This window comes from Larimichthys crocea, chromosome XVIII (genome assembly GCF_000972845.2).
Source record: "Larimichthys crocea isolate SSNF chromosome XVIII, L_crocea_2.0, whole genome shotgun sequence".
NCBI classification, from domain to species: Eukaryota; Metazoa; Chordata; class Actinopteri; family Sciaenidae; genus Larimichthys; species Larimichthys crocea.
Window position 1 is genome coordinate 16,760,030 of NC_040028.1, and position 70,382 is coordinate 16,830,411.

The 70,382-nt window shown below is 44.1% G+C and overlaps 4 protein-coding genes across 13 annotated transcripts in view; 2 read left to right on the top strand and 2 right to left on the bottom strand.

Moving 5' to 3' along the window:
- Nucleotides 1–2,657, top strand: part of si:dkey-229b18.3 (uncharacterized) — a 4,011-nt gene extending 1,354 nt beyond the window's left edge. Inside the window, exons 1-4 of one of the 2 annotated variants that reach the window (XM_027290981.1) lie at nucleotides 1–400; nucleotides 564–782; nucleotides 1,600–1,741; nucleotides 2,011–2,657. The exon at nucleotides 1–400 is cut by the window's left edge and continues 1,354 nt beyond it. In XM_027290981.1, the coding sequence (XP_027146782.1) occupies nucleotides 1–400; nucleotides 564–782; nucleotides 1,600–1,704 (724 nt within the window). In that variant the 3' untranslated portion in view covers nucleotides 1,705–1,741; nucleotides 2,011–2,657. The remainder of the gene's footprint in view (nucleotides 401–563; nucleotides 783–1,599; nucleotides 1,742–2,010) is intronic. The other variant, XM_027290982.1, reaches the window with a different exon arrangement.
- Nucleotides 2,658–23,299: 20,642 nt separating this feature from the next.
- Nucleotides 23,300–49,978, top strand: bcl9 (BCL9 transcription coactivator). Of its 3 annotated transcripts, none has more exons than XM_019263145.2 (10): nucleotides 23,300–23,551; nucleotides 25,607–25,786; nucleotides 40,009–40,453; nucleotides 42,463–42,776; nucleotides 43,447–43,554; nucleotides 43,706–43,892; nucleotides 44,812–44,908; nucleotides 45,012–47,190; nucleotides 47,695–47,967; nucleotides 48,093–49,978. In XM_019263145.2, the coding sequence occupies exons 3-10, from the start codon at nucleotides 40,167–40,169 to the stop codon at nucleotides 49,127–49,129; spliced, it is 4,482 nt and encodes a 1,493-aa protein (XP_019118690.1). In that variant the 5' UTR covers nucleotides 23,300–23,551; nucleotides 25,607–25,786; nucleotides 40,009–40,166; the 3' UTR covers nucleotides 49,130–49,978. The 3 variants fall into 3 exon arrangements, with proteins under 3 accessions (XP_019118690.1, XP_019118689.1, XP_019118691.1); XM_019263144.2 differs by lacking the exon at nucleotides 23,300–23,551 and adding an exon at nucleotides 23,737–24,020; XM_019263146.2 differs by lacking the exon at nucleotides 23,300–23,551 and adding an exon at nucleotides 24,335–24,766.
- A 901-nt stretch (nucleotides 49,979–50,879) lies between these two features.
- acp6 (acid phosphatase 6, lysophosphatidic) lies at nucleotides 50,880–58,553 on the bottom strand. 5 transcript variants are annotated; one of them, XM_027291117.1, is made up of 12 exons: nucleotides 58,416–58,545; nucleotides 55,975–56,163; nucleotides 55,483–55,717; nucleotides 55,250–55,378; nucleotides 54,310–54,440; nucleotides 54,072–54,151; nucleotides 53,895–53,982; nucleotides 53,581–53,713; nucleotides 52,744–52,844; nucleotides 52,564–52,656; nucleotides 52,302–52,467; nucleotides 50,880–52,217 (listed from the first exon to the last, which is right to left on the bottom strand). In XM_027291117.1, the coding sequence occupies exons 3-12, from the start codon at nucleotides 55,708–55,710 to the stop codon at nucleotides 52,083–52,085; spliced, it is 1,284 nt and encodes a 427-aa protein (XP_027146918.1). In that variant the 5' UTR covers nucleotides 55,711–55,717; nucleotides 55,975–56,163; nucleotides 58,416–58,545; the 3' UTR covers nucleotides 50,880–52,082. The 5 variants fall into 5 exon arrangements, with proteins under 5 accessions (XP_027146918.1, XP_010749761.2, XP_027146919.1 ...); XM_010751459.3 differs by lacking the exon at nucleotides 55,975–56,163 and having other exon boundaries at nucleotides 58,416–58,553; XM_027291118.1 differs by lacking the exon at nucleotides 55,975–56,163 and having other exon boundaries at nucleotides 55,483–55,714.
- Nucleotides 58,554–61,555: 3,002 nt separating this feature from the next.
- The window catches only part of gja5a (gap junction protein, alpha 5a), a 10,372-nt gene continuing 1,545 nt past the window's right edge, over nucleotides 61,556–70,382 (bottom strand). Inside the window, exons 1-2 of one of the 3 annotated variants that reach the window (XM_010751458.3) lie at nucleotides 65,074–65,954; nucleotides 61,556–64,073 (exon numbers count right to left, since the gene is read on the bottom strand). In XM_010751458.3, coding sequence (XP_010749760.1) covers nucleotides 62,839–63,990 — 1,152 coding nt within the window. In that variant the 5' untranslated portion in view covers nucleotides 63,991–64,073; nucleotides 65,074–65,954 and the 3' untranslated portion in view covers nucleotides 61,556–62,838. Of the gene's footprint in view, nucleotides 64,074–64,495; nucleotides 65,001–65,073; nucleotides 65,955–70,382 lie in introns of those variants that run through there. The other 2 variants (XM_027291119.1, XM_019263116.2) reach the window with 2 other exon arrangements.

Sequence of the window (70,382 nt, forward strand, 5' to 3'; positions counted from 1 at the left end):
AGAGGAGCCAGCAGATCCCGTGGCTATTGTCACCCCGTTCTCCGATCCTCCCTCACCGGACCTCGGCAAGCGTCAGAGCAAGCCCCCCATCAAGTTACTGGACTCGGGCTTTCTGTTCAGCTTCTGTCGGCCAGCAGGGGGGCCGATGGCGGTGCTGAAGAAAGAGGAGGAGAGCGTGGACATCTGCCTAACGCGCTCCGTGTCGCAAGTCGGGGAGAAATTCGGAGCGGAGGAGTCGTCCCCCCACAGGGCACTGAGAGCCCGAGTGCCACCTGCCATGCCCGTGCTGAAGAGGGAGAGGCTGGAGAGGAGTGTGAGCCAAAGCAAGGTCCAGAGACCGAAGCCAAACTCCCGAAACAACAAATCTGCAGAGCCGAGAGCCCCACGGACCATGCCAAAGGTAGATAAAGCGGGGGGTAGTGATTTATTGATTTAAGACTTAATTTATTTCACATTTAGTTTCTTTTGGATCACTTTCCTTTTGATCTGAACATCTGATTTTGCATGTATATGATATATTTCATCAGTAAACACTTTCGTCTTTTCACCTCCTGTGCCTCCAGCAGCAAGTTAAACTCCCCCTGAGCGGCAAGAGCTGCGCCATGCTGGACGCCGTACGCCGGGCCCGGCTAAAGCAGCTTCGCGGGCCTCGCAGTCAAGCCCCCAAAGGCCCCCCGAAAGCATCTCACGCCTGTCTTCAGTGCCCTGCCTCCTACAAGGACTGCGACGCTCTAATCATGCATCGCCTCAGGCACATCGAGGGCAAGCACTGGCCGTGTCCGGTAAGCCCCGGCTTTTCCTAAACGCCTCTTGATAACGATAATCTAAAAGCACGTCACACTAAGAGAGAGATCGAAAATCACGACCTGGAGCGCTGAGAATCCGCAAGTTTTATTCCCAGCGAGCAGTAGAACGCGTGAGTTAGAGGGAAATCCAATCCAGCGTAGTGAAACACAAGACAGGTACACCTGAGTGAACTAGGTGTTTGCCAGCTCCTGGTACGGTACAGCATTCACTTCCTTTATCTCACTGCTGTAGCCACTCGTCACTTTGAGGTTTGTTTTTTTATACTTGTAAAATATTACTCAGCGGTCCCTGAACTTTTTTTGGTGCCAACTCATCATTATGTTTAATTAGTGGGAGCTTGTTTCTCTGCAGCGAGCCGGTCCTGTGGAGAGGTAATGTGAGACGATGACACCCGAGGTGTCCAGTCTGCTTCGTGATTCTTGGGGAGACCTATCACGTGACCGTCACGAGCGTCTTGACAAATTGTGGAATAGTTTGACATGTATGGAGCCGCCCGCACTTATGCGCTTTCGTACTCTGTCTGGATCGTAAATATGAAGCTGGAGCCAGGGGATGGTTATCTTAGTATTAAAGACTTGAAACAGAGGAAGCAGCTAGTCTGGTACTTTAGTTGCACTGTGTATCTGCTCTGCATGGATTAAGCCAACTGGAGATAATTTAAGAGGTGTTGGTTGGTGGATTTTGTCCACCTGTCTCTAGCCTTTTATGCTGTGTAACAAAGCGTCTCCATTGTCCTCTTCTGTTCACTTCACCGTGACGTTAACCCTTTGTCTCACCCTCTCTGCCGTCCAGCTCTGCAGTAAGACGTTCTTTCGACTAAGGAATGTACGGAATCACATCCGCAACCACGACCCCAAGTTGTACAAATGCCGGAGCTGCATCGCCGCCGGCTCCTGAGGCAGCTTGGAGGGCTCCCGCTCAAGCAGCGAGACAGGTGAGGCGACACCCAGAGCTGCACTTAACTCAATAGCTAATATGCTTCATGTCTGGTTTGCGACATCTATCCTCTCGAGCGACGCTGTCTGAAAGTGAAGTTTTCAAATCGCGGAGGGCGCTCAGACGAGCCCGTATCCCGCTGTCACTCTTCCATCATCTCGCAAGAAGCAGCTGTCAATACTCAACGCGGCGCGTTGTGATCAACGTCAGCATTGATTTTCTTTGGCGTGCCGTGTCTGTTTCTTAACACGTGTGTTTATCTTCCAGGATGAAGGCTGTCGGTGTCCGACACCAGCGAAGCAGGCTGAAGCCAGAGGCACACGATCGATCAGCAGCTTGTACATAAATGCGTCCGTCACACACACAAGCACAACGGTCTGTGGAAAGGCATAATTACTCTGATTCTAATCATTGCCAGTCGTCAATGATTGCTAATGTTATTTAAATAACCAAACCGAGGTTTGCTGGTCCTGTTTTTGCTTTTCCGTAGCTACAGAAGGTTAAACTTGAACATTACACTCAGGGGGCGGGGGAAGGTGATGCCACGGTATAAAGTGACCTAACGTCACGGTTGTGTATAAAATGAAATGTAAAGTGATTGTTATAACTATTACGGCTACTTATTGTTACCATTATTTTTCTATGTATAGATGACTTTTGAGTGCACTTATATGGCTTATGTTGTGAACCTAAGAAGCGGTAATGAAAGTGAAGGTTTCCACGGGGGGAATACTTGAAGCGATGCGAGCGCTGGAGGGAATACTTGAAGTTGGAGGGGGCGGCGGGCGGGCGGGGGGGTGTCTTAGAAGTGAGACTGTCCTTTTTGGGTGTTTCGGTGGGTCTTTGTCCTTTTTTTTGGTGTGTGCTAACTTTTAACCGACTCGACTAGTCTCTCCCTCCTTTTTCGTATCGATCTGTTAACCGACTCGACTAGTCTCTCCCTCCTTTTTCGTATCGATCTGCTATAGTCTCTCATAGCCGGCGAGTCTGCGGTTCGGACTCCTCGGCTGGTATGGTGACACCACTGCATGTGTATCTGCAGGCCGTTTGTAGTCCACTGTCTTTTCTAAGGCTGCCAATTTAAAAAAAAACAAAAAAACAAAGGGAAAAGTGTCTCGTTTTTAAATGTGAATTTCTGAATATTAATCAACACAGCTGTGTCATTGCAGGTGTTTTTAATCGATCTCTTCTTCCACTTTAATCCAAGACACTCGTAGTCTCGCGCTACTTCAAATTCCCCTCCTACTGAGTAAAACGCAACGTGCTCACACGAAGAGATCTTTATGTTTCACGAACTGATTTTAGAAATAAATGAGCTGTCTCTCGCTGTCTATCTGTTAAAAGACTGAATAAATTTTTGCTTTTTATATCTTGTCTTTCTCTCCTTTTTAATTACATGTTCCCATGTACTGTGAAGGACACACAGTGTAGCCAGGCATTTCTTGACTATTTAAATCAGAATTGTTCTCATTGTTTTCGGACAAATTCTGTTAATATTTAAACAAATGTAGCCATTTCAGCCTTGATGAAGATCCTTTCTGTTAAAGATTTGTTGCGTTTCCAAGATTGATCATAACGTTCCTCCTAACTAGTAATTATTTATTAACGATAGGCGTAAGGCATCATGTTTTGAGGATCATATGGAGTATACAGAGCAGAGCTAAAACCAAAATTGTAACTACTATTAATCCACTATTTAGATTTATTGTGAAAGTATTTAAGTATTCACTTTTTGTCTCTGTCTTGTGTGATTATTAATTTGAATATCTCTGAGATTTGGACTGAACAAACTGTTCTCAAACTGTGGTACTCGACTTTCCTGTAGTAGTATCTGGAGAAATCTCTCAAAAGAAGTAAAATCATTCAAAACATATTAAACCACCTCCAACAATTTGAATGAAATTAAACCAGGGGATCGCTCAAATGTCGTTTAAAATATCTGAAATCTCTTGTTTCAATATCAGCCTGATACATGGACACATTCATTCACGTAGCGCACGATTAGTGAGAATGTAACGTGAGATGGAGCAGAGCAGAAATTGTATGAATGGTTTCACTGCAACCGTGGCTCCAAACAGGAAATATTAGGGAGATTAGGGAGCGGATCAGGAAGACAAATCTAACACCAAATGAACTCTTGAACTAGTTCTGCATTTTTCTCAGGAATAAACTGCTGATCAGGGTCGGCCTACACTGCTGGAGTTTGTAATGTCTGTCAAAATAGCGGTGCTAGAAGAGACGAATATTTTCTGAGGTGGTATAAAAAAAAAAAGAGTAAATTAATATTTTTGATGCATCTGCAGTGGCTCCAGCACTGCATTTATCTAGTTGGGGAGGAGGGTGGCGAGTTCAGTCTTTGGGAGGCCGTGATCCAGGAGGAATGAGGAAGAGCCTCAGGCATGAATCACATCTTAGCATCCTTTTTGACTGACTCACCAACAGCAAAAATGGAGGTCTTTGTGGTACTACATGTGCGGCGAGACAGGATGAAATCAGAGACTATCGTTCTGCCAAATTAAAGATGAAACCTTGATGGGTCTGGAGGACATTAGGCCGTTACAGGAAATGTACAACAGTGGTTAACTTCTGAGCACTGGTATGTGGAATAAAAGTCAAAATATGGAAATAAAACAAAAGTGTGAAAGTTAAGGCTGTTGAATAAATGAAATTAAATATACTGGATGTTTAAAAATATGCATGAATTTAAGTAAAAATGTAGGTGTGCAGCATGACTCATAAATCATAAATCACATGTGCACAAAGCGACACATTTGCATCTTGTCCTGTTCTCATTAATATTAGCATGTGCAGGTAAAGTGACACCGCCTAACAAATACAAAAAACTCGTGTGAGAACAGATCAGAAAACGCATTAAGATAAATCCAAACGTGAGCATGGGAAAAGTAGTCCGGAGAGGATCGTGTATAGTGCAGCCGTCAGAGCTGACAAAGAGAGTGTATGATTGGAGAGGATTTGATGTGCTGTCAGTACAAAAGAGCATCTAAGGTAGGGGTGAGCTGCAGGCTGGAGGTGCTGCAAGGAGTAATAGCTCATTATAGAGGGTGGGCGGCGTTGAGTTGAATCTCATCCTCCCTCTGTAGCTGTCTCTGCGGTCTCTACGCATTTGTTTATACCACCTGCCTGTCTGTGGAGGGAAATTAGTCTCAATACTAGTGAAGCGTGCGTGATTCATGAATAAATATCAAGTATTCTACACGTTTCCAACAAGATGTTGGTTATTCTAACAGCATTTCCTTTTAACACACCAGTCAAAAGTTTGGATACGCCTTTTTATTATTGAGATCATTGTAGATTAACTTTGCGCTCCAACTCATCCCGAACCATCTCAGTTGGGTTCAGGTCAGATGATTGCGGAGGACGATTGCGTCATCAGCAAAGCATCCCCACACCATCACGCCTCAGGGTGGGAGCCACACATGTAGATTCCATCCGTCCACCTTCTCTGCGTCTCACAAAGATGATGGTGGTTAGAACCAAAGAAATCTCAAATCTGACTCATCGGAACAAAGGGTCCAGATTTCCACTGATCTCAAGTCCAATCCTTGTGTTCAACGGCCAAAACAGCTGTTGTCTTCTTGTGGTTTCTTTGCAGTAATTCGACCACGAAGGCCTGATTCACACAGTCTCCTATGCGCAGATGATGTAGAGATGTGTCTGCTACTTGAACTCTGTGAATCATTTATGTTGGCTCCAATCTAAGGTGTCATTGATTGGATATTTCTGAGGCTGGTACCTGTAATGAACCTCAGCAGGTAATTCAGCTTTTCTTTTCCTGGGCTGGTCCAGAGTGTTTGATGGATTGATTGTCAAAATTCTTGATTTTTCTGGATTGATGTAATTAACTGTATGTCAACCTCTGAACGACACAACTGATGGTTTCAAACGTATTAAAAAAACATTAAATGTAAAGCTGTATTCAAACCTTTGACTGGTCCTATGTTAAAAAACAAGTATTGTATTGTAGTCAGATCTTTAACAGCTCAGCAACAATGCATCAAAATTGTTGTTGCAGCAAAAAACAGTGTGCAAATTCTACTTGCTTCATCCAATTTTTAAAACTTGTTTGCTATTTATTTACGGATGATCAAATCTGCGTGCACGGATCCTGTGACACGTTGCAACTGTATGTGAGTTTTGAAACTCCATAAATGCAAGTGCTGGTGGCTCTGTAAACTTTTGAGATACTTATGTGTAGAAAGAACTTTTATAATCAAATGTTAGATACACTTGCTTAAGGCTGAGAATACATACACTGCGTCATATTTACTATATACTAATTCACTTCCCCCTCCCCACCCTATTTTGGGACAGGACACATGTTGAAGCCTCAGCATTTGCACAAGTGTCTTTGCAGCGTGTTGCTGAAACCCAAACTGCTCTGCGGCTGAATGCAGCTCCCACGAGCCGCGAAAGAGGGAGCGGAGAGTCAAAAGAGAATTTTTCAGCAAAAGAAATCTCGCTTGTGTGTTTGCTGTAATGAGAACGCTCATCAAAACAGACACACAGAGGAAGCGGCGACTTCTTTGTTCAGCTCAGCCAAAAGCACCACCGTTCACTTTCATGCTCCTCTCTCCTTTTTAATTATTCACTGCCAGTGTATAGATCACCAAACATAAGATTCAAGTGGATTCACAGTAGCTGTAATGTGGCCCGGTTTTCAAGTGGTGCTTTGGTGCCTCACCAGACAGTACCCAAACCTAACACTAGATGACAGCCTACACTAGTGGATAACAGTGGGCCTTTTGGTAACAATAAGACTACAATGCAAAATGGTTCCAGCCGTATCAACCCTTTACTTCTGGAAACCTCCAGACACCCCCCTGTGTGGAGTATTTGAGAGCGAGGGGGGGAAAATGATATGTCAAGTCGTGTCTTTTGTAGAGCACATTTATGAAACCAACAAACGTTGAAGTGCTGGAGCGATAAAACCCTTCCATGACTTCTCAACAGGAATAAAAACAAACAAAACATAAATCATCTTCATGATCTCATATATGTAATTATCCCATAATCATTTTTGAAAAAGAGTTCAAATAAAAGTGAATGACTGTTTGTTTGAGCACTCTTAACTCTCCAAAGGTCAACGCTGTGAGCTGAGGCTTTTTTGAAATAAACTCTTTTGACACCACTTGTGCGTGAATGAAGATTCGGGGGTTAACGATGGCGTGTTAAACGATTTGTGCGTTCATTAATTTAAAAAGGGCCAAAAAAAGAAAGTACGTTGATGTCGACCCTGCAATACCATTAGCCTCGGTATCTGTTGCAGCTTATTATAGAGTAAAAACTCTTTAAGCGGCTTCACACTGCAGCATTATTCAGGGGCCTTGGTATACTTTTTCAGACTCGTAACCAACAGGGCTTACTTGGGTTACCCTTGTCCCACCAGCGACTGCATATGTGGGCTTATGTGAGTTTAGGGAGCCATGGAGAGTACGCCCAGGAACAGCTGACAATTTATGCTAGTGGGGCCCCCACATTCTCAGAGAGAGAGAGAGAGAGAGGAAGAGGGGGAGGGAGGAATAAGAGGAGAAGAGGGGGGGATGGAGAGGGTGGAAAGGGTAAAGGAGTGAGGAGCAAAGAGAGAGAGAGAGAGAAAAAGGGGGGAGAGAGGGAAAAGAGGGAGGCTGTCTTGTTTGTAGCTTGTCAGCAATTGCTTGAGACAAGCTTCCCCTCCATGTGTGAAAGCTACTTGGCAGGAATGCTCGGGCTGTACCAAGAGCAGCCAGGCGAGAGGGGGGTTCCACGAGAGGAACAGACCCGGATTGAGGAGAGCGAGAGAGGAGAGAGGAGAGGAGTGTGTGGCTGAAGTAATCCTTCGGCGGTGTCGGCTCTTTGATGTTGTATCTTTGTGGATGTGTGTGTGTGGAGGGTGGAGGGGTGAGAGTAAGAGGGAGGGAGGTGTGTGTGTGTGTGTGGGTGTGAATGGGGCTTGGAGAGAGTGTTCTGTATGGATATGTGCTCTCTCTCTCTCTCTCTCTCTCTCCCTCTCTCTCTCTCTCTCTCCCCCAGCAGCAGCAGCAACAAAAGAGAGGGAATGAGACACCCCTCTGCACCTCCCTCTCTCCCTCCCTCCCTCCCTCTCTGCCTCTCAAGAGAAAGAAAGCAACAAAAAAAAAAAAGGAAAAGAAGATGATGAAACCTGAAGTGGTCCTGCAGTGTGAATTGTGTGCACACAGATGCTCATATGTGCATCTGCATATTTGTCAGTGTGTGTGTCAGTGTGAATCGTTTCTCCAATTGTTTACCAACAATCTGTGTGTATTCTGTGCGCGCTATTTATTTATGATGTGTGTGTGTGTGTGTTTGTCGAGCCCGATCCGTGGGTGGGTTTCTGCATGCAATTGTCCCCGTGTGTGTTTGAGTGGTGTGGTCATGTTATGTGTTTTCTCCCCAGCACAGGCTGTTATTGTTCTTCTTCTTTGTGTGTGTGTGTGTGTGTGTGTGTGTGTGTGTGTGTGTGGGTCATTCTCCAGTAGCCTGTTGCTTTTCTGTGCTCCTGACTTGCTCTCAAAGCTTCTACATCAGGAGGAATGCAGCAGACTGAGATGGATTCCTGCAGGATTCCTCTCTTCCCTTGGCTTCATTATTCCCAGTCCTGCCGCTGAACAAACACACACACACACACACACACACACAGACACACACACACACCAGTTTCTTCTTCTGCTGCTGCTGCTGGCTCACAGGAATATTCGACAGCCTGATCTGACTTCCCTTAATGATGAACACACGGCGAACTTCTTTTCCTACAGTTTTCTGCTCTAAATGACTGAGCTCTCGTCTCTCTCTGCTGTTGGCAGCCACAGGGATTTATTTCCACACTCATCCTTTGTGTGTGTGTGTGTGTGTGTGTGTGTGTGTGTGTGTGTGTGTGTGTGGAAAAGCAGTAAAGTTTGAGAACGTCCAGTCAGCAGCAGCAGCAGGGCTACCGAAGAGTAGCAGCTTCTATATTACACAAAGAACTGAAAGCTCCTCTCATCCCCTCACCCCTGCTCATCATCTGTTTCCAGGGGGCTTTTTTGTGGTAAAAACAAAAAAAAAATATAAAAAAAAAAAAAACGGAGGCCAAGAAATGGGATGCAATTTTAAATGAATTAGGCCGTGAAAAATTTTCAGGATGTCAAAATGTATTGGGGTGAAGACGTTTATGTAATTGGAGCACTTGGTTCACTGGTATACAGCTTAAGAGAGGAAATTCTTTATTAGGACTGGAACGCACCGCGCACACACTCACACGCAAACCCGTAATGAATACACACACACACACACACACACACACACACACAAATTCATGGACTTTAATTTGTGCAGGTATGCGTCAGTGCACACCTACGCTCACACCTGAGTGATGCAGTTGATGTACTCGACTGTGCTGACCTCATTTACATGTCCTCCTGAGGAGGTGTACTGTAAAGAGCGGAGGGGACAAGGCAGGAAGAAGAAGAAGAGAGAGGAGGAGGAGAGGAAGGAGAGCAAAGGAGAGATGGAAGAGGACAGATAAGGAAAAGAAAGGAAAGGAGGAGATGAGAGAAAGGGAGAAAGAAAGAGGAGAGAAAAGAGAGGAGGGGGGAGTAGAGGAAAGAAAAAGGGAGGATAGGAGACAAAATAGGTGCAAAGGAGAGAAGAGGAGAAAGAAAGGGGTATGGTAAGGAGATGAGGACAGGAGACAAAAAGAGAGGAAAAGGAAACAGGAGGGGAGAGGACAGAAGAGGAAAACAGAGGAAAAAAGGGGGGAGGAGAGAAAAAGGAGAGAGAAAGAAGATGACAGGAGTGGGAGAATGCGATAGAGGGGAGAGGAAAGGAGACAAAAAGAGAGGAAAGGAGACAGGAGGAGAGACAGGAGAGGAGAAAAGAGGAGAGGAGAAGAAAGGGCAATAGAAGATGTAAGGGGAGAGGTGAGAGGATGAGGAGAGGAGAGGAAAGGGAAAGAGAGAGAGAAGGTTAGGAGAGGAGAGGAGAGGTGGAGAGAGAAGAAGGCAAAGGAAACGAGAGAGGTGAGGAGAGGAGAGGAGAGAAATGTTTAGTGAAGAGGTGATGATAAAAGAAGACGAGTTGTGCAATGTAACGTGAAATGAAGGGGAAGAAAGGCTACGAGGAGAGGTGAGGAGAGGGGAGAGGAGAGGTGAGGAGATGAAAAAGAAGAGGTAGAAATGACGGGGAAGGGAAGGATGAGGAAATAAGGCAGGGAGAGAGGAAGCGAGGGCGTTCGGGGAGGAGAAAAAGATGGGGTGTAAAAGGGGGAGATGAAAGAGAGGGAAAGTTGAAAGGTAAAGGGGGTGGAGAAATGAATGAAGACTGTGGCGAAGGAAGGCAGGGATGGAGAGAGGGAGGGAGGGAGGCTGGCAGAGGAGGGAGGGAGTGAAGGGAGGAGGAGGAGGAGGAGGCGGAGGAGGAGGGTTGATCTCTGGGGTTTGAAGCACATTAGTATTCATGGGGAAGAGGAGGCCACAGACAGCAGAGAAACAGAGGGACCAGACTGAGAGCAGCACACCACACACACAAACATACAGAAACACACTCACACTGCATGTAAGCAAACACACCTCTCTGTGTGCGTGCCCACACACACACACACACGCACACACACACACACACACACACAGTATGTATCATGTGGATTTGGATGCTACAGAGAGCAAACACAATTGTGCTCCAGCATCTCCAGGTTGCACGCATTAACGTGCATACGAGGCCTCCCCGGAGATGCTTTAACAGTTCAAGGCCTCCGAAAAATCACGACGCACCCCTGCTGGCCTCGGATCGAATCCCGCTTCAGAAGCTTCTCTCCTGTGTTTTCACCGCTTCGCATCCCTTTCCTCCTTTTCTTGCTCTGTCAATAAAAGCAAAACATGTACCGGAGGGCTGTAGATGACGTCTATAGCTTTGCTTTTAAAAGAAAAAGAAGACCTTAACTTGCTACCTACAGAAGCAGAGAGGAGCGAAGGAGTGCAGGTGACTCATTTCACTGTGGGAGAGAGAAGGAGAGAGAGAGAGAAAAGGAGGCTGGGCCGAGCTCAGGGGGGAGAAAAGATTCCTATCGTGTTGGAGGCCACTTGCAAAATAAAGAATAAAAAAAAAAAAAAAACACGGCGGGCTGACGGTGGCAGGAGGAGAAGACGAAGAGAGGGAGAGGGAAGAGGAGGTGGTGGAGGGAGGAACAGCAACACTCTCTGGGTGTTCTATTCTTAGTCTCTTCTCCTCAGACTTTGGGTGTACGTGTGTGTGTGTGTGTGTGTGTGTGTGTGTGTGTGTGTGTGTGTGTGTGTGTGTGGGCAGGCAGGTGGTGTACAGCTGACAGTTGATTTGCTGTGACACCAGACACACTGGCTGCCTTGGACTCCCGTGGCCTAGATATCAGAGTCCTCATGGAAGCCCCTCACACTCTGTTTCTGTTTCACACACACACACACACACACACACATATATATATACACTTAATCACATGCACATACTCGTCTGTGTCACTCTCTCTCTCACTCTTTTAGACCTACATATCACTTTCTGATCGGCAAGCAGGTGGTCTCTACTATATGTCCTAAGACCAGCAGCAGCAGCAGCAGCAGCAGCAACAAGGCAACAGGCGAGGCGAGAGGCAGAGAAAAAGAAGAGAGAGAGAGAGAGGAGGGAGCTTGAGACGGATGGGGGGGTGGGTTTGGTGGGGAGAAAGTGTGACAAAAAGAAAGACAAACAGAGGAGTGAGAGAAGAGTAGTGCGGAGAAGCTGATAGAGAGCGATAGAGTGAGAGGGAAGAAAAGAGTGAGATCCCATCATGTAAACAGTCTGAAGCGCCGCATAGAGATGGAGGAGGCTGTTGCCATGGCGGCAGAGGCTGCATCCTTTTGTTAAAGATGTCACTCAGGGGGAATCAGGGCTAATGAGGAAGGACTTCGCGCCTGCGCGTGCATGTATTTGTGCGTGCGCGCTTGTTTAGTCAATGTGTATCTGAGCTACGTGGTCTGCTGGCATTCTTGGCCGGAAATATAAAGAATATACAATGATATAAAATAACGGAGAGGGTGATAGTGGAAAAAATACAGTCGCGAGGATGAGCAAGTGAGTGAGGGAATTAAAAATAGAAGGGAGCTGAAGAAGTCAAGCGGGGGTTACGCCGGTCCATGTGGAGAAATGTCAATGTTATTGGTGAGAAGGGTGCGAGGCAGTGAACTACAGATGAATGTAACTGTGTGTGTGTGTGTGTGTGAGTGAACTCTATTGAGACTTAGGCAAGTGGTGTGTGTGTGTGTGTGTGTGTGTGTGTGTGTGGTTCGGTGTGACGCTGTGCTGCGTAGGTGGGTTTTTTTTTTTTCCTCCGTGCTCTTCATCTCACTGCAAATTAGTGAAGAATCAAAGGGAAACAGGTTTCATTTAATCCTACCCCTCTCTGTCTCTCTCCGTCTTTCTCTTTTCTTTCCCTCCTCTTGTCTCTCTGTCCTCGGCAAACAGCCTTGAGCCTCCCACAGAGTGAATGCAGACATCTGCCTGCTCCCTCTCTCTCTCTCTCTCTCTCTCTCTCTCTTTCTCTCTTGTTTTCTGTCTTAACCGACACACACACACACACACACACACAGCGTATTTGTTTTGCTGTCAGCATCGTCATCAAAGAGTGAGAGAGGTCTTCGCGCCATTCTTCCATTCTACTCCATTTCCCTCTCCTCACTCGTTTTTTTCTCCCCCCTCATCTTCCTCTCTTTCTCCCTCTCTCTCCCTCCCTCCCTCTCTCCCTCTCTCTTGCCTTTATAGACAGGGATAAATAATTTGATCTGGAGGGTTTTTAAATTCCACCACTCTGAGAGGCGTGACGTTAATCTTTTATTATCTGCTCTCTCATTCTTCCTCTCCCCTTTTCTCTTCCATTCCTTTTTTCCCCCCTCCTTATCTCTCTACCAGACCCTCCCTCTCCTCCCCACACCATCCACCCCTCTTTGCCTTTCTCCCCCCCCCAGCCTGTCCTTGCAGTATTCTAATGATTCATATTTCACATCCACTGCCTTTTCATTTAGCCTGTCTACACCGCTTCAGGGACAGCTACTCACGATCTTAATTGACTGAGGAGATAGAGGGGCTGGGTAGGTGGCAGAGGTAGAGCCACCATCCAACCCCCCCACCTCCTTGCACAAACAAGGGTGAAACAGAGACACACACACACACATATATATATATATGTATTCTTCACCATTCACACACACACACACACACACACACACAAAAACACATCAATGCACGGGCAGGCATGCAGATTTGCACGCTGTGGTAATTAAGCTGTCGATTTTTCTTAGGGTCAGGGGGGAGTGACGCAGGAGAGCAGAGCAGAAATGATGATGTGAAGCAAAGGATGCTCAGATGAGGAGAAATGAGAGGACTCACTCCCTCCCTTTCTCACCTCTCTCCATCTCTGCCTCTCGCCTCCTCCTCCTCCTCCTCCTCCTCTCTGTCTCTGTACCCCCCAAACCCATCTCTCTCCTCTCTCTCTCTCTCCTCTCTCGCTCTCTCTCTCTGTCTGTCTGTGTGCCTCTCTTTGATCTCAGCCTCTGTCCCACGCTGCATATTAAGATGCCCGGGCCCCTGTTTGGTATTCTGAGGCGGGCACCGGGATGCCAGTCTCCATATCCTCTCCTCGCTTCTCTCTGAAAGAGAGCAAAAACCCCTCTGTCTGTCTCAAGATGCTTATCCCGCTAAATGGGTCTGAAATAGCTGAAGAACAGGGCGGGGGAGCGGCGGTGGCGGCAGGGTAGTGGAGGAGGAGGAGAAGAAGAAGAAGAAAAAGAAGAAGAGGGAAAGAGAGAGAGAGATGCTTGGGAGGTGGAGAGGTGGGGGAGAAGAGGGAGGTGGGAGGCGGTGGGGAAGTATTAGACACACCACAGACGGGTGGCGGGGGAGGAGGAGGAGGAGGAGGAGGAGGAGGGGAGGAGTGGGAAGGAAAGGCAAGCCGGGTAAGGGGGAAGAGAAGCAAAGTGATGGGGCTGATTTTAGCTGAGAGGATAATTAAACGCTATTATCACAATGGGCCGGTAATACAGCTAGCTTGTACATAGGAGAAGCCAGCCCTCCCATGTTTGCCTCACTGTAAGAAGGGAGGAAAGAATAAGGGAGGAGAGAGGGAGAATCGGGAAGCACAGATTAATAGGCGGAGGAAGAGCGGGAGGAAACAGAGGAGGGAGAGAGAGAGAGAGAGAGACGGTAAAATAGGCAAACAGAATTAGAATGGGAGAGTGAGTGGGAGAGTTTAGTGGTGGGGTGATTGCCGTGTTTGGGATTAGTATGACTCTCCCTCTCTCTTCGTATATATATCTCCCTCTCTTCCTTTCTCTCCCCTCTCCTTCTATAAGCCCTGGGGATGGCACAGCTTTAGTTAAACTGCTCTATTAAACGGCGCCTGCTGAGAAAATCAAATTATAACTTCCTTTAATCAGCGAGTATCAGTGGCCCACACAGGAGCAGCCGGCTCTGACAGCACACACAGAGGGAGAGAGAGGGAGGAAGAGAGAGAGAGAGAGAAGGAGACTGTGACTGGAGACCTGAGGGAGGCCGATATGAACCTGTCTCCCGTCTGCTTCGGTTCCCATGGCAACAAGATAGAGTGAGGGGGAATATGGGTTGTGGAATGTCTGCATCTATCGTTTCCTCTCGGTAAGCATTCATACACAAAGATAGGAGAGAGAGAGAGAGAGAATACGCTCTGTGAGTCAGGGCGTTCTTCTCTTTGGGTGGTGCTTGAGGGTGGGCACGCACACACACACACACACACACTCACAACTGTTGTAGATGCGTCTGCTACCCCCCCTGTGAGACCTGAGGAGTCATGGAAAGTAACTAAGTACTGAGGTACTTCCAATTTTCTTCCATTCCTTCTTAAGAAATTCAAATATCCGCACAGTGGTGGTGGTGGTGGCGCAGTGGTTAAAAGAAGGTTTCTGGTTCGAACCCCGGCTGTGGCCTTTCTGTGTGGAGTCTGCATGGGTGGGTTTTCTCCCACAGTCCAAAGAAATGCACTTTAATAGGTTAATTGGTGACTCTCAATTGGCCATGTGAATGGTTGTTTGTCTCTATGTGCCCCGTGCTGAGCGATGACAGTATAAAGAATGGACAGAGCCTGAGTGATGTCACCCACAGATTTACGAAGCCGAAAATATGGGCGCCGCTATGTTGGATGTAATGCTTCTTTTGCCTCCCGGCTAATTTAAATATACGTACGTAAAGGCGTGGAACATTGGCGAACCTGAAGCGTTCGAGCCTTAATATCATCTGAACCCCCTCACAGTTGTCATGGACGGGGAAATTAGCTATAGAGACCAAAACCGTTGCTTGAACCAGGCTGCAAACATGTTTATTTCTGCTGTGAAGACTGACTCACTTCTGGAGCCAGCCTCAAGTGGCCGCTCAAGGAGTTACAGTTTTTGCATCAGCTTCGTTTCCCAGCACCGGAGGTTGCCACTTGATGCTGAGCTGCAACTTCCAGGAATTGGTATCATTTAATTCATAATTAATATTTGTATTCTATCTCTTAATACAGAACAGGAACTTTTTTATAGTACAACTTGCCTATAAATATAAGTGAGTGTTTATATTAGTAGAGTGATATGAAGTGAAACCCTGACATGATCACATTGTTAGTCAGTGTTAAGTTGTCCTACTGTTGAAGCGAACGTATTCATGTTGCACAGAGGAAGTGCGTTCGCTTGACCCACAAAACTAATTTAAAGTCAAATTTATAGTTAACGCTAAGAATAACCAGTGACAGACAAGTGACCTTTCAGATGAAGGTGTTACACTAAAAACATATGATATATAGATATAATATAATTTTATAGATTAGACTAGCAGCTCCAAACCTGTTTGGTTCGTGACCTTTTACAATACACCGTGTATATCTGTCTCCCCCTCGTTTCCAAAGAGGTGGAGAATTCCCTAGAATTTATGTCTATGTGTATCGCCAAATTGTTTTATGTTGTTGACAAATGCAAATGCTATGCAAAGGCTGGACTGTAGCAAAAAGTCTGTCCCTGACTGACAGACAATTGGTCGAGTGTTGGAGCTTCCCCGTAGGCGCAAACAATCCTTAATTACTTAATTCATAAACTTTTTACAGTGTTTTTATATTCTGCTGGTCTTAAATACAACTGACTGACCGAAGACTAACTTCATTATAAGTTCTCTTCAAACTCAAACGATATATTAAGATATATGATACTTAAGATATGAGTGGAAAGTATTATTCTTGCGTCTGATGTAACCATGTGAGTTACATTACATAAATACTACTGGTACCAGTACAGAAGATTGTAGATGCATATTTAAAGGGCCAGTGTGTTTAATTTAATAAGATTTATTGGCAGAATGTAGCAGAACATTTATAATATTCATCATGTTTTTATTAGTGTATGATCAGGATAGACAAACCAAACACCGGCTCTGGAGAGGGACTTTTGCATTTTTTTGTGGATTTGGCACTCACCATAGTTTTTTCTTTCAGACTTGGAAGGGGGAAATGAGGCGAGGGGGATTCAGTATTTTGTAATCTATCCTTTAATATCCAAGAATTCACATTATTGATACTACCGCTACCAATCCATGTGACAATTCTGCCGCAATTTGTCACAATGCCACAAAGTCTGCACACCTTAGAGGGTAATTTCTTTGGCTGACGAAATAACGACTGTAGTCCTCGTAGACGATTGCCCACTCTCAAAATACGTCAACTAATCGTGGTCGTTTTTGCCACTGTTTGGCTCCGATTGTTATTAGAAGTGCCTGAAAACTTAACCAATACAAAGAAATGAAATGTTTTCTGTTCCTTTCACTTGATACACTCTATCTGAACCAACTCTCACTCAAGGATAAGTATTGTTCTGAAATTTCTGAGGTGAAGTGACTATTTGTGGGAATTCAAGAGTGGAAGTGTGCGAGCGTCGTAACGCACCAGCCGCGGTGACTTTGTTTTGTTAAGACTACAGAGAGCGCGGCTTAGTGAAAGATTTGCAACGTCGGTGTCTGAACATTTAGCTGATTTCAACAATGTGGATGAGGCCTTTTTGAATTTTGATGGCTGAGTGGGAGTTGACGGATGAGCCTACAAATTAAAGAGCAGACAAGGGGAGTTTGAAGGAGGGTGAATTTACAGACCGGATCAAGTGAAAGTTACAGTAGGTTAAATTATTTTGTAGAGTCCTTTTCATAATGTTGCCAGACACTTAATAAAAACCTACGCCAGTCAGTGGCAAAAACAAGCACTTTTAATGGATGTATTTTGACAGCGTGCAATTGCCCGCAAGGATTATGTTGTAGCCCGTTTTGCAGCTGGAGGCTGCAGAGCTTTCCCTCAGTGCTGGACCAAATTCAACAACGGTTGTCCCCATTAGTCACAAAATACCAAATATACCATTTAATATCCAAGAATTCACATTATTGGCACTACTGCTGTCTATCCATATAACAATTCTGCCACAGTTTATCACAATGACCATACACGATCCAACCACCAAACCAGCTCCAGGGTCCGAACTTTAGGGTTTACATTATTGTGTCTCATTATTTCAGTCACTCCATCCTTTTTTGGTATTAAAGTAGAGCGTGATCTTTCCCTAAACTTTACCAGGTGCTCTGAGTGCTTGAATAACAACCATTTAAAAAGATAATAAAGCTGTGGCGACCTCGAGCTGATATTGTGTTGCAAGATCGGATATTTTTGGCCAAAAACTAATTAAATATGTTGTTCGGGAACATTTCAGTATCAACCATTTTTGTGCCTTGCCAGAAACATTGTATCCTCCTTCAAAACACATTTGCCATTGCAAAACAGCTGTATATAAATGTAATTTTCGAGGAGACGGAGTTGCACATTTTTCAGACGTGTATGAGTTATTAGCAGTTCCACCAAAGAGACATTTCCACCCTAAACTTCTCGGATGGTTTCATCTAAATAATTGTTTGACGTCGCAAAGTCCAAAAAGTCATTACGAAGACTTGCTCCACCTCGACAAGTAAAAGTAAAATGTTATTTACACGTTGATGCATGAGTATTAACAACCTCATAAAGTCAAAATATCTCAGTCTGTTGATTCTTAAGAACATTTAACTTGTCTTTTTACAGAAATAGGATGAGGTAAAAAGGTTAAAGCAGGACTGGAATGTTTCTGTGGTGTTATATTGCTAATAAAGGTCCTGAATACTTCCTCCACCTGTTCCTGTTATCACTGTAAAGGCCTCAGCCATATAGGCATAATAGGCTTGCGCAATCATAAATCCTTCTCGTTAGGAGGCGATCTAATCGCTCTTGCCTCTGATTAGTCATTAACAGTCCAGTTAGTGAAAATGGTGAGACGCAGGTGGGTGGGCAAGTGCTTTAGATCTCCGGGGTCTGCCTCGACTCGTTAATGATCGGTTAATTAACATTGTTTCAGTCCTCCGGCTTGTTTACACTCACCTGCCACAGGGAAGAGTCAGAAAACACTGCTACAGGGGACAGTAAACAAGGGGAGAAGGGGTGGTGGGGGCGAAAGACGGCAGAGCAGAAGGGAGGAAATGAGGTGAAATGATGTTGAAACTTATAATTGAATTCATTCTTTCTGTTTACAATCCGAGCACAGCTTCAGAAGGACCAATGCACAGAGAAAAGAGGAAGGGCTGCGGGTGGGGTGAGTGAGGAGAAAACAATAGGAGGAGAATAAGCCAAGTGGTAGCATCTCAGTGCATCAACCATCATTAGGGATCCGCGAGGCAGTGCTTGTCTCTGTTACTCATAGCAACACTGCATACCATGATAATAGGCTGACTGATGATTGGTCAGGCTGCCACACTCCGGTAAGTGACCTCACCGCTGTGTGAGTGAGCTCACTGTCTCAGTATTTTGATAACCCAGCTAGTCCCGGCGTTCTTTGCAGCAACCGCCACCCGAGCCTGTTAATGAACAAACCTGAATACGACCAGCTTATCCCACGGTTGGGCCAACACAGGAAAACCTCTATCCCCATCCCCCGAACCCACCATGCATCCAAGTCTTCCTACAACACATGTCCTATGTGTATTGATTTTTATATTTTATTAATATTCTGCATATTTGTCATTTATCAGTGTCTCTATCAATAAAACGTCTCACACCTCCAGCCCACCTCATCCCTCCTCTCCGCGCCTACAGTGTGTCTCCCCAGCATAAGACTGTTTATCAAAGCTTTAAATAATGCAGATGGTAATATGATAAGTGAAAAGTCAATGTTGGTGTCCTGCTTAAACACACACACACACACACGCACACAGAGGCGTGTGCAGGCAGACAGATGGGCAAAATGCACACGCACACAGTGCTCACAGTGCAATAAATGCGATTCAGTTTTTCTCTAGTTGTTTCATTGTAACGTCGGGCAGAATCTGGATTTTGTTTTCCCCCCGTTTTCTGAAAGTATTCTGGGTTAGTCATGCCAGAGAGTTGCAGCGCTGGAGAGCCAGAACATCGACCTGAAGAGCTTTGCTAGTGTGCATGTCTAATGCAACCCAGTCTGGGAATACTGCCAGTCTACTGTTACTCCACCAGTGGGGTTTATCATACACACATGCACACACCCACACACTAAACCAGAGAGTGAGGGAGTGTATGTGTGTTTATGTATGTGTGTGTGTGTGTGAGAGAGCGAGAGACAGAAAGAGAGGCAGAGCTTTGTGGTGTGTCACTGATCTCTGCTAGCATGCACAAACATGTCCCACGTAGCCATGGCCTGCTTGTCAAAAGTCACAAATATGCAGCTCTCATCCTACGATCCTGTGTCCTACGTACAGTACGTCATCCCACAATGCTCGTCGCCGTAAAAAAGGCCTCAGTGTTGCCGATGCTCCGCGGCCACGTACGAGAGAATGCACCTAGAAAAAAAAACAAGAAAAGAAAGAAAAAAACAAAGTCTCAGCTGCGTCTCAAACAAACCGAATAACTAATTAGGTTCACATTAGGTAGTTTAAGTCATGAGAAATTATAGTTTATGTCATTTTTTGAAGCAAAACTCAAGAAATACTTGTTGGTTTTCCAAGTTTTGGGCCACTGGTCCGTCAATTTAAATGCGCCAACTTCGGCTTTGGGAAATTAAAATGGTAATTTATAGTATTCTCTGATATTTAGACCGTGAATTAAGAGGAAATAATTGGCATGTTTAGTCAATAAAGAAAAGAATCCTTAGTCTCAGCCACAAATGATACAAGTATCGAGCAAAAAACATGCAAACCAAACAACTTTTCAGCACGCCATCCCCATTTTCTGCCCGTTCGGTTCCAGATCTGCTTTCACTGTGGGCCTGTTTCCAGATATTTTGGCACTTTGGAACATTCTGAGCAAAAGAAGCTCTGTTGCTGACTCCAAATTATTGATGCAGTTCCTCTTAAACCTTTAAAAGAAACAATATGATTCTGTCCTTGTACATTTAAAACGTCGTAAAACTGAATCTTTGAGAGTCCAAATCAATTCTCAGACAAGTACAGGAACTGACACACACACATGCACATGCAGCTAATAATGTGTGCACTTAAACACCAATTCATTCAATCCCCATGTCTAACTCTAACCCATGATTATACATTTGGGTTGGATTTGAAATGTATCTTGATTAAATATTGAGGAGGACCGCTCTCACATTGCATGTCCTTAATGTTTCACTCTTCCTCTGGGGCTTGTGATAGTCTGATAAGTGTGTCTGTCTGTGTGTGTGTGTGTGTGTGTGTGTGTGTGTGTGTGTGTGTGTGTGTGTGTTTGTGGATGTGTGTGTGTTTCTGTCCAGCCTTATGAAAGAGGATTAGGGCCCCATGTGAAACATTTATTTGGGTTATTAAAGAGTTTAAAGGAAAACAACTCAAAATTTTGGGACTAAAGTCAGAGTGTGTGCCTAATCTTCTCTCTGTACATCTTCTTGTCACATTAAATGGGTAAACCATCTGTTCATACAGGTGGATTTGTATCAGTGACACTATAAAGAATGGACAGAGCATGAGTGACGTCAGCTGTAGGTTTCCAAAATGCTGTTTTGAAGCAAAGACGTGGCTCATCAGCGGAGGTATGACGCCTGGGTACTCAAATAAGCGACCATGCAACTTTGAGCCTTAATATCATTTGAACAGGTGAGTTGTATATAAATTCTCCCTCAGTACAGTTGTCATGAACGGGGAAATTAGCTACAGAGACCAAAACTGTTTTTTGTACCAGGCTGTAAACATGTTTATTTCTACTGTGAAGTTTTTAACATGGGGACTTAAGGAGACTGACTCACTTTTGGAGCCAGCCTCAAGTGGACATTTGAGGAACTGCAGTTTTTAGCATTGGCTTCATTTCCCAGCACCAGACCTGGCATATATTTGCACATAAGTGATGATTGCAGGCCTTCTCTGCACTCCTTACAGTTTCTTCTTCCTTTTTTACTTTCACATTTTTTGTTCATTGCGTTCACAAATGTAAAAATCAGAAGATTTCAATTATAATCCCACCACTGACATGATTAATGAAGTAACTTGTGGCAGTACAAAAACTGATGAGCGTTTACAGGAACAGAAACTGATTTTACATACAGCCTACAATTTACTCAACGTCTGCAACAATGACAGCTCTGAATGGTATTTTGTCAAGTCTGCAAAAAAAATAACCCCTGATGATGTCATCGGGGTTATCTCAGCCTGCAGATTAACAACAGTAAATGTGAGTCAAAAACCCCAAGGTGTGGAGTTTGAAAGATATTTTCCAGGCAGGGAGGTTCTAATGGAAAGACAGGACAAAGAATGAGCCAAAAAAGAAAGAAAAATAGATTTTGCTGCTTTAATTTTGTCTTTCTCCTGCGAGTCTTCAAACTTTATGGAAGTGTAATATTAAATGGCTGCGCTCATTTTCATACAAATGTAGATGTAGCTGAGTAAGTGGTTCTTTCTTTTTTTAAGACACTTTAATACAGCTGCTGATATACTGGCCGCTTCATTTAGGGAGAAAAACATCTGGATGAAAAAATGGCCAGAACATTAAGTCCACAAATGGCTTCCTATCACACACACACACACCATACTGCAACTTATTCTTATTACAGATTAAACTGCCAGTTATCTTCTTTATTAGCTGATTAATAATTATGAGAAGATTCCAAATGATTACCAAGAACCAAAGTGACAATCAGCCAGGTCAAAGAAAAGCGAGTGAAGATATTTTACATTGAAAATAAGTTTCCAGGGATTAATCTGTTACCAAAATAGTTTCTGTTAATGTTGATCGTCATGTTTTATTGAGTACGATGTTATTTTAAATTGTTGTTTTATAATTGTTGTTGTTTTTGTGTGGACCCCTCTCACTGTTATGGAAGCTAATAATGGGGATCCAAATCAAAATAATAAAGAATAATAAAGGTGTATTTTGCAACATAAACACATTATCCTGTGAGAAGTTGTTACAAGTTTGATGATTTACTTTTATGTGAGGAAGTTCGGTGTCACCACAAATAGCGGCTATAACAAAACAAAAAAATAATAAATGTTGAAACCATCCTTTGGTAGTATTATATGTTTTAAATGAAGTAATCTCATTTTCAAAGATTATTTTAGAGATTCCTCCAAATACGATGAGGTCACATACCACAGTTTGAGAACCAGTGGCTTATTGTATTTGGCTGGAGACTTTATTTAAGTTATTTTTACTTATTGTTTCATATGTAGAGTAATTCCACTGACTCTACATAGAGTAGTTACCGGTAGTAGTTATATTTGTCTTGTGTTGCAGTGTTACTATGTTACTTTAAATTGTTTTTATTATTGTTGTTGCTGTTTTTATGTGGACCCAAATAAAGAATATAAAGGTCTATTTGCAACATAAACACATTATCCTGTGAGAAGTTTGATGATTTATTCCTCACAAGTTCTTTAATGTGAGGAAGTTCGGTGTCACCACAAATAGCGGCTATAACAAAACAAAAAAATAATAAATGTTCAAACCATCCTTTGGTAGTATCATATGTTTTAAATGAAGTAATCTCATTTTCAAAGATTATTTTAGAGATTCCTCCAGATACGATGAGGTGACATACCACAGTTTGAGAAGCAGTGGCTTATTATAAGTAATTTTTTCTTATTGTTTCATATGTAGAGTAATTCCACTTAGTTATATTTGGCTTGTGAGTACTATGTTACTTTAAACAGTTATTATTATTGTTGTTGTAGTTGTTGTTTTTGTGTGGACCCACTATCTACCACTCTTTGTGTCGATCCAAATAAAGATAAATAAAAGGTGTAGCTATCGTGCAACACACAAACACATTATTATCCCGTGAGAAGTTGTTACAAGTTTGATGATTTACTACTTACTCCACAAACTTCTTTTCATGTGAGGAAGCAGCACACAAAGGCGTGGCTAGAACTCGGTGAAACACAAATAAATAAATAAATAAATAAAAAAACACACAAATGTTTAAAGCGCAGTTTGGCAGCGTTTGTCCTCGGTACGGCAGTGTGTTGTGTTGTGTGGTGTTTACAGTGTTTGCAGGGATGGACATTGGTGTCTCTCTGTCCGACAGTAACATTCTCACTGGCACACAGACCTGACCTAGAATTGCTACTTAGAATTCGGGCTGAACCAACTCGCAGGAGCGGAGGGGGGTGGCTGGTGGGAGACGACAGGAAATCTTGACTGGGATGTAATGGAGTAGGACCACTGGAAAGCTCGGGCGAAAAAGGGGGGGAGACACATTTCTATTTTATAATGTTACCGTGATAATGTTGTGATTTTGTTAAGTGTTGCGCCATGCATCCGTCGTCGGAGGAAGACGGGAATTAAGCTCACACATTCCAGGTGAGTGCTCTTTCTTTCATACCCAGGTGGAAAGTGTCGCTTTGCCCGAGCTCGCCTCCTGGCAATGGGCACACGCGGGTCCTCCTCCCGGGGACATCTCACTCCGGTATCCGTTCTTCTCTGCCTCTGTCCCCCGAAGGCTGGCGAGCATAAGAGAAGAGAGGAGGAAGAAAAAAAAAAAAAAAAAAAAAAAAAAAACCCACGTCGTGTCTAGCCGTGGCTAGACAGTGAGCACCGTTTCCAACACCGTGAATGCTGATTTTTTTTTTCCCATTTTTTTTTCTCCTTCCAGCGCTACCGAAAAAAAAAGCGGATTATTCACGATGTTTTCAGCATGGTGTAAAACCCGCGGAGAAATATTGGTTTTTACCCCATTATACCGGAGGACCGCCCGTGCTTCGTGAAAATGAAAAAAGGGATACAATGCAGCATGCATGTTCTGCATTCTTCGGGAGTACCACACCGTATGGTATTGTATTCCCCCCCTTAATTACACACACATTAAAAAAAAAAAAGGTGTGATATGATTTTATAATAATAATAATAATAATAAAAAAAAAACGCGCAGCGAGATTACACAAGGCCTCCTCGGCTTGTGCTTGATTGTGTGTGTCGGCCAGCCCCTATCATCTGCCGAGCGATTTAATTGTTACATTGTTAAACGGAGCAACTTGGAAATGAATTGCTCAAGGAGGAAATGTTTTTATGGGCCCTTTAAATGATTGCATTTGATGTTTTTTTTATTTATTTATATTTATACATAGAAATGTGTGTGTTTGTGCTTATGGCCCGACGTCGTTGTTCTCCTCGCTCTCTCTCTCTCAGCCGCCGTCCAGTGCCTCCCTCTTCGGGGAAGACTTTGTTTGCGCTGGCCGACGCTCCATGAATGCAAGTGCTGAAGTCCTTCCCTTCCCCCCCAGTTCTCCGGCGAAACAGGAACAACTTCTTTTAGGAAAAAGAAAAAAAAAAAAAAAAAGTTCCTGGAGTTTTCAAGCGCCATGGAATTACTTTGTCCGCCAAGAGTTGTCCAGTGAGGCGCTGAGATTTCAGAAGGGGGGAGCCTAGAGAAAGAGAAAGAGAGGAGGAAAAAAAAAAAGTGTAGTTGTTGTGTGTGTGTGCTTTACGTTTATTTGCAAGAGCTTTAGGGTTTGATGTCTTCTCTGTATGAGTGTGTGTGTGTGTTTTAGGGACGACTTCCTCGAGTAAGGCCCGTTTGTAAGTAACTTGTGTGTGGCATTGTGTGCTGTGTTACCTTGGCAAGACCAAGAGAGCTAAACATAGTAAAGAATGTGTGTGTTTTTTTTGTTTTTTTTATAAAGTTTTTAACCTTTTGAGTGAAGATCCACAGGTCCTGTAGTGCTTTTTAGATGTTTGACTCCTCTAATGGAGAAAGTCTTTAACTTGTTTCCTTTTTCATAAGTTTATTTTCCTTTTTTTATTCTTATAATAAAGCGTTTGTCGTGGATCGTGCAGAGAATCTTTGTCTAGTTACCCACAGTGACTTCTTGGTCCACAGGTAGGGGGTCGGTGTCTCATTCAAGGACCTTCTTTTTATTATTATTTTTTTTAAAGTATATCTGCCAGTTAGTTGCTGCAGACCTTTTCCTGTTTCAGGACTCTCTGGTCTCTTCAATTGCTAGGCAACACTGCTGTCTGTGCCATGTATCTGTTGCATACTCATGAGAGGGTGTTTAGTTTTTATCTTTTCTTTGTCGTTCTACCTGATTTTATTTGCGTTGTCAACCTCCTTTTTTTTCAAGGAAAAAATAAAAGTCACTTTCGCTCCTGACATTTGGAGGAAGGTCCTCTCAGATCCAAGGAAGTATCATACACCGTCTTGTAGTCCCTTATGTCTACACCGGTCGATAACTGAAAAGTATAAATGAGTGTCCGGGTTAAAAAGGTGCTCCTGTAGCCCCTAATGATTTCAGCTTTGCACTGGTTATGTGTTTGCTACATGCCGGTCTTGTCAACACGAGCCACTTGAGTGCTTTTCCTTGCCGTTTTCCTTGTTTGTTTCACCCAGTGAGCAAAGTTCTTCTCCCTCTGTTCCAGGTGTGAATGACTTGTGGCTGTAGGGTGTCGTGAGTGGGCCCAGGTTTCCTTTTGCACAGCCTCCGTGGCTGACTGGCTGGGAGGAGTCGAGTGGAGTGGAGAGCAGACATCAGTGCCCAGGGGACGTGAGACCTGGTTCTCCATATGAGGCCCTGCTGAAAGGGCAGGGGGGCTTCTGAGGTAACCCAGCTCCCAACTCTACTTCTCTGCTCTTTCACACTTCAGTCACAGTTTCTTGCATACACATCAAAAACACACATCCGTGACGTAAATGTGATTGTTTTACTAGAACTACAACTAGAATGTTTGCACAGCGTGCTACATTTACCGTCTGCCATTTTATTTGTCTGTCCAAAGTTTATTCCCACAAATGGGACAGAAAACGGCGTCCATGGCGTGTACAAATACCTTCCAACGATCCCACAATGCAGTACTACAGTTCCTTTTTATATCGGGAGTAGTGATTTCAGTCACAGTCATGCCGTAGCGGTATTTGTTTTCAGCGTACGTGAAGCAAAACGAAAAAGTGACACGTGCCGGCGACTACAAGCTTATACTCAACCTTTCTTACATTGTCAAACACGACTGCAAATACTTCTTTCTTGCGCTCAAACACTGGTCACTATCTCTTGACATTTATCTCTGGAGGTGCCCACGTCTGATGAGACGGTGCCTTGAATTGTAGATGTGTGGCCGCCCTTGATGCTGAGGGAAGCGGCTGGAGGGGAAAAAAGGGACCTCATAGGCCGAGGACGTAACGCGGTCAGGGCGCTCTTCCTGAGAACGCTGTCCACGCTGTTTATTTATCTGCTATCTAATCCGAAGCGTGTTAACCAAAAACCACAGTGAGGTGAAGGACGCGGGGAAATGGATATTGATGTAAAGTGGCGAAGGATTTATTTTCTCCTCTTGTGTATTGGCCTCTCATGTTTCCATGCATCTGTTTGCTTCATGGGTCTTCTAATTAAAATCGCGAGGCTTCTGTGTGACATGGAGGGATGCGTTGGAGGGGCAGTTTGTCTCATCGACTGTGCGGTGGGTGGCAGCGAGCTCCCCTCCGTGTTCATACAGTATGTCAGACCCCAATCTGTATCTTCTGTTGCTTGAAATGTTTATTTTCACTCTCTTGCCTCATTCTGATCTTTTTTTTTCTGGTATCGCTTTGCTCATAAACGAAGCAGAGACACATCGGTTTCCAATTCACCCGGTGTTTTGACTAAGACGTCCATTCATAATTAATAAAAGAATTTAGTTCATCCGCCAAACGCCTCCTATAATAGTCAGACCTCCATTGTACAGTAATTATGTAGGATCCCCCAAGGGAGCAGGAAAAGTACTACTTGGATTTTAATCATCGTAGATCTGCAAGTTTGGATGATGTTTGACAGTCCTTTTAAAGATCCTGAAAATATGTTAGTATAATACACAAAAAGATCATTTATAAATGTGCTTAAAGAGGTTTTTGTACAGTGCGTGTGAGCAAAACAACTAGATAAAACCAATGACAGTAAAAAGACTTACTGAAGAGCTGTTTGGAAGCTCAAAATAAGTAGTGTGCTGCCTTTTCCGCCTCCAGCTAATTTAAAAATCGGCAAAGAAATGAATCTTTGGCGGACCAAAAAGAGGAGGCCAAAAGACGCCTGGGTCACCAGTAACGGGACCACGTAATTTGAATGGGTGAGTTTTTTAAAAAAAATTAGCAATAGAGACCAAAACAGTTTTTTGAACCAGGCTGTAAACATGAAATCTTCTGTAGCCGGCCTCAAGCAGCCGCTCGAGACGTTACATTTTGTGGCGGTTGGCTTCGTTTCCCAGCTACGGAGGTTGCCGCTTGGACAAAGCTTGTCGTCTGACGACGTAACCTGAGCTCTGAAGTTGATGGCAAATGAGAGTAAAAATAAACGTTTGATTCGTTGGTTGCTGTCAGTTTTACCCATCAGTTCTGTCGAAATAAGTAGTAGATCCATTCAGATTTAGTGTTTGTTGGTGCCTCTAGAAACTATATCGAACGAATGAGGTTTAAGCCAGATTTGACCACATCCGCCAACTCTAAAGGTCGCATTCAGACAGGATCCGGCGCTGCGTCGAAAACAGATTTCCCCCTTCGTTTGAGTGCAGGTTGACTGCTATGCCGCAAAGAAATGCAGCGTCCTGCGGCAGAGAGGCTGAGCCAGATCCAACTTTTGGAAAAAAACGCAGCCCGACGTCACAATGTGGCCGGCAAGTTGTCTCTGAAACTGAGACTATCCAGGTGGATTCATGGGACTAAACTCTGATACTCTACCTGTTGTTGTGTTCTGGTTTTGTTTATTTCATGAACCAGCATCTAAATCTGTGTTTGGCTCGCAGTTTATGCCGCAAAATAGCGACACAAAGAAGTTTAATTAGGTTTGTATTCGATAGTTAGAGAGAGCGAGAGCTTTGGTTGAGTGACACGGGCGGTGAATGAGAGTAATGGAGTGCTGGCCTTGATAAAGTCGGTTAATCGGAGAAATAAAAAGTTAGTTACTGATTGTTTCACAGAGGTTACACACCCAGCAACCCTGCTAACATTTCCCTAACTGTCCGTTTTCTAAAACTTCTGAACACAATATAATTAAAAAGGGTATCAGTTCTACTCCATGGGTTACATAGGGTCTTTTTGAATTTGTATTCAAAATTAGACCTTAGAGGGATTAAAAAGTAGAATCCTGAAAAATAATTATTGTATAGTACTTGTGAAAGGCCAAGCTACAAACTGCAGAGGCAAGTTAGGAGCGACAGATCAAATATATTAAGAAATATTACAGTTCAGATAGCAGGGATTAGTCTAATACTCCAGTTAGAGTCATTCATGCCACACAAATACGTGCATGTGTGGTTTATTTATTCGTTAGATCAAATTTACATCAGTCTTCACTGAGAAACATAATAAAGATGAATTATTATAATAAAGGGAATTGGCTACACAAGGCTGAAAGATGTCATTTAAAACAAATCTTTTAGTCCTTTAAAGCTTCCCGTAGTAATTCTTTACAGCTTAGTGCTTCAATCCAAACAGTCACAGCTATAAATATAAATGTGTTTTTCTAATAGCTGAGTATTGTATCTTTTTTTTTTTTTAGTTTAGGAGGTCTCGGTCTCACATGCATGGATGTGTGGTAGGAGTTTGCCCATACAGGATCTTGGGGGATGTGTCTGGCTGAGTCAGAATGTACCTATAACTCTGCGTTCATGTTTCTCTGCTGTGATTGACAGTTGTTGCACAGACGGGCTGTTTCCCGCCTGCTGCGAGGGGGGAGGCGTCCTCTCAAACAGAGCCGCTCTCAGGTAGAACCTGCAGGGAGGGGTAAGCCGCGGTGACCTGCAATCACCTCAGCTATCTGTTCTTTAAAAGCTGGCAGCCGGGCGCTGAGGTCTCGTCCAACCGCCAGACTCACTGCGGTCACTAGTTAACCTAGTTTAACATAACAAGGCTGACCAGCAGAGGAAGATGGCTAACCACTTTTTAAAAAATGTGTTTTACAGGCTGCTGTAGTAGACGAAGCGTTGGACAGTGATGGCACTCAGGAATAATCCATATCTGTCCACCAAAGTCAGGCTGAAAAGTGTTAAAGTTGAGATTTTGGCCACTGCACCTGTGGGGGATGATTCTTTATTTTTATATTTCTCCAACAGGAAAAAGATTCCGATATAAAAAACATGGTGCATGTGTCACAATTCAAAGAGCTTTGTTTTCATTTGAAATCAGTTAGATAATTTTATGAGCCAGTGACAATCATCCATCAACTGTGTCCAATCTCCATTACCAAGTCTGCTTCGTCTATGCTGTCAGTGTAAATGAGAGGAAGCTCCTGGCATGTTAAAACCTTTATGTTGTCTGGTTAAGATCCCGATGAGCGATGCTGTGTACGTGTCGGTGCTTTGCACAATGCGTTTGGTGTTTTTCCACATTTAGTTTGGGAGAAAATGAGCAAAGCCTTAATGAGCGGAGCGTTGCTTGCATTAACAACGAAGATCGCCAAGATCTTTTGGTGGAAATGTGAACGTAGTCGAGATGAGTTAAAAACTATATGGTGGCACTTTTGGGGACAGATCGTCGGGCTATTAATGCATTCATGCGTTCATGTCATTGAAAATGGGGAATTATGGAATAACCTCCTGATATACAAACTTCCATCCAATACTTTTTTCCAAGATGGTTTCCCCTATTGCCCAAGTTGTTGTCACACCATTTAAATGGCCTTTCAAACATGGCCTTTACAACAAATTAAATGTGTATATATGACGGCCGGAGGCTGCACTAGTCTCAATTTATTAATCCAAGTATTATTTTCTACCCCAAACCCAAAGATATTCAGTTTAATACGACATACAAGAGAGAAAGGCAGGAAATATTCATACTACAGAGACTGAAAACGGCACTTTGTGCCATTTTTGCATTAAAACTTGCTTCAATTATTAAGCGAATCGATTATCTGCGTTTATTTCTCTGCCCAGCAACTAATCGATTAGTCGACTGATCATTGTAGCTCTAGTTTGTGGCTTTGCAGCCGTTTGTTGACACCTCTGTAGGTTTTTTTTTTTCTGCTAAGATTATATGAAACCGTATGAAGCTGGTGTGATGAGTGTAATATCTTGTGTGATTTGATACAATGTGAACAAGGCACAGATTACGTGCTGTTTATTTTGTAATATCAGTCCATCACGATGGGTGGCAGTCAGCAGGGACCTCCCAGTAAAATATGATATTGATTCCTCAGGTACTAATGCAAACATGCCAACATCCATTATGATTCCTCGAGTGCTACAACTCTTTAATGTTGTGGTTTGGGAATTTTCGGCTGCTGAAGTTGAAACATGACTTATTGGGATGTGTTTTGGAGTCTGTCGGGCAGGTAAATCAACAGGTTCCCTCTTTGTGCCTCTACAGGTTTTAGTTCTGGGTGGTGGTGTGGTGGAGGTACCCACATGTTGGACGTTTTTACTGCCATGACTTATTTAGCTTGGAAACAACTGTAGTATTATCACAATCACGTCATTTTAAATGTCACATCCAAAATAGTGCCACACCTTGGATTTGGTCTTTAAAAGATGAATAAATGTATTGTGCCAGGATTTATTGGCAGATTTGCATTTTAAAGCAACAAAGTGCATGCTTTCAACACGTTACCATGTGGGTGACGGCAGGGTCAGCCGTGTCTTGTTGTAGTTTCAGAAGCTCAAACAGAAACGCACATTCAGACTCATGGGAACGTAAGATGCCGTCAACATGTAGCACAGTTTTTAGTGCGTTATTAGGACGGCTAACTGCTGCCGCATGTGGGCATTTCTTCGTGCAGCAGTATGAGTGTGTGCACGTATATTGGTGTATTTAATTGGGCAGGTCTGTGTTTAAAATTCCATGGGAATGACACACAAGCGCGAGCTGGGGTAATTCAGGGACACAATCTGGCTCATTTTTTTTCTCTCGGGAGTGCTAATTTTGTTGTATGATAGCAGAGAGGAGACGGCACATGTCTTGCGTACCGTGTGTGTGTTGCTTTATTTATTAAAAAAATAAATAAAGCAACACACACTTGTTTGTTTGTTGTCATGCCAGGTCAGTAAAGACGGTTGAACTGTGTCACATGGTCTGACAGGCTGAGATGTCACTTTTCTTTCACTGCGTTCTGATTTGTAACGCACAAAAAAAAGAATATGTGGAGAAACTATTTCGAGCGGCACGTCTTAATCTGTTATTCCTTTTCCCGCCTAATGTTCTTAGTGCTGTAAACTGGAGGTTGTGCACAGCGTGGGTTGTGTTGACTCCCGCTTCAAATGTGGGCATTTGATGTTTCTACGTTTGTTGCGAGGCTCGGCATCAAGACATTAATGACACTTCTGGCAAATGCGTTATAATATATTGGCAGGAAGAACCCTCTGACCAGCAAGCGGGGAGAACAGAAGCCTCCTTTTACAACTTATACGTCTGCACGTTGGGATTTCCCACAATGCTTTTAGCCACAGGGAGACGTCCTCCCAGCGTGAGCAAAGGGAGGAATGTGGCTCCGAGTGTGGGAGTGACCGTCGGGATGGAGGGGAGGGAGTCACGGACCAGAGAGCATGGTCGAGGGGAAGGGAGGGAAAGAAGGGGTCTGCACGGAGGGCAGCAGAGTTTCTCTTAAGCAAATGGAGTTTTTGTTTGGCTTTTCATTTGAGCCATAACCAGAGGAACCCACCGCGGAGGGGGGAAAACATGGAGCTGCACTTTTGCTTTGTTTGTATGCGTTTGCACTGGGAGTGTGTTTTACTGTATACTGTTATCGTCACTGTCATTGATTGTGGGCACTATTAACACATTACCTTTATTTGTTCAGACACAGTTAAGTGCTCCTCTGCTGGATGCCTTTGTGGGTTCAAAACTTTAGCCCTGTGTCTAATATACAACCAAAACTCCCCCAAAAGTTTGGACGGCATGTACAACATAAATACAACATAATGTGATAATTGAAAACAGTGCAAAGACAAAGTACTTAAGTCTACTTTTTCAACATGGGTATCCTTGAAAGACCTGGCTGTTCATGTGCAAGGATGGGGCAAGGTTCACCCCTTTTGTGAAACATATAATAAAGAATATCACCGTGTTGGCTCAAGAACACGCGTGAAACCTTCGTCATTAAACACAGTTTGCTGCTTTATCTACGAATGCGAGTTAGGACTCTACCACACAGAGAGAAAGCCAGATATATCAACAACATCCAGAAACGCCCCTGATTCCTCTGGACTGAAACGGACTGATGGAAAATGTGTGCTGTGGTCTGACGAGTCCACATTTCATTGTTTGTGGAAATCATGGATATTGTGTCAGCCGGGCTGAGGAGGGAAAAGCTGCGTCCAGATTGTTACCAGCACAAGTTGTGAGGGTGATAAGAGGTTGTGTCAGTAGCCAATGTTATGATGGGTAACTTTAATCTGTGAAGGCACTACTTCCAGATTTATTTCAGTAAGTCGGTGCCAAAGAGTGCGGATACGACACAGACCCGTTTGAAAATGTGTGGCACATTCATGAAGCCAGCCAGAAATAGACCTGAGGATAATTAGGACTCGATCTGAAATGTGTTTGACCCCCAACGCACCCGAAAAGAGACCAAAAACATTTAATTAGTGGTGCAAGCCTGATCAAAGAAGCTGTGTATAATCTTTCACTGTGATTTGAGTTTGACACATCGGATAATCAGAGCTTCATGTGTCAGAGATGCTCACCTATAGACCCCGGACCAGATTCAACTGAACATAATCTGAACCTTGACCGACTTTCCTGTGATGACCTCTGGTTGATTACAGGCAGACTCCTCGTCTTTCTATCTGTATCTACATGGCTTCCGGTGCTAACATTTGTTAGTGCGACCACGTAGTTGTTGCAAAGTTGTAAAGGTAGCCTCTGTCCAAATCCAATTCAAACTCTTCTTTGGTGGATTGTCCTACCAGATCAGTGGCGTCCCTGTCTACCTTCAAAAACCTGAAGACCTCCAGCTCTTCTACCTCCTCTCCTAGCACTACCAACAACTTGAGATGATAAATCTATCCCCTCTAGAACTGTCACGGTTACTTATTGTTGCACTAACATGTCCTAGTCGCACTGTATCTTGATTGTGTCCCTTTTTTTTGTCAGCTAGATGACCAAATGTGATTTTATGGGAAGTTGAGGAAGGTGAGCAGTGTTCACGCTGGTCCTGTAACACTTACGTACCTTGAATAAAATCCATAGTAAACGGGTAGTTTAACTTCCTTGGTTTGGCCACAACAATCGTACCGTGAGCATTTGATACTGGCACACCCCTAATTTGCACCCACGCTTGTTATATCAGACACATAATGGCACATTGTTGCCAGTAACCCGTTCTCTTTGTCTCATATTGAGTAGAAAGGTATGTTTGTGTGTAAGCAAGACACACCTACTCCAGCCAGAGATGCAGAGACGGAGAGGGCAGATCGACAGAGATGGAAGTGCAGGGTGAAGTGTGTGTGTGAGAGAGACGGAGATCACAGCAGGCCCGAGTGCCGAGTGCCAGTCCTGCTGTTGGAGCTGGCCGCCACACATGGCACCGTGCCCAGGCTACGCCAGCAGATGTGTCACTAGTGAGTCAGCTGTGTGTGTGCGTATTTGTGTGTGTGTGTGTGCCTGAGACACAGACACCCACCCACACACTCTGAAGAGACTTGTGTAACATCCCCCCCTTTCTCCTCCTCCTCCTCCTGCGGGTGTATTTGTATCGCACCCCTTTCCCATTCTCCTGTTTTCGTTGCCACTTCCATCATTGTGATGGACACGGCGAGGCTTCTGTCACCGCCATGTGATATGACCAAATGTGACATTACACACATGTCCGCTCTCTGGGGATGAAGGGGCATCGTCTGCCGACCAGAGGAGAAGCTGAACCGAGTTGTAGAAACGCAGGGGCAGGCAGACCAGTTGAGAGTTTGTAGGACGCAAAAAAGTTTCAAAGCTCTTTGTAAATATTTGCAGGGCTTGGTTTCAGTAGAAACATTAGGAGCTCAGCCGTACGCCCTTGTCGCTGTCATGGTAGATGCATTATGTCAAATGTGACATCGGCAGCGTCACAGCTCTATCTTTAGTGACACGCGACATTCCTGACATTCTGTATGTACCGAGCGTGAATCATGCGTGCTATGTGCAGGGTGTGTCGCGTTGGGACAGCGCTCTTAAGCGAGCCACCTCAACAGGTGAGCATGCAGGTGCTTCCTCAGCCAGGTTACTGTCGGACATCCAACAAGTCTTTGCTCCAAGGGCAGCACAAGTCTCTTTTTATATTTTCTTTAAGTAGAGTTGATGCAGTTTGTTACTGTTTCAATACCAGCCAGGCAGGTATGTGTAACAACCAAGCGCCAACCTACGTGGCTCGGAAATGAAGCCGATGCCAAAGTGGCAAAAACTGCAGTTCAGAACATTTCAACCTCCACAAGCCCCTGAATAAAAATGTCCAACTTCACAGCAGAAATAAAACCTGTTTACAGCCTGGTACAAAACAGTTTTAGTCTTTCTATCTAATTTAAATGATATTAAAGCATAAAGTTATGCAATATTAACTGCGTTGTCGCTTTGATTGACAGGTAGGTGCCATTACAGATTTGAGCCCGCATCGGGTCCAACGATGATCCACGTCTTCGCCTATTTTAGTAACAGGACAAGCCAAGATGGCCGTGGCCAGAGCCTTCAGCTCTGCCTTGAATTATGGCTGCAAAATAAATACCAGATTGATATCATCATCATATTTGCTGTTTTTTGTTTTAAAAAAAAAGTAACTGTTGAAGTAGTGCTTCAGTATTTGTTTAGGTTTAATAAAAAATAATCAACTAAAGATCGAGGCGTTTCAGTCAGTCGTCATTTTGGCATCGCCATCACGTGCGGTTTTGAAGTTTGAAGTATGTGACGCCGGCCGACGGCATGTCGGCAGTCTTGCCTCCTCCTGGCTAATCTTAAAAATTGGCAAGCGTGAGGTTGGCCGAATGACAAACAAGGCATCTACCTGTCAGTCGAAGCGGCAGCACTTTGAGCGTTTATATAATTTGAACAGGTAAGTTCTCTAAGAATTCACCCTCGGTACAGTTGTCATGAACGGAGGGAAAAACAGGCTGTAAACATGGGGACTTATGGAGACTGACTCGTTCTGCAGCCAGCCTCAAGTGGACGCTTTTGGCGCTCTAAGAACTGCTGCACGCTGTGTGAGAGACCTGAAATATTCTCGAACGCTTGCACTCACTTTATTCATGATGTTTTGCTCCGCGGAGTCCACCTGGGGAAAATTTATAATTCATACCATGAGAGTAAAACAGGAAGTAAAGACGCCTCATGGGAAGACTTGACGGTTGTTTGTGCTGCTTATGGTCCCATTACACATGCGCTTAAGATACCGGTGACGTCATTTAAGCGTTGACTCATGAGGAAATACGCAGTTTTCTATGTGCCATTATCCCGTAACTGACACCTGTGGCTGCTTTTTAACATTTCTTTTTGCAAAGCGTCAGGTGGAGACCTCCATGTGGGTGATATTTGAATGAATATCGGGTAAATTTTAGTTGCAGAGAGAGCCGGATTCAGCCTATACACACCGAACGGCTCCTTTCTTAGGGATGGGTGTGTGTTTTTTGTTGTTTTTTTATATATTTGTGCAGAAAACTGTGAGGAGAGGTGGAAATAATGTTTCTGATATTACCCTAAACAAATAATAGTCTAACGGAAATTCTTGAGATGGAGGCCGAGCAGACGGGAGAACGTGTAGGGGAGCTAGAGAGAGAGAGAGAGAGAGAGCAATACTCCATTGTGACTGAACTGCAAAATGGGATTTGCATAAATAAGGCTGAAACATCAGCAGGGCCAACAGCAGGACCGAGATGAGGGAAGAGAATTGATGTGTGTGTGTGTGTGTGTTTGCACTGCTTTTTTCCCCCCTTCACCACGTCTTTGTAGCATTGTTGTGTAAAAAACTTAAGCCAGCGGACTAGGTTGGCAGCAAGGTCATGGTTCCTCCAGATACCAGTAGATACTCGGCTTCCTTCAGAGGAATTTGGGTGACGTAGCAGGGAAGGGGCTACTCTCTTTACACCACGCTCAGCCAGCGTGCGATCACTGTTACATAAGCATGAAATGAAACGCTCCCTTTTAGTGCCACCCGCGTTTTGAAAAACCCAAATCTAATTGAATTGAACTATTTTCTGCCCTCTTTTCATGTGGAACCTCATATTTATATCGGAGGCAAAAAAAAGAAGAAGAAAAAGCTCATTTCCAGAGCCTCATTATACTGTTTTCCCATTGACTCGCATGCACTGCAGCTCCTCGTGCGCGCCGTGATAGACAGTTCAGCGTCTTTTACTGGAGATAGAGGGAGAGAAATCTCTGTGATTACCTCCACGGCGCTTTTGTTGTGTGTGTGTGTGTGTGCGCTTTGCGAGCCTGTGGTTGGCTGCCGCGCGCTCGACTGATGTGCGTGTATGCATGTCAGTGTATTCCTTATGACAGTCATGTCAGCAAGCTCCCCAATTAGTGTCTCGTTAGCGTGCAATTGGAGGGAACAGGTGATTGACAGGTCCTGCTGTTTGTGTCTGCATACGCGCGCACACACTCACATAACAGGCGTTTGTGTACGACTGGGGATTAGGTTTGGATAACGCCCCTCGGGGGCATACGTACAGGTGGAACGAAGCAGGAGGTCGATTCTTTGATATCGTAAAATAGTCAAATGAAATCTCTGTTAGCAAAACTGTTTTTCGGTGGACTCCCAACGGACGATTGGCTTGTGGTGGCCGCTGTGCAAGATGACATCGGTCAAGGCTCTTCTCTGGGAGTCACTCCGACCACAGGAGGCCGGGAAACTCACTCACTCTAAAGTGATAAAGGGCTCACTATGCTTCCAACAAAATGCTTTTCTGATCAAACAGCAGGCCGCCATTTCTGGATCAGCCTGGCTGTAGACACCTCGTTAAAGAAGCCTTAAGACTTTTACTTAAAGCGCGGAGCCATTAAGTCTTATCTTTGTATTCACTGTATAGATTATAATGTACATTTTATTGTTTTATTAGTTTTTATGTTAACTGAATTGGCCATTTTAATTTTTATGCAGTTGTTCTCAAACTTTTCTTATGACCTTTTTATTCATTATGACATTTTATAATCGTACGGCTACAAATTTGATTTATTTCCGTATTAGCTATTCTGCTGGATTCTATCCGTCGTTGTCTATTTCTGTCTTTATTTGCTCCGTGAGGCTCTTTGGGCTGCATGTTTGCATGAAAAGTGTTGTAAATAAAGTTTAAGTTTGAGCATCTGAAACCATCTATACACACCTTTAGGTTATTTGAACAGAAAGGATGGCTTTTTTTTTTTTTTTTACACCTGATTCACGCAGTGATTTGCCGAATGTGCTGCAGCAGGTAAAGTGAGCACACGTTTCTCTCTCAAGCTCATTCTTTTTAAACTCTTCACAGAAAACTTTTTTGTGCTTGCAGTCGAAGTGTGTCCCTTTCTATGACAGCTGACTTCATGCCCTGTGTCTTCATGTAGCCATTAGGAATAAATCAAATTAAATTAAACATTTCTGCCCCCAGACTTTTGTCAGTTGTATGAACTAGTTTGTTTGAAAAACTTACTGATGCCTCATTTAAAAAGCTCCGTCGGTGAAGTGTGTCTCAGTCCTTTCTGCGGCGGCCCCACGGTTCGACTCCAACCTGTGGCCCCTTTTTTGCTGCACGTTGTCCCCTCCTCTCAATCCGTGCTTTCCTGTCACTCTTCAACCATCTCTGTCAGATAAAGCTTGAAAAAGACAAAAGTGTAAAGAGTGTGTGCCGTTTAATCCTCGCTTCTCAAATGTGTCTCGTAAGGAGTTCAGAGTTTTGCACACACTGTCCATTTTTTTTTTGCTTCTCTGTCTTTGGCAAAGATCCTGACTGTTATTATTTACAGTATTTCGGGATCAGAGCGACTGTCTGCAAGGTCTTTTCCGCTCACTTTAATCGAGTCGACGGCGTCACGAGCCGCCCCCCAGTCTGTGTGTTTTCATATTTTAAAGGTTAGTCTAATCAATGTAGTGTGGATCCACAAGGCTCCTCCTCGGCTCCCCTCCTCCTCGCCCTCCCTGTGGAGAAGCTAGCCTCTGCTCGTGTGCAGTAGTGATCTTTGGTCCTGATGGCTGTAAATCACGTCTCCTGTAGACCACTGAGAGACGGGTGTTGCTGCTGTAGCAGGAGTCGGTGTATTTGTCTGGTTCCCAGTGACACCACTCCTCCTCCTCCTCCTCCTCGTCTTCCTCCCTTTTCCTCCTCCTCCTCCCCCCAAACACTCCACCTCCTTCTCCCCAGGGGAACTCTGGAGCCAGTTACAATGTTGAGTGTTTTGGAAGAGCTCCTAAATATTTTCAGGATGACATTGTAATCTGACTGACTGGGCTGCTCTCTCTCTCGAACAGGATTCTCATGCGATTCCCGTGCTTGCTCATCAACGCACACACAAACAGAGACATGCAGTGGTTAGTTTGGACCCCCTCTACCACCACCATCACCACACTTTAATGTTTGTTACAGCTGCAATGCAGGGCTGGTATTTATTTATTTTACATGGTACTCCGCCCTAAATCTAGTAGTAAAGACCGATGCTGGACTTTTTTAGGCCAGTACCATTGTTGATTTTACAGGAGGTTAAAAATCCAATCATCACTTTTGATTTTAGTCTTTTAAAAAAATAACCACAACCTGTACTGAGCGGGACAGTTGAAGTCTAAAGTTGGGAATGAAACTCTCTGGTGGGGGAACTACGTAACAGTGGCTCTTTCTTGTTGAACTCAGACGTATCTTTGTGTTTTCTCTGCTGCAATTTTCCGTGTTACTTATCAGTAGTATCTTAAATCAGCCAAATTAGGCCGCATTTAGACAGGATGCGCTGCTGGGGGTATGTCTGTTTTGTGCTGAATGTAACTGCTGTGAAACAATCCTGAAATTACTTTTTTATTTTGCTTATTAACCGACTTTATCGAGGCTCACTCACTCTCATTCACAGTCTGTTACTCTCAACCACTGCTCTGCTATCTCAAACCAAAGGAAAACTTCTTCGTGTCTCTATTTCGCCTCATAAATCACGAGCCAGACGCAGATTTAGACGCTGGGTGCGTGAGATAAACAAAGCCAGAGCACAACAGGTAAATAATCAGAGTTTAGTCCATGAATCCACCTGGAATAGTCTCAGTTTCAGAGACATTTCAGGCCGACTGTGGAGGAGTTTGACTGGTCTGAGAGTCTGACGTCGTTGGATCTAGTTTAACTTCTCCACCATAGCCAAAACGGACGACACTGGTTTACCCTGATTGGGCATTTTAGAGTAAATCTGGGTGGCAGTGGAGGGGGACATGACGGGAGGTGAGCGTACAATGGCCTCCGTCTTAGGTTTAGGCCTGACAGAAGGAGAAAAAGATCGCAGTGAATACCTTTTCAACAGAAACATTTTAATGAAGGGTTGAAATGCTGCTGTTGTAAAGTGGCAGTACGTTACAAACACTCATATTTAGGTTCAATACACCGCTTCCGGTTGTGCCGATAGCTTGTGACGTTGCTCACTTGTCATCGTGAGCACATGAATGGAGATTACGCTGCAGTTTTTAGACATGTTTTATTATTACCACCCGTGCTTTCCCTCATGGGTTCAAAATGTCTGTTGTGAAAACAGCCGATTTGGAAATCACTCCTGCTGACGTGAATTAAAGCTGACCAAAGCCGCTGTAAAAGAGAAAATTATCAACTTTTAACAGGCACCTTTCCAGCCTACACTAGTAGACTGAGATTAAAAGAGTTAGTTTGGAGTGTCACTTCAGGTTTATTCACGGTTTTTCTGGTTTTGTTAACTGTCTCTCCTCTCTCTCTCTGTTCTTTCTCAACAGTGTGCCCAAGGGCCGTTGAAAGCCCCCTTGGGAGTTTCATAAATACACACAGAAGAAGAAAAGACTGCTGGACTATTGTTATTGTTTTTACACATTTTCACACACACACACACACACACACACACACACACACACACACAGACAAGGACATAGAGAGAATGTTGGAGGTCCAAGAGGAGAGGCCAGCGGCGGCAGGTACAGCAGCGACACATTTCAACAAGAAGGACCGAGGGAAGAAAGAACGAGAGGAGGCCAAGGACGGTCGGGGAAACCTCTCCAACATCGGGAATCCTGTTCCCGGCTCCAGGAACGTGCGCGCAAAAGCGCCGCTCTCCCTCACAGGCAGTCCACACCAGCACATCACTTCACCCTGTTCTGTAGTCCTGGGAGCCCCATCAATGCACTCCAATAGGCTAAAGAACTCCCCGTCCACCAACACACAGAGGTGAGCGGACTTTCACTGTCTTTGGTTTGTGCATGTGAGGTCCTGATGATTGTTTTTTTGTTTTTTTCAGACTTGCTTTCCAGCTGCATAGCAGGCAGAAGTAATATTTCAAACGGAGATTGTTTTTATGGCTGCACAACATTAGTGTAGTCAGTAAGAGACACTAAGAGACACCGCAAAGCCTCTGTCCAGTCCGTAAACCTGTTACAAGCAATTAAAAAAAAATAAAAAATCATCACACAATATCAGAAAAATGAATAAACATTAGCTGTCCGTGTTTATTAACAGTTGGAAGGAGAGAACAAACACAAAAACTCGACCCTCTGTTCAAGACAGAAGTGGAAAAAAACAGATCACTGTAAAAAAACAACAACAACGTGTTCTTAAAAAACTAATTAATAAATAAAAGATTTTGTGTATTTCAGCCAAGTACGGATGCCAATTTGAGCAGTCTCTTTTTTTTTTTGGATGATGTGACGATGTGTTGCGTGGTGGATGATCAGCGCGTCCCTCGTTCCGGTGTTTTTGTATTTTGTGAAACTCTCATATCTGAACAGTCGCATTAAGGTGCATAAATGTGCTGAGTTTTGAATTTTTTTGAAAAAGCTGATCAGGAGCAAGTCTTACAGAAAACTTCAGCCACAGCCCTTAAACAGCAATTTTTTCTGTCATACGTTATTAATACTTGTGGGGGGGGGGGTAATGTGACCCGTCCCAACTATTTAAATAGAGCGAGCAACCATTTCTAATGCCGGCGAGAGTGTCATCACTTTGTGCTGCTTTTCAATGACGGTGACCAGGAGGAAACCCAGCAATCTCTGCACACGAAAGGGCTCTGAGGCCTTTTTTTTTATGTGTTAGGGTGTTAACCGGCTAGCTGTCGTGCAACCGCGGCAAGTGTGTGCACGCAGTATGTGATCATGAGTGAAACCGAGTCTTGAGAATGTGATTAGGTGTACACAAAACCTGAGCATGTTTCCAATTCTGCTTTAGAAAGCAAGCGCAACATCGCTCCAAGATGGGCTTCCTCGCTCCGTTCTTTTTACCTGAAAGGTCTTGATGTGTGATCCAGAGCTGTTCCAGGGTCAGGGAGTACACTGAGCTTGGAAGTTTTCCCTGCTGACTCATGGTTCTGGAGCCTCTGGAAACGGCTGTCTGGACTGCCAAAATTCTAGCTTTGCCTTCTTTTTCAACTAGCTGTGTGTCTGTGTGTGTACGTACATAAAGTGTGCTAGGCTGCGGCTGTGCTTTTTGGACATGTTGGCATTTGTTTCATGCTACTTGTACAAGTAAGTGTGTGTGTGTGTGTGTGTGTGTGAGGGAGAGAGAGACAGAGAAAGAGATTAGGGTGTGGTAAGGGAATTCTCTGCCAGTTGGATGTGTCCTGCTTGCCTGAACTGAACTGCTCTCATAACTAGTAAGCAGCAGTAATTTGTAGATGGCCTGCGTCTCTCACAGTCTGTTCCTTCAGGTTTCACTGTGCGCATGGAATTCCCAATACTGGTAACCTAATCTTGTGTTCATAGACATCCGATACCAACTGCTGGACGCCATAATGACATTGTGTTTAGCAGTTGCAAAGGAAAAATAGGGCATAAAAGAACAATTACGTTTTCCCTCTCGTCTCCTGGGTATCCCAGTGTTATAGTGAAGGAGGTGAGGAGGGATATCAGGCCTCATGGATAGCCAGCTGTCTGACTATGTACCGCTTCCCTTGTCTGGTTTCTGCCCAATTCCAGAACATGATTACTGGGTAACTCAACTTCAAGCTCCAGGCTTTTTTGCTTGATATGGGCCATTTCTTCCCCTGCTGTGTGTGTGTGTTTCATAAGTTGAAAACAAGGTCACAAATATATGTAGGAAGACAAAACATGACATTTTAGAAGTCTGCAGAATGTCTTGTTGCATCTGTGACACACTTAAATAGACAGTTATATCAAAATTTGCAATAATTTTTCATTTGCACTGTTGAAAATGTATTCACTGCGATCTTTTTCTCCTTCTGTCAGCCCTAAACCTAAGACGGAGGCCATGGTACGCTCACCTCCCGTCATGTCCCCCTCCACTGCCACCCAGATGGACTCTAAAATGCCCAATCAGGGTAAACCAGGGAACACTGGCAGCCAATCACAGCCCTCACCCTGCGACCCCAAGACCCTGGGTGCCAAAGGGGGTCAAAATGTGGCAGGGAGCATGGGGCTGAAGAACGGCCAGGGTCTGACCTCTGGGCCAAGCTCCAAGGTTAAAGTCAAAAGGGAGAGAAGCACCTCGGTGGAGTCATTCGAACAGCCAGAGAGTGGCACACCCACGAGTGAGGAAAAAGGTAAGAACCCACCACCATGGCGAATGCTCATTATTAGCGGACCATCTAATTTCCAGCAGATCGCTGTGTGTGTGTGTGTGTGCCAAAGTGTTAGATGGTCTTTGTGAAGTGCGGCGGTCAGTTTCGATGTTAGAAAGTTTGAATTCAAATCGCAGAGACTATTTAAAATGTTGTTTTTATTCTTGCTGTAATGATAAAATAGCTGAACCGAGGTAAGGTGCATGAGTTTTTATGTTTTTAGGAGCTTTTCCTACTTCATCGAGGTTTTGAATCTTTAAACTGCTCAGAATAGATGGTATACCTACAGCGCCTAAACAATGTCATGTCAGCAGTGTCTCTGTCTGAATGTTCCTGTACATCTGGTAGCTTTACACATCATTTCCTGTAGAGGTAGTGTATCAGATTTATTCGGCACTGATTTATGAATGAAATGTCATAAACGCTCGCTAATTACAGCCCATGGTTTACTCTGTTCCTGTTATCCTACATAACTTCATGAGAAGCGCTGGATGTAGTTTTTTTAGTATTCTCTCTTGGGGATACAACACAATCTGCCTGGAGAAGGCAACAGTTGGACATCTTGTGAAGGGTACTTAGCAGTCCCTCATTGTCACTCACACAGATGAACCCAAGCCCACTAATGGTTGTTATATGTGTGTGTCTTTTACAGATAGCAGCAGGGTGAAGAGGATGTGTGTGGCAGAAAGGAGGCAGCCGTACAGTGGAGCCGACTGGTGCTCTGGGGGAGAAAGTGACGAAGATGACAAAGGATTCTTCAGTAAGTGTGTTAACGTGTGCATCCAAGCATGCGTTAGCAGTCCCTCCTGCTGATCAACTTAATTTATGACAGCTCCTCAGTAGAACTACATCTCCCATAAGCCTGTGATGATCCTAAAGCCACGATCTTCCCTGTTATTGTCTCCTCGTAGACTGCAACTCCAGTGACGTGAAGCCCCAGGACTCGGTCACACATTCTACCTCCAATGCTGGACTCAGTCGCTCCTCCACGCCCTCCCACAATACACTGGGAGGCCAGGGCTCCACAACAGAACCTCCTAGTGGCCAGAAACCAGGCTCAAAACTTGTTTATGTCTTCACCACAGAGATGGCCAACAAGTAAGGAAGCTGAAAGTTACTATTTGTATCTGTTGCGACTTGTTGAAGCTCAGAAATTTCCCCCTCTAGCAATAATTTGATATCGAAATCTTGAATTTTTAGTACATATATTGTAGTCTTACACAGATTTAATTATGATCAGTGATTTGTATGAACAGTTATCAGTACTTATTTGGAATATGAATGTGTGTTTAGACCTTAGACTTAGACCTACACCCGCAGAGAAACCCTTTGTGGAATTGCAGTTCAGAATTAAATGAAATTGGGGCGGTCGGTGGCGTAGTGGGTTAAGCGGCCGCCTCGTGTGTAGAGGCTACAGTCCTCGCTGCAGTCGGCCCCGGTTCGAATCCCGCATCGGACGGCCATTTGCTGCGTGTCATTCCCCCTCTCTCTGCCCCCTGCTTCCTGTCTATCTTCAGCTGTACTATCAATAAAAGGCATAAAAAGGCCAAAAAAAAACATTAGGAAAAAAAAAAAAAAGAATTAAATGAAATTACCTACAATGATAATTGCCTGAAGTATATCTCTGTGCCCCTGTCAGCAGTGGTTGTTGTCTTTGATCTTTGTGGCTGCCGTTTGTGTGAATTGAGATACTTTCTTCCATCCCTTACCCTTTCTTCCACCAACTTTCCCAGTTATAGCCTAAATCCATTGTGTGTATCTGCGCGAACATGTGTGCTCAGTTGGCGTACACTTGGTTTAGATTAACACTCTGTTGGGAATTATAGATCAAAGATGTGGATGCTCAGTGGAAGGCGTGTTTGTGTGCAACAGTTTACTTAGTCTGTTGACCTTGGTTTTACCTTCATGGTCCCATCTAGTAGTACTTCTTTATTTGGCTCATTGCCTCTCAAATATGCACACGAACATTTATTGTGTCTGATGACTGATATCTGACTGTCTGCCTTCTTGTCCTCAGGGCAGCTGATGCAGTTCTAACTGGCCACACAGAAAACATCATTGCCTTCCACATGAAAAACATCTCCAACAGCAAGGACAAAGCTCACCTCCTCCTGGTAGAGACCACACACAGGCTCTTTTTTTTTAAATCACACATATGCTTGCATTTCCCATAAACACGTTATAACTTAATCCTATGTATGTCCCTCTCTGTTAAAGAACAATGCAGCAAGCGCCCTTCGGAATGACTCCAAGCCTCCCCAGCAAACACCTTCCCATGCCCAAGATCAGAGCCACCAGCCTGGATCCAAGCCGTCCTTACCTGGCTTGGCAGAGCCAGCCCCACCCCAGCCTTCAAACCAAGGGAACCAGTCTGGTGTTCTTCCGCAGGAAGGATCGTCCTCTGCAAGCATGGAATCCAAAAATCTTCCTGGTAGTAGCCCCAGTAACACTACCACCCCAGTTGACCAGGCCCCTGTCACCCAACCTGAGGCAGGCCTCAACCCTCCACCAGCAGGTGAAGGAGGGCAGGGTGGAGGTTCTGGTGGAGTGGGTCTGACACCCCAGCAGCAGCAACAACAACAGCAACTAGCCCAGGAGCTGTTGAACATGGAGGCCAACACAGAGGGTCTGTCCCAAGAACAGTTGGAGCATCGCCAGCGCTCTCTGCAGACCTTGCGAGATATTCAGCGCATGCTTTTCCCTGATGACCGTGATGCCCCACCACCTGGGCCACCACAGTCCCATGGTGGACCCCATGATGGAGGCCCTGATGGTGCACCCCGAAGGTCTGAGCAGGGCCCCCTACAGGCCATGATGGCACAGTCTCAGAGCCTCGGACCGCCAGGTGGGCCAGGAGGACCTCGTCCACAAGTTCCACCCTTTGGCCCGACTCATGGTCCAAGGGACATGCCCCCGTTTCCACAAGATGAAATGGGTGCACACATGGGTGGGCCAGGGGGCTGTGGAGACGGAGATCAGATGACCCCAGAACAGGTGGCTTGGTTGAAGCTACAGCAGGAGTTTTATGAAGAAAAGAGGAAGAAACAAGAAATGCAACACCGGCCTCTCCCTCCAGATATGATGATGCACCCCCATGGTCCACGTGGCATGATGCGAGGGCCCCCGCCTCCCTATCAGATGGGCCCAGGAGAGATGTGGGGGGGACCAGGTGGTCCACCAGAGCACTACCAGGAGCGCATGGGCATGGGCCCTGGCCCCAGAGGTATGCCCGCACATATGCAGAGGATGCCAGGCTTCTCTAGTATGATGAATCCTGAAATGGAGGGACCCCCAAGGCCTGGAATGGGCTGGCCTGACGACATGCCTCCCCGTATGGGAGATGCACGAGGCTTCCCTGGAGGACCTGGGGGAATGTTTGCTGGTCCAGGGGTACGTGGTGAGCGTTTCCCAAATCCTCAGTCAGTCCAAGAAGCAATGTTCCACCAAGGTATGGGTGGAGAGAAGGGCCTTCCTCCTGGTATGATGATGGACATGCAAAGGATGATGGGGCACCAAAGAGGTGGAATGGAACCTGGTAATGGCATGGGTATGTTTCCCAGAATGCCCGGTGATGGTCCTATGAGTCCATCCTCAAGGCTCCAGGGAATGGGGGGCAGGGAAATGGGGCCTGAGTTTGGCATGGGTCCTGGACCTGGGCCAGGACCTCATATGCACCCTTCCAAACTACGAGATCCCGGCATGAATATGAGTCCCGATGAGATGATGAGAATGAGAGGTGGAGGACCTCCAATGGAGAACATGGGTCCTCAAGGTAGGCCCATGCAGGGTCCCTTTCCTGAGCAGACACAGCCAGGAGACTTTCCCATGGGGCCTGGGCGGCCCTTCCCAGGAGGTCCAGGAGGAATGAGGGGTCCACATGGAGACCAAGCCTTTGGTCCAGAGCACAGATCTACACCAACAGGAGGTAATGGTCGTATTAACCATCTCCCCTCTGCTGGTGGTGGACCTCCACAGGGTCAGAGAGGCCGCAAGCCAGCAGATCTGAATGTCCAGGCAGGAGGAGGGAACTCTCCGAGTGTCAACCCACTGAAGTCCCCTCCTCTAAGGCAAGTGCAGTCCCCTATGATGGGCTCTCCCTCTGGAAACCTTAAATCCCCTCAGACACCGTCCCAGCTGGCTGGCATGCTCACTGGTCCCACAGGGCCAACTGCCCCCCCAGCTCCTCCAGCTTCAGCACCAATGAAGTCCCCCCACTCCATGATGGGATCAGCTGGTGCCTCCCCTGTTCATATGAGGTCTCCTTCTCTTCCTAACCCCTCCCCGGGATGGGCCCCCTCACCAAAACCACCCATGCAGAGTCCCGGAGTACCACCTCAGGGTGGCAAGCCGCCCCTCAGCATCACCTCACCAAACATGATGGGGAGCATGGAGCAAGGTACAGCAATCTTTTTTCTTTGTTCATCAGTACTCGTGTCTCTGCTCCTTCATTCAGCATTTAATCTTTTTCTTTTCAGTGACTCTTTATTAAATGCCATTCGGGTATTACTAGGATTTTTTTTTTTGCCAATGGTTTGGTGTTAAAATTTGTATTGCATTTTTAGTCACTAGTCTGTGATTAATATCATAAAATATCTGACTTAGATTATCGCCTTGGGTCCTTTTTTTGAAATAAGAATTGGTCTAAAAAACTGAAACTGAAATGGATGTGGAAGCTCTCTATCAAATGCATCACTCAAGTTAACACATCTGTATGTGGGGTGGGGTTGGGTGGGTTGTGGTCCAGTGGCTCCCTCTTGTGGCCATACATTTGGCTCCTACAGAGTACCATACACCATTGCTAATGTCATCACAGGTAAAAGCAATCTGCCAGAGAATGAACACTGCAAAGTTGTATCACGTCTTTGTCACGTCATCTCTTTCTCATCATGTCGTCCTCTAGGTGGTAACGGTCCTCCCTCAGCCCCTCCTTCATCAGGGGCTCCATCTGGCTCCATGTCCCTCCCAGGCAACGTCCCGTCTGGCAGTCCGTACACCATACCCCCTGAGCCAACTCTATCCCAGAATCCTCTCTCCATCATGATGTCACGCATGTCCAAGTTTGCAATGCCCAGCTCCACCCCGCTCTACCATGATGCCATAAAGACTGTTGCCAGCTCTGATGACGACTCGCCCCCAGCTCGCTCCCCTAACCTGCCATCAGTGAACAACAATGGTAGGACATCTGATCTTTTGTTTGTCCTATAATTTATCATGTTAATTACTTTGGGCCATATTTATACTGCTCATTTGATTGGCTGTACACAAGCTTGTACTGAATGTTTTGTCTTGTACCTGCAGGTATGGCAATGAATCATCAAGGCAATCCACGTATGATGGGACCCAACGCTGGACCCATGTCTGCCCTCAGCCCCTTGGGTATGAATCCAATGGGATCACAGCCCCTCTCCCATGGCATGCCCCCACAAATGCCCTCACCCAATGCCCCTAACATGGGCCCAGGTATGATGCCTCATGGCATGATGATACCACCAAATCCCCAAGATCCTGGTATGGGAAACCCTCAAATGATGCCCCAGGGACGCATGGGTTACCCTCATCGAGGCCAGGCATACCCCCTCACTCAGTCCCCTTCCCAGCAAGGTCCTTTCTCCCCGCACAACGGTCCTGGTCCACAAGGTTTCCCTGGCCATCCCATGGGCTTCCAGGGAGAAGGAGGGCCTATGGGAGGACGGATGGGAAACATGCCTCATGGGGGAGGGGGTGATGGTGGTATGTGTAAGCCCAATACCCCTGGAGGGCCAGAGTTCAACAACATGCAGGGTGGATTCAGTGATGCAGACCTTCATGAGGTGATGCGGCCTGGAGCATCCGGCATTCCTGAGTTCGACCTGTCCAGGATAATCCCTTCAGAGAAGCCCAGCCAGACTTTGTCTTACTTTCCCCGAGGTGGAGGAGACAACCCTGGGGTAAAACCACCACACCCCTCTGGCTTCCCCATGCAGGGCATGATGGGCGATGGTCCACCAAGAATGGGGATGCCCATGCAGGGGATGGGGGGGATGCCAGGGGGGCCTGGTGGGGGAATGGGCCCCCAAGACATGCCAATGGGCAACCCTGGCCACAACTCAATGCGGCCACCAGGTTTCATGGGCCAAGGCATGATGGGCCCCCAGCACCGGATGATGTCCCCTGGGGGTCCAGGAGGGATGATGCAGGGGAGACAAATGACCCATCCAGGCCCTGGCGGCTCACCTAATATGATGATGTCACTGCAGGCCATGGGCGGCCCCCCACAGCAGACAATGATGATGGGGGGTCAGATGAGGCCACGTGACATGGACATGGGGTTCAGTCCGGGCCCTGGAATGTTCTAATCCAACAGAAACCTTGTATCTAGAATGTTCTTGGACAGTACGCAAGTTTTGAGTAAAGGTCATGGTGTTTGGAGAGTGTTCAGACAACTCTGATGGACTCAAGTAAAGGAAGTATAATACAAGAGAGAGGATGTACCCAGAATGAACAGAATGGAGCTAACCAGTCATCTAGTAATGTCCTGTGGGAACTATTCCAATGGAGACTTGGACATGCCCAGATTGGAGTACTTTTGCCACAAGAACATTTAATTTTGACTCATGAACTTCCGAATGTATGAGGATTGTTGTGCATCAATTTCGCAAAAACTGTTCTTGTGTTTTTTTTGATTATCTGACTATAAAGATGACTTCAACATCAAAGAGGAATCAACCTAACAAGTCAGCGTGGAGATGCTACAGTATATGTCTACTTTTTTCAAATTTAAAAAACAAAAAACAAAAACAAATTTGTCATGAAAGTGGTATGGAACAAGAGAAAGGAATAAGAAGAATTTGTGCTTTGTGAAGACTTTAGTGGAACTCCATCTTGTCTCTCGCTCCATTGTTTTGACTGTTTCTGTACAGTATATACGTGTGAGAGTGTGTGTGCGTGCTTGACAGACTGTATGTTTGTGTGGTATGTATGTATGTATGTGTCTGTATGTATAGGCATTCTATCAGTGACCTCTCAACTCCTCTTGCCCAACTTTCATTGGGGGAGGAACGCCCCCTAAAAATACTGTACTGTTTACCATTGGTGGGCTATTCGAATTTTAGTCTATTTTAATTTCCTTTGTAACTCCAGTGTATAACAAACCAAACTATGACCTCATTAAGATAATAGTATTATTAAAAAAGCACAAACATGGACCGTCTGCAGAAAGCGTCTTCTTTTATTTTTACCATTGAGAGCAACACATTAGGTGTGAGGATCCTGGCAGCTTTGCAGCACAATGATAATCCCCGGTCTATTTCACGTTGTGGATGACATTCGACTTGGTGCTCCAAAACTTTCAGGACTCAACTTTCGCCAGCGTGAATAATATTGCTAATACCCAGATGTGCTATGTGTGTTCTTCTTGTTCCTGTTGTGTTCCTGTTTTGTTTTGACTCTCTTGTTGACTCTGGGTAATAATCATTCCCACAGCAATAATCCCCCAAAACGGTCAGCAGAATGGGACAGGAGTGGCTGATTGCCACCAGCAGGTATGCCAGGTATTATAGAACTAGAGCTAGGTAGATCTGGTTTTTAAAAAAAATAAAAAAATTAGTAAGGCAGGTGTGGTGTCCAGAGCGAGACACACAAATGTAAACACGTACTGCTTACCATCCAGTTGACTTCCTCTCTTTTCTCTATTGTATAAGCTTGTCATGTGTTTCTCCATTGGCTTTGGTGCAGAATAGCCTACCAGGGCTGTGGTGATGGACTACAAATAAAAGATATTGTTTTGGTATATACATGTTGTCTATGGAGTGTGTGTGCGCGTGTGTCCACATAGCTCTCAACTATTCACATCCTAGTCACTCATGTGGACCAGGTGGTGTCTTTGTCATTCTACACGTCAAACCAGCTTACCAACATTTAGCGAGGACAAAGAGAGCGAGTCGTACTTGCACACGTTGCCAAGTTGACATTTCAATCAAGAGGGTTCCTAGAGAGAGCTATTTTCAGAGGACATCACACTTCCAAAACCAACACTAGCATGTTTATGCATTCGAACTTAACTAAACAAGTTCTTTACGTGACACGAGCCAAAGAAAGAGTCACAAAGCAATTAAAATATTTATGTTTCACCAATCAAAACTTTTACATTTTAGGCAGGACGTCATGGCAAACTCCCAACTGAACAGATATGATGTGTTATTTTAACACAGTAACACTCGGGTCCATATAATGGGCATGTAATCATGCATACATTATATTGTGTTTAGATACTAACAACAAATCCACACAAGAAGGCAACCTAATGTTTCACTCGTCACACATACTGCAGCAGAATAATTCCCTTTGAGCAGGCTTTGCGTGGTTATGAAGACATTCACCTACAAACTAATGTACAATCCGCTTTCTGTATTTTCCCGCCCCTGAGGAATTAAATAACTGAATATGAAAGATTTGATTGTGAACACAAACAGGCAGAATGATTGGACCAGAAATCAAACACAGGCGTCTGATGTGACAACCGTTGAAATGTCCAAGACTGAACTGAATGATTTGAACCTCGAAGCAACAGGCTAATACTGTTCTTTATTTCTCTTAACGCCTGAAGGGAAAAACTAACAATGGATGATTTATCCTACTAACAAGTATTAATAGTGTAGGAAAATATATAGTTTATTCCACATTCAGGAGCCACATCGTGTCACTAGATCACATGCTTATCACCATGAACACGGGCTCTGTCGTATATTTTTAATCAATCACACGTACTGTAGACTGTGGTGGTGCCGTAGATGCTCACTAAAAAGACATATGTATCAATACGCAGCTGTAACTAGTCCCCAAAAATGCATAATTTATTCTTCGTAGAGCACCGTTTCCAAAAACTAGCTGTTTTATGTAATAAGATATACTTTGAATCTATTAACTTGTCACCTGTTTTATGAAGGTACTAAGAGCCGGGCAGACGTTGAATTTAGTTGTTGATGATAAGAAAAACTTTCATCTTCATGCCAAACAGATACCTATGCACCAATCATCTGATATCAGCAAAAGCAAGCAAGTTCAACACAATATGCAGTAACTATTAAATTAACAGACCTATATATGGAACGTTTTACTGCCATGGTTACGTGGAGATGAGGAAATTAAAAGTTTGATGTAAATCTGTAGATCTCACAAAGAGGCTTTAATCCAGGACTCGTGTGCCCAAGAAAGTTTCCCCTGGTGTGGTCCAACAGTTGAGGTATAATGAGTGAGACGGAGTGAGAACTTATGATGTGTGATGTGTGAAGACGGAGGTTTGTTGAAGCTTCAGGGTTCGGTCAAGCCCCCCGTGTTGTTACAAAGTGACTGGTAGAGTTCATAGCTCACTGAGTATGACGAGAGGACCTGTTTGAACTCCTCCAGGGGGCAGTAGACTCCGCTGCAACCTTGTATGTGTTGATCCTACACAAAGACAACGTTGAGTAAAACACGAGAGAAATGCAAGAGCTCATCAAAATAAGATGAAGACACGTTCTTGCCGCTTACCTGTCCTGCGTACGACACTTTCACGAAAGGCTTGCTGGTCTGCTGGTGTTGATACAGCTCCAGAGTGATGTCGGCGGCGTACGGTGGCCATTTCATGTCGAAGAGGCCGAGAGCCATCAGACAGGGAATCAAAGTGGTGTCGTGTGCCGAGTATAAATACAACTTCCTGTTTGAGAGAGGATTTTAAACAGTGTAACCGTTTAAAGACCAAACAAATCAAGTTTGTGCAAGAAACGGGCGTGCCCATGCCAAGGTGTCCAACCTGTTTGACTCTGCTGATGTGCCCTGTAGTTTGTCCTCAATGTTGGCTAACATGGTGTGTAGGAGGGGTCCAACACACAGCTGTAGGCTCTCCCTGCCAAAAAAAAAAAAAAAAAGTTGAAAGCAGTTGAAAGCAAAAGTTAGATAAAGCACCTCCTGTGCTCACTGTGTTTAATCTAACCTCTTGCTGGGTTGGAAGACATGGTACACCATGTCCACCGCTCTCTGTTCCACTTTATTCCTCCAGGAGTCCAGCTCTGGCGGGCAGGGCAGACCGTGAGTCTGTTAATGTACAAAGACTGTTAATGTCAGATATGCTGTTGAGCAACACAAAGAGGCTGGAGGTCTTGCTGCTATTTTATGATGAGATATTTACCACTCTGCCTTCATCACAGCTGTTTGCTACAGCGGTGTTTATTCACTTACAGCAAAGAGAGTGTGTTAAGCTGTGACAGTAAAATCTAGCAGTAGCATCATTTTCATTATCGCTGATAACCGTCCGAATATTATCAGTGAGAGCGTCAGGTAGGGCTTCAGTGTTTGGCGTCGGCTGGTGATCTAGCAAAGCCAAATAAAGACTCCTCTTTAGTCTTGTTTCAGAATTCTTAGTGGGCCCAGTGTGCACATTTAAAAGATGGTTATTTGAACATCTATAAAGTCTGATATTACTCTACTCACTCAACTATGCAAAAATGAATTTCCCTTTTCTGCCCCAGTAATGAAATTCCTACACTGATTGAATTAGAAGTCTTTAGATTTGCCATCTATGCAACTGTGAATTCAGTGCAAAGTTTCTTTAATTACAGCACGAGAACATGCGATTAATCTTTAAATGAGTATCATGCTGAATCTGTTATTTTAGCTTATTAATGTCCAGAAACTTGATGAATTTCATCTTACGTAACGAGCAGCTCATGAGGTTTCCGGCCAAGCCAAGTCTTCATAATAATGGTTTTATTCTGATAGCTTGTGGTGAGACCTAATAAAAGTCATATGAATCATGATGTGGCAGTGTCACCTCTCTGGCAACCATGTCGTCCCTAATGAGGATGAAGTCGACGTTCTGGTGAGCAGCGATGCCCAACGCGCTCTGGATGCTCTGCAGGTCTGCTGCAATGTCTGGCAGAGTGGACGACTCTGCCCAGCGGTGGCTGCACAGAACACACACAGTGTCAGCCCCAAAACATAGACACGCCATGACAACCTGTCAGAGGCATCTCAACTCGGCTTATAATTTTGCACAACACATTATTCAAGATTCCAGTTTTGGGTAGCGAGTGCACAGGATGTTTGAGGGCTTGGAGCTTGGTATGAAAATACACTCTTACATACCTGCCAAGGATTTTGAGCAACTTGCATCCGTGGTAGTTAGGGTACAGGATTTCAGATTCGGATGCTGTTGTTAATATATGCACAATTTCTGCGAACAGTAGAGGAAATACAAACACAGATTAGCCGAGATCCAAAATAGAATAATCAACATCATGCGCGTACGGATTTCTAGCCTACCTTTTTGTTTCTGCTGGAAGAGCCCTGCTATCAGGCACTTGGCAGATTCAATGGTCCTCACAATGTTAGTAGAGCGCACACTAAAAATGGAAAAAAATAGGTCGTGGAAGGCAGCCAACTTGAAAATAGTCGAGCATTTAGGCTCATATCCTTTGTACGGCACTCATAAAGCGCATGTATCAAAACTGTGCAGTACAGAAAAGTGTTTGTTTCACCCTCATGATGTGCAGCTACTTACTAGACCTCGGCTGGGCTGAAGGTGGAGCTGAGGAAACCAGTCTCCTCGACGTATCTCTTCCTCAGCCTCTTCCCCAGCTCGTACAGCTGCTGCATGCCCACCGCGGTGAGCTGACCGGGGTACGTGCCGCCCTACGACAAACGGTATCAAGTTTTTACTCTCAGATGTGGCCTAACAGACGCACACCTGCGATGGCATGTGGGGAAATCCAGAGTGAATGTGGTGCAAAAGGATGGCAGGAGTCCATAATGTGGGATTTAATTTTCTAAGCTCAATCCAGTGTGGTAAACCTCTTTATCGAAGCAGCTAACTCAGCACAGGAAACTATCATTTCCATGAACACCAGGGGTTGGCAGACAGCGCTAAAATAGCTCGCTAGGAAGCTCTAAACACAGTTAAGCAGTATTAAGGCTCAGACATACTTTCCACGGACAGCTGCAGACTTTTACCGGTCTACACTCATCCTACCCGGCACAACTTCATGACCTGTGGGACATGTACCATGACAAGAGGCAGTTGTAAGAAGAGGTCAGATCTGCTACAACACTGGAAAAATGCGTGCAGGCGTCAGCAGAAGGATCCGCTTGGACACATTTACATCACGCCGACCCTCACTGACATGGAAAGTATGAATCGGCAGAGAGAAGTCCTTATGGTTTTGTAGTAAGTCCTCGTGGCCACTAGAGGCAGGAACATAATGACATGAGAGGTACACTCTGTGCTGGATTACACAATGTCGAGGCCCTGGCAGAGCTACACCTGTATGCTTGGGCACATCATGTTACTAATTACACCAGCAGGTAAAATGTGCGTGCGCTTAGCCTCCCACAATGCCTCTTGCTCGGTAACAGCTATGCAAGCTGCCGAACCAGAATTTGATCCTTGAGGTTTTTATCTTGTCTGACTGCATTCAACACACCACAAACACACACCTACTCACAGTCAGCGTGTCGCTCCGATACTTGTCTTCTATAGGAGATGGGGGCTTGGGGCCCCCGTGAAGATCTGTCACTACATAGCTGATGTGGGTGTATGCTGGAGGCTCCAAGAGCACTGGCAACCACTGGGCCTTTTACAACCAGACAAAAGAATCGCGTGGTTATTTAATACAGACGTTATGTGACATGTGACACTACATCCTTTGGAGACACAAGAGACAGAGAGAAAAGTTACCTCCATCACATTGGGAATTGACTTAAGTGGCGTCCGAGCACCGTGTCGGAAGAGGACTTGGACTAACTGTAGTTTGTAGGGGGAGCCGGTAGTTGTGTCATCCGCGGTGCAACTGGAAGAACACTGATCCGACTCGGGCTTCTTCTGTGACCAGAGGATTGAACCAAAAGCCATCGACACTGAACCCAAAATACCGGCTTTGGTCCAAAGATTCCTCAGATTCTTCATGGCTCTGCTGTGAATAAACCAATGTGTCTGAATTAATCACACTTGTATCAGGGTAAATATTTAGAGGCAGAAACGGGCAAGGGACACTTTTATCATAATGACAGTAACATTAGCAGAAATAATCATTTTGCTGGAGGCAATAAAAAAAAAAAGTCTTTACAGCTTTGTCTGTGCTCTGTAGTAAAACGCTAACAATTAGTTTTACTATCAATCAATCTGAAAATAATCAGTCTGACCAAAACACAAAGACTCTGCGCCTCGTACATCTGTGTCTGCTGCCAACTGTAGCTGCTGTTAGCTCAATTTGATCGGCAGAGGAGTGTTAACAGGCGTTTTGGCCCACTGAGATGAGGAGGAGGTTTTCAGGTGAATTCTTGTTGGTGAACAGAGCCAGTGTGTTGTGACAGAACTGGAGCTGGGCAAGCGGGCAATGTAACCCTGACTCAGCAGCCTCTGTGGACACAATGACAGAGGTGAAGAGGACGTTGAAAGAGGAAGGAGAGTAAACCTGGGACTGACTTTCAGTCGTTGGCGAGAGCTCGGTGAAATAAAAGGCTGAAAGACAGACGCCGAGCTGGCCTTTTACACTCCATATCTCATTCACCCGTTCACACACACATTCATACACCGATGACTTTAGCTGCCACGCAAGGTGCCAACTGCTCATCAGTTTTTGGGAGGCGACCAGAAACAACAACCTTCAGGAGCTATTTGGGATTCAGTATCTTGCCCAAGGACACTTCGACATGCAGGCTGGAGGAGCCGGAGATCAAACCCCCACTCTGCCTCCTTAACCACAAGATATTAATCCAATCATAACTACAGTGGTATTGCACAATGTGGGCTAGCTATTTCATTCATTATCACCACGACTGTTTGGTTTGGATCGGCCACCTAACAGGACAAAAGCAGACTGCAGACCCGTCACACCCTGGTCACAAACTGTTTAAACTTATAAGAACAGGCTGTCTCTGTGACGAACAGATAAAACCGGACTCAAAATGTCAGTAACAAAAATGTCAGTAACATCACCTGTACAATATCTGTAAATGACAAATTTACAGGTAAATATCATCACTACACTCATACTGTGCACACGGTGTGTTTATTACTCCATCCTTGCATCATGCACCATTGCATCATTTCATTGCACATTCCCATTCAGTGTGAAAAATGTTTTTATCCTTATGTATGTTTATATCCTTTAGTGTGTACTCCTGTTCATGTCACATTGCAATTTTTTTCTATTTTATTTCCTTTATAACTTAAAGTTATTATTTGTATCATGGTCACTTTTCTTTGCAATATTTCCGACACTATGGTCACTTTACATTACAATACTCTTTTTATATATCACTATATGCCACTTTTTATCCTCAGTACTTGTCTGTTGATTGTTTTTCGTGTTTATTGTGTAGGTTATAGATATTTCTGTCTGTTTATTGTGTTGTTGTTGTTATTTTTGCCTTTTCTACTTTTTTCTAATTCTGTAGTGTATGCTACACTTTCCTCTGCTGCTGTAACAAGTACATTTACCTGTGGTGGGATGAATAAAGTATATATGTGCACAGTTTTTGTTCCTGTTTATGTCTACGTTCACCTGTCTAGTTCTGTATTTATGTCTATATATGTTTGTACTAAGAGAGCAAATCATCATCATCACTATTATTATTAGTAGTAGTAGTAGTATTATTATTATTATTAGTAGTAGTAGTAGTATTAGTAGTAGTAGTACCAGTATTAGTATTAGTATCAGCAGTAGTAGTACCAGCAGTATTAGTATCAGTAGTAGTAGTACCAGCATTAGTATTAGCAAATCATCATCATCACTATTATTATTATTAGTAGTAGTAGTAGCAGTATTAGTATCAGTAGTAGTAGTAGTAGTAATAGCAGTATTAGTAGTAGTAGTAGTAGTAGTAGTAGTAATAGTACCAGTATTAGTAGTACCAGCATTAGTATTAGCAAATCATCATCATCACTATTATTATTAGTAGTAGTAGTAGTAGTAGCAGTATTAGTATCAGTAGTAGTAGTAGTAGTAGTAATAGCAGTATTAGTATCAGTAGTAGTAGTAGTATTAGTAGTAGTAATAGTACCAGTATTAGTATTAGTATTAGTAGTACCAGCAGTATTAGTATCAGTAGTAGTAGTACCAGCAGTATTAGTATTAGTATTAGTATCAGTAGTAGTAGTATGTACTAACCTGTATTGATAAAATTAAACTTTCTGGCAGGTCCGCTGGTGTCGCAGATGATGCTGATGCTCTTTAACTTTAAACTAGTGACAGTTAAAATAATTCAGGTTTCGTGCAGGTGCTGAAGGTTTGAAGAAAACCTGTTTGATTTGTTATAACCTGCCTATAAACGAGGCGGAGTCAGGTGCTGTCAGGTGCTGCTATGATTGGCTGTGGCGTAACGGTGAGATAGTTTATATAAATATAAATATATAACCCGAGTTATGCAAATCAAACACTGTGAGATTTGGACTGTTCGCTGTAGACACGAGACAAACGTTTCTCAACTCGTGTCAACACAAACTGTGCGCTCGCGCTAACAGAACAGCCGTTGGCACGGCGCTAACGTTAACTCTTTCGTCACGAGCTCGTCTAACGTCCGTGTAACGGTCAGCCGGGCTAACCGACAGCCGGGCTAACCGACAGCCGGGCTAACTGTCGTTTATCAGGTAACAACAGAGCTACTTACTTGTTGAATCTTTCACAGTCTGACTAACTAACTCACTAACTAACTCCCGACAGAAAACTATCCGCACCATCCGGACAGAATAATTTCACTTGTCATCCGGCCACTGTAGCTACCGGAACCAAAGCCGGGACGAGAATGTCGGGAATTGTAGTTTCACAGACGCCACTCTGCTTTAACAGTAAAGGTGATAGCTACGAAGATAGAACTACATTTCCCCACAGCTCGTCTTTCTTCTTCATTCTATTTAAAGGAGACGCCTCAAAGCATGCTGCTTCCCCCTGCAGGACGGTAAGTGTAACTGCATTTTCTCAAACATCTAAGCTAAAAAAAATAACAAAATAAGAACCAGAAATAATAACTAACTAATAACAATAACTAATAAATAACTGTTATCTGTTACACTGGGGAACAATCTGAAAATTTTCTTTCTGAGTTAGATTTTTATGCTGATTCCAAAATTGCAGTCAGTTTTTTTCTTGCACGTCAAGTTTCTTCTCCACAGCTGAGTCTCCAGATAAGCAAAGTTCCACTGGTTATCTGTAGTAAGACTTGCCAGCTGATTACGATTGGACTCATCTACAGCTACGTGGCAACTTGTTTGTGCAGTCACACATTGAGACAGTGTGGTGAGAGGTGTGTGCAGCTCCCAATAGGTCAGTACTGTCAATATCTGCACACAGAGAGCCAGCATAGTAGGATTTTTGCTGGCTTTTCTCTTCACCTTGTAACCACCTGCATACCATATTGATGTTGTTTTTGTCGTTTTCAAAGTTGTAACTATTCCATCATAGTGTTTTATTTCCATAGGTATATATTTCCTTTGTTCCAGATCATGTCTGCTCCTGCTACTTCTCGTCGTAAACAACCCTGACTCCTTTTGCTATATTTGTGCTAGTTTCACCATTCCAAGTCAGGGGAAAGCAAACATCAGTGCATTTCTCAAACGAGCATATTTTGCAGATTTTATAGTAAAACTCTGCGATCAAGACAACAAGCCATGGGCCCCTCACAAAGTGTGCAAGCAGTGTGTGGAGAGTTTACGGATGTGGGTCAAAGGAACACGTGAAAAGTTGGTGTTTGGTATCCCCGTGGTTTGGCGAGAGCAAAAAGATCATTGCACAGACTGTTACTTTGGTTTAGTGAAAACAAGCACATATCTATTAAGTACAGTATTTTTCACATTTTTTAAGAAAACGGGGATCCTATAGTTCAAAAACTTGACGTGATGGAGAAAAACTGAGATCAGTTTTGGATTCCGCACCCAAAGATTAGTTAAAAACAGCTGTCAGACCTAACTCAACAGAAACTGTGTTCCCCAGTGTAATCATTGATTATTGTTTTTTATATATAAATATTGAGTTTATATATAAACTCTGACAACTTTATCATTAAAAATGACAAAATATACACCGTGTCAAGTCAACCAACTGAATACTGCTGGGCTCAGCCTCCTGGATAAGGTCCCATCGAGAGCCAAAGTTTGGTTTGTAGAAACATGGCAGAGTCCGTGGAAGAGACCTGCTCCCTCAGTAGATATAAAAGTCTCATTGATAGGTAACAAAACATAATTCTTCTTATTTTCATGTTAATATACACATATGCAAACATAGTGTAATAATAGTCTTTATTACAAGTTTATTACAGTAATAATAAGAAATGTGGACGTTACAGTGGTCCAGTGCTAGATAACCTGAATTGACTAATGCAGAATAGATACTTTATTGATCCCTCACACACACAACACACACAAAGGGCTCATAGACATGCAAAGGTGAAGAGATGGTGGAGTGATGGTAGCAGTTAGACGTTTGGTACCTTGATTAAAAGCACCTCCGCCGTGTTTGGGAGGTGAACTGGCACCTCTCCAGCTACCGGGCCACTCTACATACTTTGGTCCAAGCTGGACTTTAACCGGCCACCTTCCGATTCCCAAGCCAAGTCTGGCAAATTAAATAATTCCCTAAACAGTATTTACTTACAGTTATTCGTCTTATAATTTAGAAACAATATTGAGTGTGTTAAGTCTGTTACAGTAAAAATAATAATAATAATAATCAGGTTCAAGAGAATTCATAATTTTGAATTTAGCCTTTTTTAAGCATTTTGTTTTTTATTTATACTTAATACTTTAATCCACTACATTCCAGATGAAAATCTGACAACCACAGTTACACTTAAATTTAAATTTCCAAAACATGTCGTACAGTTATAGAATATGACGGACTGTTGTGCCCACCAGTATATTAAATATTGAGAAATATCTGCTTATGTGCTAATGTATCAGGAATAATATTCAAATAATATATGTAATAATGCAAAACTCTGAAAGGAATCATTCAGTTTAATGACCTCTTTTTACTTTTGACTGAGTAAATCTGAATACTACCACTGAATAATCCTCACCTTCCACCTTGAATGCAGATTTGTCTCATTTCCAAGCCCTGTGGTGTCAGTCAATTAAAATACATCTCATACAGGTTTATGCAGCCCGAGAGACTGAAATCTGCATAATGAGAGCAGACAACAAATGCCACAACCAAATGCATAAAAACCTCCTCCTCAACTTTACAGAAGAAGGTTTTATTGAACAGGAATGTGGAGTCATCATCCCGGCTAAAATATAGACCCTATATGGCGAAATCTTATACAGTGATGATGAAATAAAATCTGATCATGCATCCGGCAAACAAAATGGCAGCAGCTATCACTTCAGCAGCTTTCAACTCAGTCTCAGCTTGTGACAAGTCCAAGTTGGATACGGGCACTGAGCTTCCTGGCAGAGATGGTGAGACAGTCTTTGTTTGTGTAAATACTGTACATCTTCCCCAGTCTGTTTCCTGCAGGTCCTTTCTGGTGAGCACAGACCAGACAAGATACTGATCTTAAAAATGAAGGAAACTCTTCATCAGCTGGTACGGCTTTGAAATAACATCCCTTCATCTTCATTTCCACTCATATCTTTTAGTTAACAGCATTTCTGTATCAGCCACAAGGTTACTAATGATGGTACAAGCTGATCTAAATATAAATTCTCTCTGATTTTCTGAGCTCGGTGTTAGATATTTAACATAACCTTAAGTAACAAACATGAATCTTAACATATCGTATTTAAATAAAACACAGTGAGGACGCAGAGCAGATTGTACAGTTGATGATTTATTAAACCGTGATGGGTTGGTGGTGACATTTATTGCATAAAGGTCTGTGTGAAAGAACCAAAAGCTGCAGTGAACGTACGGTAGGCTGAATGTTTGCTGTGGGAAATATGTAGGATTAAACTTCAAACCCCTCGGTTGCAGTCGATGACGTCAAACTGCTGTCATACACAAACTGTAAAATGATTCTGTATATGGAAAGAACACTGTAAATGAAATAAAATACATTCAAAGACATCAACTGAAACATACACTGTGCATTGCATAGGGACAAATTTAATATTTACACAATAGCTCCAGGAGAGAAAAACATACTGTAAGTGCAATGTTGCCACCCAGTGGCTGGATCTCCTCGTAACAGCATCCGAGCAGGACCTCTTCTGTATTTTTTGTTTTTTCCCCCTTGATTCTCTCTCAAAAGGAAAATCCTAAAACAAACTACATTCTCTCATCATGTCTGCACACAAAGGCTCTGGTCAAATATATAATGGATTTTACTCACACTATTTTCAAACTGTAAAGTGAGTTTAGTACATTTTATGTTTGTTGACCTGCGGATGGAGTGCAATCTGGTTTGCAAGTCAACAGATGGCTTCATTTGAATTTACAGTCTTTGCTATGGCTTTTGGGAAAAATATATATATTTTCACGCTTGTTAAGGCACTTGATTCACTGGAAATACTCTGCATAAAAAACATCCAATTTATATACCAGCAAGCTTCACAGTTTATTACACATTAAGTCCCGTTTTTCTCTTAATGCAAATGCTCTCATTTTTTTCCTGCAGGGTGGGAAATAAACTGTTGGTTGTGCGTTTTAAATTCACAAATCTGTAATTATTGAATATAGTTGAGATGTGTGTCATATTTTTGCATTATAATGAAATGATTCCCTAAGTCATCTCACATTAATCATGTTAGGTTTTGGCTTTAACTTAAACTGTGCAATATTCAGGCATCACTCCTGTTACCCTGTTCTCATTTCAAAATTATTTTTCTTTTGCAGTTTGGTTGTCAGTTTTTTTTTCAATGCTGAATGCTGCTCACAGAGCTCGCACATGTCAAGTTTACACAGTCCACTCACGGATCTCATTGTCTCTGTAAAGAGGACATTTAGTCCATCCTCTATATAGTGTCAGGCTTCAGTGCCAGTTTGCATCTGAAATATCACTCCTCACTGTGTCTTCCAAAATCAATCTTTCTGACCCCGAAAGTTCAGCCCTGCTTCCTTCCTCTCCTCCCTGTCAGCCAAACTTTCTGGTTGGGTGTCTATACCGCCAGGTCATCTTGGCGAGCCCGGCTGCTGCTCCCGCTGGTCTTACTCAGGCGGCGTTTGTCCCTCATGTAGCCGGAGTGCAGCAGAGGAGATGGCGAGCAGCTGTTGGGCAGCTCCGTGAGCGCCTGTTCGTATCTCAGCCTCAGGAAGTCTTCCTCGTCCTCCACGTTGTCGCAGCTGTGATTGCGCTCTGTGGCCAAGTTAACCGAGTTCTGCTGCAGCGCCATCCTGTTGTTGAAGGGATGAGAGGCCATGGAGGTCATGGGGTTCATGGAGCTCTGGGCTGCCAGACACTGGCTGAAGTCAGGGGGTGGGGTGCAGGAGGCTGAGGGCCGTGGTGGACTGTTGGGCTCCAAGGCTGCAGATACGGCCACGGTCACAGTTCTTTGGTTGTTCCTCTGTATCACCTTCTTGTGTACACACCTCCTGATGCTCTTCCAGCCGAGGTTATAGAGCTCCAACACGGAGAGCAGCAGAGACACCCCAGCCACCACCAGCATGAATACGATGAAGACATTCTTCTCTGTGGGCCGGGACATGTAGCAGTTCACAGGGTTGGGGCAGGGCCAACGCTGGCACAGGTACAACGCATTGAGGAACACCCCGTAGATCATGTACTGAACCACAATAAATATCACCTCCATCACTGTACGGAGCAGGATGCTCAGCATGTAAGTCTGCAGCAACGCTCCTTTCAGGCGAACACGGCCAGTCCCATCAGATGTGAAACCTTTTCCACTCTCCTTCTGCTGGAGGTATTCTTTCTCTCCCTCCAGGTCTCCTTCACCTTCCCCTCTCGCCTCCCTTTCCTCCTGCTCCTTCTTCTTCTTCTTCTCCTCCCTGCGCACAATGTGCATGGCATGGCCCATGTAGATGAGGGACGGCGTGGAGACAAAGACAATCTGCAGCACCCAGTAGCGGATGTGTGCGATGGGGAAGGCGCTGTCATAACAAACGTTGGTGCAACCGGGCTGCTGAGTGTCACACAGGAAATCGCTCTGCTCGTCGCCCCAGGAGGACTCAGCTGCCGTGCCCAGCACCAGGATGCGAAAGATGAAGAGGATGGTGAGCCAGACCTTCCCGACCGAGGTGGAGTGTTCCTGGACCTCCTCTAGGAAATTCCCCAGGAGACTCCAGTCCCCCATCACTGCTCACAGACCTGAGACACAAAGACCGAAGAAGGAGGAGAGAAAGGGTGGGAAGAGGGTGCACTAGAGGTGAAAAGTCACTGAGGAGAAGAGGAGGAGGATGGACAGAGAGAAAAGAGAAATACAGATCATCAGTCACAGTCAGCTGTAGGTCCTCTATATTCCTGCAGATGAAATGACCTGGGTGTGCGTATGTGGCATCATATGCACAGAAATAGCCTCTCTGCCTGTGAATTGCTTGAGGACTGGTCACTGGCATGAGAACAACCATTTTCCCATGAGAGAGAGAGAGAGCGACGGCGGGAGAGGAAGTTCAGGAGTCATGTAAAAGTAAATAATGAGTTTGTTTTCTGAAAAATGATTCAATATTATGTTATGTGTGTGTTTAAATTATGTATGACCGACAGGCCACCACGGGGAAAGTCAAAGCTTGGAGACTTTGTCCCTTTTAATGCCGTGACCCGGTCCCCATCTCGCCTGTGGACCAACAGACTTCACTCACAGCAGAGCATCAGCTTTGATGTCCACTGATGTCCTCCGCCTCCCCATCTGATCTATCTGAGCGCGTCAATCAGATCCCTCCAACTATCCGCCGTGTGTGTCTGCTTCCACCTCTTGACTCCGGCATTAGTGAGAGTTTGGGTAAGACCCAAACATGGCAGTGACAGGCTGGCAGGTCTCAGCTGAGAATAACCCTATAAGGAAGTTCACCAGACAGCTTTAAGAGAGCAATAAATGACCCCCATCATTGAGGGGTTAAGAAAACCCGCCGAGCCTCTTCACAGGGGTGACCTCTGACATCTATATGCACTATATACTCATGTCCACCGCCAGCTTTTAGTACACAACTAGGCATCAAAGTCAGATGAGTTATAACACAAAATAAAGTAACAATCTGACAGGTTTTCCGACACGTCACACATGTGAAATTACTGCCCTACTTGGCAAGGTTATAGAAAAATGTATACATTCTTTAAAAGCTGTATGTTAAAGAGACAAACTGTTATTTTAATGGTGCCAGGCAGGACATACAGTATAATCACTACAGAGAGTGAAAAAAGAGTTAATGTTCTTTCTTACCACCGCTCGCCTTCTTCCAAGTGTAATCCATGAGCGGTTGCTTCAGTATCTGTTGTCCACTGTGCTTTGAATTGCCTGGCTGACACTGGATGTGTATGAGAGAGATGGTTTAAATGACCATTACTATCTGTCCCTCTGTCCGTCTCTCCCTTTCTCGGTGTCTCTATGAAGTATATATATGGCAATAAGATGGAAAATCAGAGCGTTGTGCTCTTTATCTGTAAAGCAGGGAGAGGAGGGAAACAAAAACACCCCCATAAAAACATGTGGGAGAGGAAACTTCACGCACAATCCTGATACGTCAACGCATACCATAGGCAAGTTTGTGGTCTGACACTTGTTTTCCGGCATGCACCTTAATACCATTTAACGTCACACTGGTCACAGTTGGGAGACCAGTTGAAATATTAGTGAGTTAAGTAGTAGTAGAGGCTCAAGGGCCTCCCCGGATAAAGCTGATGATCTTTACTGGAAGTAAATCACAGCAAGGCAGAGAGTCAGGGGAGGAAGGGAGTCAGTCCAGCCAGCACAATGGCAGGAGGTGCACATTAAAACAGCCATGTGCTTATCAGCTATTACTGACATCAGACTTTCCTCACCTGTGCCGACAATACATCTCCCCCTGGACTAATTCAAAGTGGTACAATGATATTATAGATCCTCTAGCAACAATGTCAGTATGTGAAAATATTCTGCTCTGAAAAAAAAATGGACAAACATGATCAAAAAGTATCAAAGTATTATATAATATTGTATAAAAGTTAAAGGTCCAGTGTGTAGGATTTAGTGTCACCTAGCGATGAAGTTGCAGATTATAAGAAGCTTGTAAGAATAAATGTACATTCAAAGTCCATCAGAGTTTGGTTTGTCTGTTCTGGGCTATTGTAGACAAATTGTGCTTTCTGTGGAAGCTTATCACTCTAAAGTGTTAATTTTGAGACGATCAAAACACAACAATTCTTATTCTCAGGTGATTATACCCCGACGAAAACATACTAATGAATATTGTTACTCTATTCCTTTAAAGAAATACTTCTAAAAAATTAAACGCTGGGACTGTAAGAGACTGCCAAAGTTATTAGACTTTAGCTCTTTAACTATTTCTCTCAAAAACAATGTCACGGTGGCATGAGATAGAAATTGAGGCGATCACCAAAGTTAGTAGGATTCATCTTCCGGCCGGGCACCATGAATATAAAACAACAAAAGATATTTAAGTTTGGAAGTGGTGTAAGTTTGCTAGTACTAAAAATCATCATATTTGAAAATACACTTTAAAGAAAAAGTACAATTAACTCTTAAATGTAGAATAGAAATACAAAATAACAAATCCTCAAGGAAAATATAGTATTTCTACCTCAACACTGTACTTATAGTACTTAAACGTGCCTACTTCCCACCCTTAGTGTAGTAATGTGGTCTGTCAGTCTGGGAACAAACATAAAAGAATACTAACAGTACAATCATCAGGGCAGCGGTGGGAATGGGAGCATTTTTTCCTGAGAAAAACTGCGTTCAGATCAGCTGGGGAGAGGCAGAGGTCTTAGTCTCTTTGCCCTTCCCTCGACTACCTCTTCCTGTTCTCAGAGGAAGCAATCTCAAACAATATGATTTCCGAAGGACAAAAGGAACAAGGTATTAAAAGGAGTGGGAGGCAGGGGCTGACAGAGAGGTTACAGCCGGGCTATTCCTACACTGTAAGAGCACCTTTCCGTGATGGTTGTCTGTCATACATGTGCTCCTGTTGTCTGTCTGGAAGCCTGGCAATAACCATGGATTTACTGGGATGAATTGCGCCCTTTGCCGAGCAGTCTGGTTTGCCTGTACACCATCATGGCTGTCATATTTGTTTATAATCTCTGTGGCAGAGTGATGGAGAAGTACTAGGCAATCTGGTTAGAAGATATTCAGAACGTGTGTAGTGCGCAAGCGGGGTACAATGCACCTCTGAGTTATTTCTTTTTGACGTAGATCGTCAGCGTCAGGGGTGATCTCTGAGTCTTTCTCCATACCTTTGCATGTGTCATGTACCGAGAAAAGAGTTTGTGAGTTATGGAAAAAAAAAGGAGTCCAGGATAGGTGTTAGGGAGATATATGTAAACAAAGCGAGAAGGAAGAGTGTGTGAACTGTGGCCAAAAAAAGTACAGTCATTTCACCACTCCGGTGTCAAACTTGAACTGGCTGTATTTAAATTTCCAGTCAGATGTGCGCGCACCGACACTGAGCTGGTCTGGACAGCAGCCAGGTCAGCTCAGAGAGAAATAGCAGCTACTAAACTGCATCGCTGTGAAGTGACGGCTGCTGCTGTGACTCGCTGCAGAGCAACAGGAATAAATGCTGTGTGTTTTCTCTACCCTGCAACACAACAGTAAATCCTCCCAGCCTGTTGGACCAGTCTCAATGTTGCCTTAGAGGGCAGCGACTCTTGTTTTAAGGATGGTATGGGAATGAGACAGCACCTCGGGCTGAAGAAAATCCCCTCCAGGGAAGTTTTATAGGACCATCAAGTCATGTTTTTATTGCTGCACGGTGGCACATGGAGCAGTGGTTTCACTCTCTTGGGTGTAATTTTTGTGTCATAACAGATGGACGCCATTTCTCTGCCCTTGTGGCATTTAGTTTTTTAAATCTCAGACTAAAACAGACACAGATTTTCAGGACAACGACAAAAACACCTGCCTAAAAAAAGCTTTGTAGTTGATTCGAAGAACTTAAAAACTCTTTCCCATCACTAGCTGGTTCCCCTTTAGACTGCAGTCTGTATGCACAGACCTGGAACAACAGGGGGCAGGGTTGATTTAAACATTCCTTCAGTGATCTGCACCTTTCAGCACTAAGCCATGTTTGACAGACTCCGGATCCTCATAGAGGAACAGGATACACTGCCTGCTCCATGCTGTCCTCATAAACATACAGACAATTAGATGATGGGGTGTACATTTTTTTCTTTTTTCTCTGGCTTGCTTCCCTTTACGGGGCCATGTTTAGACTAACATCAACAGAGGAAAAAGTATACACACGGTGTTGTGGATTAAGTACAATTGTGTTATATGTGTCTGAGAGGATTTACAGGAGACAAAGTCAATTTCTCAGCAATGATCCCGGCAACCACATAGCCTGACAAAGTCATTTATCATTTTCATTAGAGAGTAAAGCACAGAGGAGAAATCCTAGAAAACTATCTACAGTATTTGACATATGCTAGAGGGACAAATTAGGCCCTGCAGGCTCACAATGGAGTTAGACTCTAAAAATATCTTGGAAAACCAAATTTGGCTTGCTGCTGTGTGATATCTTTAACAAGCACGGCTCCAGATCACAAAAATGTCAAATATATATATATATATTTTTAAAAGAAACATAACACCAGCCTCAGACCACAACAATAACAATGCTTTGCCGACTTAATGTTAACTACTGAGAATAACCGTGCAGTGCTGCTGTGTTTTATTTGACACATCGTTGCTCTTTGTATCAAAAAATGAACAGTGATCTCAAGATTTTCATCCTTAGCGCTTCCAAACTACAAGTACCACATGTCTCCGATTTAAATCTTGTACATTCGATAATAACCTCAGATATTCCATATTTTTTTATTTGATTTAACCTTTATTTAACCAGGAATGGTCCCATTGAGATTAAAAATCTCTTTTTCAAGGGAGTCCTGGGCACGACGGACAAGTCGTCAAGTCAATTAACACAGACGATATTATAACACAAGTACAGCATAAGCCATGAATTCAACATCAGTTAAAAATGCATGCACTAATCTTGGAAGCAATACTTTAAATGTAATGAACAGCGAACTTCCCCCATGCTAGATTTGTTCATTCTCCTTATTAAAACTTTTCTGTTTCTCACTTGTTGATTATCTGACAGGTTATGAATATTTTTGCACTCTCATGAAAAAAGTCCACCCCTCCCTGATTAAGTGAGTAAAGTTACCATGTGGATAAATTCATATCAAGTGACCCCAAACAAGAAGACCTCTGCTGGGAGCTCTGTATAACAAAAATATCTTTGCTGGTAGCACTTCACTTGAATTTGTAGTGTTGTGACAGCTCAGCAACGTTTCAGTGGAACTGCCACAGCGGAGGAGCATGAGGAAAATGTCAGGCCAACCACACAACTGCTGTGCGCTAATACGTCCATACAAAAGTTTCATCAGTCTCATTTGGCATCAAGACCTGCATATGGGATGCCAGACATACTCAGGCTGCAGATATTCTGCTCAGAGGTTATTTTTACTCTCTGAGTGATTGAAGCTGTTTCATTTCACTTATTTCAGCACAGCAAAGAAAATTAATACGGATTATTAGTTTTATTATAATGACTGCTTGCGCGTGTGTCAAAGTACAAGCTTAAAAGACACACACGATATATATGAAGCGCGGCTTTTAAACTTTGATTTTAACATGTGTGTGTGTGTGGATCAATCCCAGAATGCATCACAGCAGCTGTTTCGCTCGGTTGGCGTGGATATCACTCCCATGAGTGCGTGGATTACGATCAAGGATGAGCATGTTTAAGTTTAGCGGTAGTGGCTCTGGGTGAGTTAGGGATAGTGTGACCCACAGAGTGGATCTGGTGCGAGATGAAGGTTGAGAGCACTTTGTTGAGTCACCTGTTGCCACCACTTACAGGCCGGCGTGGATCTCGGCTGCCATATATCAGTCACACCAACAGAAGCCAGCGGGCCCGATGTGCTGCCTGCTACCTTACATGGCTCTTCATCTACCCACTACTGTACACAGACCCACAGCCCTGTTATGATCTATTGTTTAGCTGCCTATGGTATTAGACTGGAACCGTCGGGCCAGACAGCTGCAAGGTGTTTCATGGAGGAAAATTCAGAGTAACACACTCCCAACTGAAGTTCTTGGATAGCTACAATTTCTGGAGGAGGAAGGGGAGTGAAGATTAGATGTTTGGACTTGTTTTGAGCTTGTGTTTATTTAGGATTTCATTTCCATAGTCAGTCATGTAAATTCATAGCTCGTTATGTTCCACTGAAACATAAAAGTCTGTTTCAGGACTTCACTGGAAGTCGAGAGCCAAACTAAATCCACGCTCTTCAGTTTCAAACAGGAAAAGACAAAGACTCGCTTTGCCTGAAAGTGTGTAACAGATTCATTGTGCCTCATTTAAATGATGCTCTCTAAATAAATTTTTATCTGTCTAGTCTTATATATCTGATTTTAGAAGGCTAGATGTAAAAACAACTACTTTTACTCACAGCAAATACAGTTGTAAGGTACTTTACTGCGGTGTTAATGTTTTGCTACTTTTCACTTTATTTCAGGGAGAC

Excerpts from the sequence above, each read along its gene's own strand:
- acp6 (XM_010751459.3), bottom strand. The coding sequence starts at position 55,710 with ATGAAGAATCTGAGGAATCTTTGGACCAAAGCCGGTATTTTGGGTTCA. Across the intron at positions 55,379-55,482 it reads CAATTCCCAATGTGATGGAG|GCCCAGTGGTTGCCAGTGCT; the intron begins GTAACTTTTCTC and ends TGGTTGTAAAAG. Across the intron at positions 52,845-53,580 it reads ACGACATGGTTGCCAGAGAG|ACTCACGGTCTGCCCTGCCC; the intron begins GTGACACTGCCA and ends GTACATTAACAG.
- bcl9 (XM_019263145.2), top strand. The coding sequence starts at position 40,167 with ATGTTGGAGGTCCAAGAGGAGAGGCCAGCGGCGGCAGGTACAGCAGCG. Across the intron at positions 42,777-43,446 it reads ACCCACGAGTGAGGAAAAAG|ATAGCAGCAGGGTGAAGAGG; the intron begins GTAAGAACCCAC and ends TGTCTTTTACAG. Across the intron at positions 44,909-45,011 it reads ACAAAGCTCACCTCCTCCTG|AACAATGCAGCAAGCGCCCT; the intron begins GTAGAGACCACA and ends TCTCTGTTAAAG.